The sequence below is a fragment of the Anabas testudineus genome, chromosome 8 (genome assembly GCF_900324465.2).
Source record: "Anabas testudineus chromosome 8, fAnaTes1.2, whole genome shotgun sequence".
NCBI lineage: Eukaryota > Metazoa > Chordata > Actinopteri > Anabantiformes > Anabantidae > Anabas > Anabas testudineus.
This window is the reverse complement of record NC_046617.1, coordinates 10016053-10087577: the sequence shown is the minus strand read 5'-3', so window position 1 is coordinate 10087577 and position 71525 is coordinate 10016053. Positions and strand designations below refer to the sequence as shown.

At 39.4% G+C, this 71525-nt stretch overlaps 4 protein-coding genes across 7 annotated transcripts; 1 reads left to right on the top strand and 3 right to left on the bottom strand.

Moving 5' to 3' along the window:
- Positions 1–5227: 5227 nt before the first annotated feature.
- ints1 (integrator complex subunit 1) lies at positions 5228–22385 on the bottom strand. 2 transcript variants are annotated; one of them, XM_026352783.1, is made up of 48 exons: positions 22286–22385; positions 21770–21899; positions 21371–21661; positions 21013–21209; positions 20748–20885; positions 20492–20651; positions 20288–20393; positions 19638–19824; positions 19328–19473; positions 19104–19245; positions 18826–19002; positions 18627–18735; positions 18415–18535; positions 18218–18295; positions 17973–18130; positions 17640–17736; positions 17467–17558; positions 17316–17376; positions 17028–17225; positions 16737–16866; positions 16349–16528; positions 16036–16185; positions 15759–15938; positions 15407–15511; positions 15143–15310; positions 14334–14445; positions 13924–14082; positions 13298–13444; positions 13102–13200; positions 12802–12926; positions 12429–12683; positions 12171–12330; positions 11957–12088; positions 11585–11753; positions 10995–11121; positions 10770–10885; positions 10538–10625; positions 10156–10406; positions 8628–8757; positions 7992–8125; positions 7682–7874; positions 7442–7566; positions 7247–7356; positions 7001–7114; positions 6842–6912; positions 6655–6746; positions 6396–6505; positions 5228–6256 (listed from the first exon to the last, which is right to left on the bottom strand). In XM_026352783.1, exons 2-48 carry the CDS (start codon positions 21822–21824, stop codon positions 6141–6143), a joined length of 6561 nt encoding a protein of 2186 aa, XP_026208568.1. In that variant the 5' UTR covers positions 21825–21899; positions 22286–22385; the 3' UTR covers positions 5228–6140. The 2 variants fall into 2 exon arrangements, with proteins under 2 accessions (XP_026208568.1, XP_026208577.1); XM_026352792.1 differs by having other exon boundaries at positions 10995–11118.
- Positions 22386–27962: 5577 nt separating this feature from the next.
- Positions 27963–37424, top strand: mafk (v-maf avian musculoaponeurotic fibrosarcoma oncogene homolog K). Of its 3 annotated transcripts, XM_026349492.1 has the most exons (5): positions 27963–28069; positions 28105–28165; positions 29714–29715; positions 34119–34195; positions 34282–37424. In XM_026349492.1, the coding sequence occupies exons 1-5, from the start codon at positions 27973–27975 to the stop codon at positions 34717–34719; spliced, it is 675 nt and encodes a 224-aa protein (XP_026205277.1). In that variant the 5' UTR covers positions 27963–27972; the 3' UTR covers positions 34720–37424. The 3 variants fall into 3 exon arrangements, with proteins under 3 accessions (XP_026205277.1, XP_026205259.1, XP_026205268.1); XM_026349474.1 differs by lacking the exon at positions 29714–29715 and having other exon boundaries at positions 27972–28165; XM_026349483.1 differs by lacking the exons at positions 27963–28069; positions 28105–28165; positions 29714–29715 and adding an exon at positions 28260–28498.
- On the bottom strand, positions 37056–54693 carry tmem184a (transmembrane protein 184a). The gene is made up of 9 exons (XM_026349463.1): positions 54256–54693; positions 53811–54032; positions 50472–50637; positions 49455–49545; positions 47077–47152; positions 44214–44305; positions 42699–42868; positions 42412–42609; positions 37056–41161 (listed from the first exon to the last, which is right to left on the bottom strand). Exons 2-9 carry the CDS (start codon positions 54030–54032, stop codon positions 40932–40934), a joined length of 1245 nt encoding a protein of 414 aa, XP_026205248.1. The 5' UTR covers positions 54256–54693; the 3' UTR covers positions 37056–40931.
- Positions 54694–55339: 646 nt separating this feature from the next.
- psmg3 (proteasome (prosome, macropain) assembly chaperone 3) lies at positions 55340–58103 on the bottom strand. Its single transcript, XM_026378317.1, has 3 exons — positions 57957–58103; positions 56956–57184; positions 55340–55841 (listed from the first exon to the last, which is right to left on the bottom strand). The coding sequence occupies exons 2-3, from the start codon at positions 57172–57174 to the stop codon at positions 55689–55691; spliced, it is 372 nt and encodes a 123-aa protein (XP_026234102.1). The 5' UTR covers positions 57175–57184; positions 57957–58103; the 3' UTR covers positions 55340–55688.
- Positions 58104–71525: the final 13422 nt, after the last annotated feature.

Sequence of the window (71525 nt, the reverse complement as noted above, 5' to 3'; positions counted from 1 at the left end):
TTAGTGGAGCAGGGTGAAAAAAACTAATTTACTTATTATTAAAAAAAATCAAGTGCTGTAGCAACAGAGGATGCAATTACATTACTAGACCAGTGGGGGCAGTAATGCAAGAAACTGTGTCTATACTAGAAAACCAGAAGACTTGTAAGCCAATTTTAGCAGGGTTCGAACCACCGGTGACCATTGTCTGGTTTGCAAAGCTTTAACGAGTTAGTTAAAAAGAACTTAATGATACCAAGTTGCCAGGAAAGTCTCATTAGCTCGTCCAACTTAGATAAATGTTTAAAGTGGATACGGCACACTTCACTTGAAATGGAGTAGTTGTTTGTTGGAGTTATCCCTACTCAATCACAAGTATATATAAAGTAAATCAAATTATTCTTACTCAAGTGTTAGTGTAGTACAGTAAATATGCTTTAGTTAGTACAAATTTATAATTCCCAGTTCACTTTACTTGCATGTTTTTTTTTTAAGTAACTAATTAGAATTTACTGTGCAGATGGCGTCTTAGGGCAAATGATCCTCCCAATAACAGGTTAAAACATTCAGATGCTTGTTAAAAAACATGCCGCGAACATACCACACGTTTAGAAATTAGTTCAGATATCTTCCAGTAATTAGTGATGATGTGTTCGTATTACTCCTGCTGTAAAGCATGCAGATAGTAGTCACAGTGTTACCGACACTTACAGGATTTTTCCATCTCAGATCAAAGCACACACATCAACACATTAACAACTGAGACAGGAAGATTATAACAGTTTTTTTTTTTTCTTTGAGCAAGCCAGGCATAGCTTAGTGTTGATGGATCTCTGATGAGATGATCACCAGCACCGTCTGTGTGAATTAAACACAGGTGTGTCAATTAATCCGAGGATACATATTACCCAACAACACATTTCAGTAACTGTTCATCAGCTTAGACAGAGGTAAAAACATCCAGCTGTCGGTGCTGTCACCGCTGAGGTGGCTTTGATCAGCCCGGGACCTCTGCAGCTGGTCAGAGCTCAGGTGAGTCACAGGATGGTCATTCCTCCGCAAGCAGCAGGGAGTGCTACGCCCTCACCTGAGGCCCTTTCATCTGCACCTGTTCAAACATTAATTTAGTGCCTTAGTGGACGCAACAGAGAGGTCAGGATTAGGTTTTGACCCATTTGGGTTTCTTTAAAGCTCCTGTTGAGACTGAAAGCTGATATTCAGTTACATTTAAACTAGATCCAGTGATTTGGCTTTAATTTCATTCCTGACATTGTGAGAAAATCAGTTTAAATATTTAGGCCAGCATGAGACACTTAATTCAGTAAAACTGGAGCTGCAAACCATTATCGCTTAAGCATATTTTTTATAAGGTATTTACATTATTATCTCTACTGAAAAGATACAACCCATACTCCAAAAAAGTTGGGACGGTTTGTAAAATCTACACAAAAACGGATTTTAAACTCGGGAATTCGGGCTGTGTATTGACTTAATGGTGAAAATAATTCAAGCTCTGTAAAACCTTAATGTTGATTTAGCCATGGAAGGCCACCTGTGGATGATGTAAGCAGCTGATTAACAACAGCTTTCACCAGAGGACAGACAGAGATGGAAAGAAATAATGTCTTGGGTTTGGACGTTGTGAAGAAAAATTCAAAATAGATTAAAAGTGTCTGGTTTGAGCTGTGGCTAAACAAACACTGTGTGTGGTGGGACTGATGACTGAATAGCCATCTCCATTTGTCCCTGGCACACAGGTAGTTACAGGGATTTCTGGTCTGTCTGAAAGCAGACCCCCTTCTCCCAGCCCCCAAACTTCTGTGTTTGTCTGTGCTTGGGTCCTTTAATGCCCATTGATCCAGATAATCAGGACAAAATTGGTGAAAAACCAGTGGGGGAGGTTCTGTCAGTAGTAGCTCAAAAGAGCTGCTTGTGGATAATTGAAGGAGGCATTAAGACAACAATAGTAATAGATAACGCCAGGCCTTATTGGTTTCTCGGGTATTTCTAGATCCCTGGATGACAAGGTAACACTGGAGATCCACGGCTAAAATGGCAATTATCTTCTCATGTGCAGACCTTCAGCTGTGGGGACAGAATGTGCTTTATCTGTGGGTTCAGCGAGCCGCCAATGGGAGACCCTTTAGTTTGAAATCCACTAGTTTGAGCTTGCAGTCATACATTGCAAACTAGAGGAAAAAAGGTAAATCCTGATGTTAAGCAAGGTGTTTCTCTCAAGAGAGTGAGTGCAGAGTGATGGATGCACAAAGTTAGAAGGCCGCTGGCACATTCACCAGGTGAAGCAGGAAAGTTTACCTAATATGCAAATGTGGTGTGGCAACTTAGAGCCAAAATTGACATGTTAAGAAACAGCAAAGGGTAAACAGCATTTCAACACATAAATGACTAAATTAATGATTATTTACGTCTCTTGCTCAACATAGCGATTGATGAAATTTGATATATTAATCTTTTTAGTCTTGGCTCACTGGCCATGGGATAATCCTACCCTCATAAAGCATTAGATCACTTTTAAAACTCTTACTTATGCACTCATGCTAAAAATCTTTTTATCTGAAAGAGTACACGGGCTGATAGTCGTGAATGAAACGAAACAGACAGACGTGGCTGAAGTGGATCAACTACCACACTCTGCCCTCAGTGTGATAAGATACAATGTGACATAATGGAGATCGTGAACACTGCATATTACAATTCTTTCTCATCCACTACAATTGCACTTTCGCTAATAAAACAAGAGTTCTGCCAAATGTCACGTAAAGACGGATGATTATCGCCAGCTGCACTGTCATGGGAATATATCTATCTGGCATAATTTGCAGGCTGGAACAGCAATGAGCATAGATAAGATCAATATTTAATGAAAGTGTAAGTGAAGCTTAAGGGTTGTCACTTATGCCTCGGCTGTTAATGGCATGTCACATTATCATACTTATCAGATTGGGTCAATCTTAACTGCAATTACTGGTCTCATTTCTTTTTAATTCATTACCACTGTTGAATCATTTCGGTCATCTACCTCTGTGCAAACACACTGGGAATGTATTCTCCAGCTGCTTGCATATGGATTTTAATGTGAAATGGCTGCACAAACTTCAAGCTAAAATCTATTAATGGGAGCGTGGATTGGTATAATTCAATCAACACACCTAAAATGTGTTTGTAACTAGGAAGAAAAGTGTATTTCATGGCTGAGGAAGCCCCTATGCTTGGTGCCTCACTCTCTCTGGTAATAGTATCCCACAGTGAGCAGGCTGATTGTTTTAGTCCTGGATCACTGGCCATGGGATAAACCTGAGAGCCCATCCTGCTTTTCATGTCAAAACCTTCAAGGGAAAGCGGCCACAATCCAAGAGCAATCACACTTGAGACATCAAAGTGCCAGGCAGAAGAAGAGGCGAGAGATGGTCCACATTTTTTCCACGCAAGCCGAGTGCAACTCAAGCGTGGAGGAAGAGGAGATGATCTAAGGCGAGGGTGCCATTGAGAGGAAGACGGAGAGCAGACAGATGTGCACGGGCAGGTAGCGGCACATCAGGGCCCCTCCTGTAGCGGAGCGAGAGACACCAAGAAGCCTCAGCTGGTCACATTCCTGCTCACCACTCATTCACTGTCCATTTCCACATGGACAAGAAGATCCACTGAGACCCATGCTTAGAAATAATATACTTCACAATCCAACAGTGCCAAAGTCAGAGCTGGAAGAAGTAATTAAATCGTTTACTCAAGCTCAAGTATCAGTAAAAATAAGGTCAAAGTCCTTTATGCAAAATATGAAGTATTCTCAACAATTAGATTCATTTAAATGAATCCATCTGACAAGTAGAAGGGGGAAGGGGGGAGAGGAATATGATATTTACTGGAGTTACCTCAATAGATATTTTCATCCTACAAGAATGAGTGTTCAGTCATTTCATTTGCAGGTACCCAGCCCGGTACGATGAATAAAGGTTGTTTATTTGTCTGTGGCTCGTCAGACTATTCAGCAACAGCACTGCCCCCACTTCTCCCCTGTTAACTGTCACTCATCTCGGTTATGCCTCACTGCTGCCCAGCCAATAGGATGCTGGCGCCTGACCAAGAGCCCAGGCTGCAACGACTCGTGTAGTAAGTTGATGGATAACCATAAACAGAGCTTTTGGCTAGTTATAGGACACCATACAGGTGCAATTAACACGTCAGGCAGAAACGGCATTGAGAGATCAGCAGGTATGAGGCTTGAGGAGTTGGACGCGACAACATTTGAACAATGAAAGGAAAGGAGCATGTGTGGATATACTGTATATTCAGTAAAGGGGATTTAAAGAGATCATTATGTATAATGTCTTCATGTGCTGGGTTTGACTGGTAACATGTACAAATAGGTTAAAGAAATGTGGTTAACACATTTTTACAAGTCACCTTACGTTCACAGTTCTCAGAGAACTAGACTTTGTTACCGTTTTGAATTTTAAAAGACCAAATCTGAATTAACTGAGACAATTTGCTTTCCGCCCATGTCTCTCACTGAATGCCTGTTACTTGTGAATGACAGATTCCACTGACCCACCAGTGTGGGCATGTCTCACCCTCACTGAGGATCCTCAACCATCCTGTGGCTTCATCTCCATGTCCTCCCTATGTAACAAAACACCAGCAACAGACTGTGCTGCAAAATGGCCTACCCGCATCGCACCTTCAAAGCAGCCTTTGGTCTGTGTGATTGAACAATTACCACCATGGTTAATTTAGCATCAACAGGGACGACCACTTTCCTAGTTTACCAGCATGCCTACACATTGTTTAACCGATTCCTTTGACTCCATCAAGCCGTTTTCAGATGAAGTCAGCGGCACTGGGCAAAACAACTCACACTTTCATGGCAAAATGGTTTCCATCACAGCATGCACGTTGCGCCTTTAATTTGTCTGTTACACACCAGTGAAGAGCAAGCGTACCTATGACAGCTGTTTGCAGTTTTATCAGGGTCCAGGAATTACTGCAGTGAAATGAAAGACCACAAAAAGCATCATTTATTTTATTTAATTTTTTTTTTACCCCTCAATCTTGTTTGAGGCGCAAAACTATTATTTTGAAAGGTAAAATTGGTTCTGGTGAAATTTGTATTTCTGCAGTTTCAATATTAAACTGCTTTGCAATTTCACATGGGTAAAAAGTCTCGGTTGAAATATGGAACTCTATTCACTTTCTGTCAAAGTTGGAAGGAAAGAAAAAAAAAAAAAAAAAGCACATTCCAAAAGTTATTTTATTCAGTTCACATCAAGGTGGAGTAAAGCAACATTCAATTCATTCATGACATTTATTTCAGCTGTTGAATGGATTCATAGCGGTGTTTTGGCTTTTTAACTTGGCAAGTTGCATTTTTCATACATTTGCTTTCGGACTTAAAATGTAGAGAAAAAGCTAAATTGTCACCATAAATGAACTGTAACAGCAACAAGGCGGGTGATGATTCAATCTTTGTTTTTGCTTAAAAAACTATTTCAAAGAGCGCATGAGCTGAGATATGTGACTGAGCAACGATGTTAATATTTCATATTAGCACTATTAAAAATATGAAGCTGAAACCGGTGTGTGGTTTTTCACTCAACGAGGACTGCAATGCGAAATAATGTAACTGCTATTATTTAGTGACTGCAAATATGTAAAACTCTCCAAAACACAATGAATTTACCCTTATTTCAGGTATTTGAAATTTTAATAATATTGTATTATATTTGTTATTGTATCCATGTTTTCTTTAAAATCTCCAAATTAATTTCTTATTTTTAATTTCACCATTAAATCATTAAATTTCTCATTATTGGTTAACGAAATATTACATTATCAGTTAAAAATAATTTACATCCCCCAAGAAGAAATAAATGTATTAATACAATAACAGAAATTTTACACTTTCAATTATAACATTTTCAGCTCATTTCAAGGGAGTTTTAATACATTCTTTGAAGTCACTAATTCATCACATTACTGGTAGCTAGCAGCTCACTCGAGGGTCCTTTTATCTGAACCACTGAGAGTTTGTTAATCGGTCCTGATAAAATTAGAGCAATTGGGGAAAAAAAAAAAACTACCTAGAGCTGGAATGTATAGAGTGAATGTTACTTGTCCAATTAAATGTAGAGTCATCCTCTTTGTTGTTAAGTTGTTGCTTCCATGTGAAGGACCTTCATAGACTCTGCAATCATTGAACTGGTGTCAATTTGTCCGTAGATACCCACTAAAAACGCCTTGTGGAGTAAGATATCAGCATGTTCTAGAGAGAGAAAAACATATCACAGTGTAGAGCTACAGACATGTGACGTGATCATATTTATTAAATGTGTGAAGGCACCTTATGTGACAATAACAGAGCTTATTGTCAACATGGATGTTGCTAAAGAACATCTACTTACCTTGACAGAGAAGAACATATTCTGGAAGATTCCTTAGCGCCGTCTGTACCACGTCAAAGTTACCACTGCCCATACAGTACATGAAAGTCGGCAGGAAGTCTGTTGCCAGGCTGCAGCACAAAAAAACACACGTACACGGTGACAAATTAATGGCAAAAAGTTATGCCGAATGGCTTATAGGCAGGTAACATTATGTTTTTATTTATTAAGCAGTGTTCGCCACACAATGTGAGTTTGTCCCAAAGCGCTTTAAACTCACCAGGGATTATTCTGGATGCAGCGCAGGGCCAGACTGAAAGCCATGTTCCGACACAACTCCTCAGAAGAAGCCATGAGTCTCTGCAGGTCGTTCTACACACGGCAACACAAAGTGGTGACTGACATGCTAAACACTGGCAGGTCCTACACTTAACCTTTTTTTTTGGCGTCTGTTATTTATGACTCACAGTGAAGTACTGGATGATCTCTGGGCTCCTCCTCGACTTCTCATCCACCTCTGTCAACACTTCCAGCACGTCTAGAGCAGGTAGGAAAAACAAATCTGCGTCTTACTCATGATACAGGATTTACAGATGTGACATTACTCCAGAATTAAGTGTAGTTACCCTCGACTGCCTCTCCTCTTGACATCTTTTTCAGGTACATTGTCATGTCAGCTGCACTCAGTGAAACAGAGGCTGATATGTTGACGAGAGGCAGGGAACTAGTGGACAAGTCATCTGGTAAAAATCAAAGAGAAGCATTTAGCAAATTACATTTCTATTTAGAAATCAGTAACATTATATTAGATAACTGAGTGAGAGCTTACTACATAACCCCTAAATGTTAATGTAAACGAGAATACATCTTACCGTCTCTCTCTTCTGTTGTAACCTCTGCAGACAAGCTCTTAAGAGGCAAAGTGAGACCAGCCAGCAAAGATTTCAGCTGGACTAAGTCTGGGTTTTCTGCACACAGACCCCTGGCAGGAGAAACAGCAAATCAAAAGCTCAAATAGCACAAAGAGCACATTCTGATGTCTTCAAAAAGATAATGTTGTCACTTACTGCAAGATGTCTGAGTGTTTCTGTAGATAAGGAATAGCTGCTGCTGCATCGTGCGTTATGTATTTCTGTGTGAACTGCAAGAACTTGTTGATGAACACCAACGGCGAACGAGTCCTTTGAAAGTTCTACAATCAGAACGAACACGTAAAACAACACCATGGTGAAACTCATTAAAACAAGTTGTCTAATCTTGATCTTAAATCCTCTAGTCAAAAGTGTCAATGTGTGTGAGTCTCCCACCTGTAGGACCTTCATAAAAGACAGAAGGCAGTCTTGAAGCGCCCTCTGGTGGTTGCTGTGGAAAACAAGCGGCTGCAGCAGCTCCAGGATGGCGAGCACATTGCTGAAGAATGTCATGTGGTTTTGCTGCCGAAACTCCTTCATGTTCAGGTGAATGCGACCATGCAGCAGACCTGCGACCATAGGCAAGTGTCTAAAGACCAAAAGCAAAGCCTTTAGCATGTGAACCCTTATCTGTGGCAACAGATAGTCAAGACAGTTTGCTGGGTGAAATCCGATTAACTGCAACAGGGTATTTTCTTTATTTCACCTGAGCAGAAGAACAGGGTGCGACACAGCGAGCTTCCTACAGGCGAGGTTGGCATCAGACACGCGGCTCTCGGCAGACTTTGACTCTCCTACATCAGCAAGCAGTGTGACCAGGCGATGGACCAGGACATCGAGCTAAAAAAAGAACATATAAATATACATCTTATACTATGAGTGTCATGTTCATGGACTTCAGTTTGACAAATACAGACAAAAAGTAGAAAATTTCCCACAATGTCCTGCTGCCTCCTGTGGGCAAACTTCAAAACTGCTTATTGTGACTGGTTATGAAACATCGAGAGAGGTGTAGGTCGTGACTTTTGCTCTATATTTTGATAAAAGCGCACCACTTCAATGTGCATACTGCTGCTTCTGGTTTTAGGCTTAATTATGCATCACTTAGAAAATCAGTTTTCACTTGGAAATACACAAATTTATTCAAGAATTACAACCAGATATTTTAGTTAATATAGAGAGTCTCTATAAGTGTGTCATCTCCTTTGTATTCACAGAAGGAATAATCAAACCAAAACATACTATCATGGTTTCGGGGAAGAAACATTCATATGTCTCAAAAGAAAGCACTTGGCTTTAACTCGTCACATTTAACTCATCACATTCTAGAAGAAATCTTTACCTTGCAGCTGCTGCCATCTGCAGCTCCTCCACTGCTGAAGGTGCCTTCAGGCAGAGCAATGTGCTGGATGACCTCAGGAAAATGCAAGTAGATCTGCAGCAGCAAGTTCTGGCACCGCTTACTCATCGCACTACAAGTCAAAATAACAAAAAGGTCCGTATGTTACACGCTATGACTTAGAAACAAGCCACCAACTACAGAGATGTGAACTTTAAGGAAAATATATTTTATTATTGGTTTAGGATGCTGCCCATTCAAAGGCCAGAAGCTTAGTGACAAAATCAATCCAATAATTCATGATGATATTGGTTTGGGCAGCTTTAAGTTACTTAACCGACAGTGACACCCTGACAAATTTGGTACTGCCCTGCGTTCTTGTCACTTGAAATGTGCTTTTTATAGTTGTGCTAACATTATGAAGCAGACAATGTTCCAAGTACTCAGTACTCAGATTCAGTTTCTCCGTCTGTTTCAACAGATTACCAACAGAGCCGATGTGAGATTAGAAAGCACAATAAAGCACTTCTCTTTTGTTTCTGGTTACAAGCAACATTCATTATTGGACATTGACATAAACTAAGCGCATGAATGGTGTAATGTAATTCTGAGGTATTTTCTTCAAGTCGCTGTGGTTTCATAAAATCCTCTTACTGGCCAAGGCTCTTGTCAGGCTCAAATGATGCACTAACTGAAGAGTTTATTACAGCTATGCATTAAGCAAATCTCACCGACCTTGACCAAGAGCAAAGAGTCCTCTCCTCGTTCAATAGTTAGTGTGTAATTGGAATAAACACCAGCTTATCTGACAGTGAGCTTTAGCAAGAAGAATGCCAAACATAAAATCAACACAAGGCCAAACCCTTTACTTTCAACATGGGTTTATCCTGCCACATTTTCACTAGCAACAATTTTACCAGACAGCTTAGCTGTACTTAAAATACTGTAATTCGGAAGCTAATTTTGCTTGACCTTGGCCAAAGTTTCCTCATTAAAGTGGTTTAATAACCAGAGACATATTCATGAAAGGAGGGTTTGCCTCCACAAAGAGTTGCACCCTGATCTCTGACAGCTAAGTCAGAGCAGGAATTCACAACACAGGCAAGTTTAGAGCTTCAGCCTTAATCCTCTTGGCTTCATTATAATACACTGAGCTTTTAAAGAGATCACAGTACAGACGACTTCTGCTGGTTTTAATTTCACACCAACAGACCTAATTATCGAGTTTTCCCTGGTCCACAGCATTGTGGCTGACAGAGGAAGTCTGTAAAGTTCATCTGCACTGAGAAAGAAAATCTAGTGCAATTTATCCCTAGTTTATCAGCATACCATAACATAAAACATGACTTTGCATATTTGGACAAATTAGAAAAAACAATGCAATGTGTCGAAGTGGATGGGCTGCGGATGTTGGTGAACCTTATGAGACAACGTGTGTCTTCGAGGGATGGATGAGATTAAAGAGAATAGATTACAAATGTGACGTAGAAGACTAGTATTGATATAATACATGTACAAGCTGACACCTTACCTGTCATCCCATTTCTTGGTGCAGTTGATGAGGTACTCTGAGATTTTCTTGATGTTTTCCAGATCGCCATTGCAGTACGAATGAAGCAGTGGGAGCCTTGACTGGATGAGGGAGCAGGTTGCCTGCTCCACGTTGCATTTGTCATTGTGCGGCGAGTTGTGACTACTGAGCTCTGATTCTGATAGGATAAGATCCACAAGGCTGATGAGTTCCTCTGAACTGAGTTGCAGGACAAACTTCTCTGTTTTCTTCTGCACAGGCAAAAAAGGAAAATGCACAAATCATCACCTTCAGCATACTGAGTCTGACTCTGACGAAAGAAAAAAGCAAAAACAAAACAACAACACTCTTTGTATGTGGGCTTTTGATACAATGCCTGTACCTGAGGGATCTTCTGGTCGCGTCCTTGCCAGATACGTGGGATGTGGCTGCATGCCCACAGGAAATCCAAGGCTGATGATGGATCCAGTCTAAAAAATATCACACAAACACAAAACATAATCTCTAAGTGTGAGAAATATTTTGCTCAGTAACATCTCATTAGAACCAGAGGAAAAAAAATATTACATTAATTATGTTCATCTGCTAAAGAAAATAAAAAAAAACCAATGTACTTGTAGTCTCTGCAGTTGCTGAGAAGAGCACTGATACACTGCAGGAGAGTGGTCCAGTTTGACTGATGTGTCAGCAAGGCCAATAGATAGGGTCTGTAGGCGGGGGTTCCTCTAGCCTGGAAAAGACAAACAGTAGAAAAGGATGATCAGTAAGACCAAGCAAACACCTACTCCTGTGTGATAAGACAAGAGGATTACTTTATCTGCAGACAATACTTATCCTACCTTGTTGAGGGCAAAAAGCAGTTTCTGTTGAAGGTCTGGACACACTGATGTGACTTCAGGGTCAAGATGCTCCAGCCAATCAACCAGCAGCCCAGAGCTCAGTCCTGACTTTGTCACCTCAGAGCTGCTGGCAAATGTGAAGCTAAAGTGTTACGTATATGGTAATGTGACTGAATATGTATTGAATTTCAACAGTTTTAATCAGGCCCTCAGGAAAGAAACAAACAAAAAACAATGAATTCACAATACAACTGAGCTACACACCATGTTTAGAAAAAAATGCCAATTGATCCGAAGCAGCATACTTGGATACAAAATGGCATTTACTTTAACTCACAACCTTTCTCCTCTGCTTTTCTTTTTTCTGTCAAAATCTTCAGTTATCACAGCGAAAACACAACGTAACTAACGTAAAGCTACAAAACCAATTAATCCTTCCTGAACCTAATCCAACAGTACATTACAAGTCAACAGACCGCGTGCACAGTTTGTCTGTTTTCATCACACGCAGCTGTGTTTGTCATTCAGTCCTGTCAAATATAAAATGTTTCTTGCATGACTTGAGAGGGAAATATAACTGTGCCGCTCACTTGTTAGAATCCACTTCCTTTTTCACAGCTCGCTCCTCGCTTTCCTGGAGCAGCAAAGAAATCACCATGGCAACAGGGCCAGCTGTCCCATTCTGTGTACCCACGGTCATCAACAGAGACAGTAGCTCCTCTAAATACGGCGACCTCACCTCCATCAGCCCCTGTAACACTGAAAAATAATAAAAACTGTGTCTTAGTAACAGCATTGCATCACCATTTGCAGCTTTTCCGGCTGTAACTACACACTCCATTATTGTCCTAAAACGTGTTGTATTGAAAGCAAAAACAGTACCACACAATCAATGTATCTGTGTGAAGAGGCCACTGTAAATTCAAATTCGATACACATTCACAAACAAACTCCTGCAATACCTTTGCCAATGAGCTCAGCCTCTGCATTACATCTTTCGCCAGCTTTCAGCATGACAATGATGGCTCTCAGTGGCACCTCAGTGTCTCTGCGATACGCCAAAGCCTCGGCCAGGTGGAGGAAGCCTGTACGCACTGCAAGTCAAAGACAATCACTCCTTGTTAATATAATACTAATTAACGATCACAAATAAAGATAATTAGTTGAGCAGCTTACCATCACTGTGCATGTGTTTGTGAGCGTTCTGACCAGCAAAGGATTTGAGAAGAGTCTTCAGAGGTCCTGCCTCCACAGGTGGGTTGTCTAACCAGATTAACATCTCAACAATGACTTTGAGGAATAATGATGAGAAAGTAATGTCCTGGGACACCAGACGCTGGAAGAGGAAAAAACAGGACAAAGAAGAGAGAAATAGTTTAGCTCGATTCCCAATTAACCAGTAAACGGAATGGACTGATTGTCTGCATGCCTTACCTGGTAGAGGTGAAGCTGCCGCATGAGAGGACAGGAGAGGGCGTGGAGGCGGTGCATTGACATGACAATTGATCCTGCGTGGGCAGAGGTGAGTAGGGCAGCAATGGCCTGAAGGAGCCGAAATGCTAATCCGCCCTGTTGAATTTGGCCCTGCTTGGCTCGCATCAGCTCTTTAGCCAGGGCCTGCTGCAGGGCCAGGGAGAGCTGGCTGGGAGGGGGGCCATGCCAGCGAGGGTCCACCTTTAAGGAGAATATCTGTGGAAGACAAGTTTGACAGATAAGTGGTTTAAAAAAATTAAAGGAAGAATGTTGGCTTGAAAGAGTCCACAGATCAATAAATATATAGCATAAAGAATAAGAATCAAACTCCTACCTGGAGCAACATGCCAGTTAGGTCATCCTCCGGCCCAATTGCAGGAAGCTGACTGGCTGCTCTCATCTTCACAGAGCTGTGGGCCATTTCCATAGTAACTTTGGCCTTATTTGTTTCAGAAGGATCTGGATGGAGGATGTAATAGGATGTGGAATCATTTACATTATTGACATTTGGACATTAACACTGTGTACCATCAAAGATTAGTAATCACTAGCAATTATTAAAATGCTAAATAGTATGAATACTGTAACATAGGCTGAAACTGAACATAAACAATTGATAAATAATACCACTGACCTCTTTGAGGAGGAAGAGAGGAGCTCAGTAAGGCATGGAAAGTGTGCCCCCCAGTGGCTCCCCGCTCATGCTGCACCTCCACCAGATGGGCCATATAGTCTGTTTCATGATAAATACAAAATTTGACTATTTGTTAAGATTTTAACAACTGTGTAACATGTTAAAATGTAAAAAGAAGTAGAATATCTGCTCTTACGCTTGTCCATGATGTTCTGCTCGAGTGTTTGTGGATCATGGGAAACAGCCTGATCCAGGTACTGCAGCAGTTTACTCATGCTGGATACGGGAATGCCAAAGGACTGAACAAACAGCAGCAGCTGCTGAGGCTCCAGGTCTTGCAAAGCTGAGTGAAACATATGCATCGTTTGATTAAAATCAAAACCCAAGTGGTCACAATTTATTTCCTTTTCTCTGCCCTTCAGTGTTTAATATTAGTTGTAATCTTGTGTAATTTTGGCAGATCGTATTTCTAAACACTATTTTAAATGTCAATCGGTGTTCCCCCTTGTGCCACCATGTGCCAAAACTGCCAGTGCACATCTGTGAATTTACTGGCATAAACAGACGTTGTTCATATACACAGCGGGGATGGTCAGTCGACTCAGTGCGCTGTGCAGGCACATTAATCTGCATTTTTAAACAAAGGGTGAAGTTTATTATGGCGTTTATAAATGCTGTTTAGTGGAATTAAAACAACATTAAAACCTGTGGGAAAACAGCAGGGAAAAGGAAACAAATCATGACCTGTTGGCTTTTGTTAAGAATAAACATTTATTTACTTGGTGAAAAACATTAATTTTTGTGTACTATGAGAAACTGTACCTGCGTCAACCAATCTGGAGACCTCTGATCGGATCATCCTCAGTTTCAACCAATCAGGCAGCAGAAGGGCCTCCTCTGAGGTGTCAACCAAGAAGGCAGTGGGGAGAGGTTTCTTGTCAGGAAACCAAATGTCCAAAAGATTGTAGAAATCACTCTCTCCTGTGAACATTGAATGGACTCATCAAACACTAAAGCTCTAGTGTAGACAATTTTTAGATAGATAACCTGAAAGCCAGATATCTAATGTACAGCTGATGTTAATAAGCTACTACTCTGCTGTTACAGAGACATTAAGATGCCAGAAGGGTTCCAGGCACCAGCACTGGCACTGACTTCAAATATGAACAGTACCCAACCCTAGTAGTTACAGCCCCTTTAACAATACAAAACTGTAATATGTACGGCACTACCTTTGGGTGGTCCCAGAGTCAGCAGGATAACCATGGCATGCACTACAAGAATGTGCATTGTGGCAGTCTCTCCTGTAGTCCAACGCAGAAACACTTGGTCTTGAGATTCTGACTGTAAAAAATGGACAATATACTGTTTTGTTAAGCCATAGGCAAGTTATCATGTGGATCTACCCTTTTCTTTTTAGTTCTCCAGTAAATGCTAAAAGACATTAATGGGGGAACTTAAGAAGCAGATTCAATTTCAGTTGTATGTGTTCACTGGTCACTATCGTATCTAGTTTTCGTTTTCGCTAACTCTATGAGAATTGTTCAGGTATCACAGAAAAGTGACGAGGCCATAAACTGTGAACTTATTTTAGACCACAGCAAGATTTTAAGCTAAATACACTGCCTGGCCAAAATAGAGTCACTAACTAGATTTCACTAAGCAAAGAATAGAGGATTCAACCGGATAATTACTGCAGTGATTAAAATGATTTAGCTGGAAAAACGATTACGTCAATACCAAGCTAGACTACTTGAACATACTGAACAACAAGGTTCTTCATCAATGGATTTTTTTCTTCCCTGATGGCAAATTCCAAGATCACAATGCCAGGATTCATCGGGCTCAAATTGTGACAAAGTGGTTCACGGAGTATGTGGAGACGCATTGTACCTTTTTGCGTCTGCCAAATGACTAAATGTAAATGTAAATGTATAACTTTAAGCTTTTTTTAAATACTTGTTGCTAGGAGCCAGTGAGAGCACCCACACAAAGTTCCCAGTATGATGAATCACAATGTGGTTTAGTTAGTATTGCTTACCCAGCTGTAAAGATCTTCACCCTCCTTTGTCTTCCTCATTCTCTTAATGTAGGCAGAGAAGATGATGAGGAAAGCAGAGAGCACAGCATCAGACTCAGGCCTGCACGAGTGTTTGGAGAACAGGTTGTTCATGATGGTGGATCGCTCGACAATCAGTCGGGCAACATCCTGCAGCGAGGGCGGGGAAAAGCAGATTCATGTTAGCACACCTTCATGAAAACAAAACTAAAGAAAGGCATCATTTATGAAATCAGCAGTGATTACCAGAGCCAGGTCGTTATGAGAAGCCTGTTCCTCCACTGGTGCATGCTGGGATAAATAGATGAGATAGGCACTGATCGTCTGTGGATCTGTCTCCACGTGAATGGCCTTCAGGAGAACAAAAAAAACAAGACATCCTTTACAAACTCACTCTAAAGCTAAATTTGAACTGCTGTGTTGAAGCTACATAGAACCTTCGAGGCATTGGAAGAATAACTGGTCTGTATGACTACTGAACTGAACGCGACACCAGCACATGGACCAATGACAGTTGTGTTATGCTACCATCAAATCTAGATTCAGCACAGAAGCATAAAATGGCCGTTGCTCAGAAACCAAAAACTCAGACACTGACCTGCTGCAGAGCCGTGGACGTCATTCCTCGAACACTGTCAAACAAGGGGAGCTTTGGGAGGTCTTGTAGCAGCCATTGGTACCCTGGCAACAGCTCAGCATCTGCAGAGTCTTCTTCCATGGGCTGATCCCGTTCCTCTCCATCTTTCAAGCCTCCTTCACTCAGCACCAACGACAAACCCTGCACACAAATGTATAGCACAGAGAAAATTATATATATATTTTTTTAACCTATAACACAATGTCGCAAGATGTATTCTAAACTTTCAATATATTACCTTCATGGCCAGGACTCTTGATGCCACCTGAGAAGAGCTGAGACGACGCAGGAAGTAATCCAGCACTTCACATGTTGTCTGCTCATCAGCCTTAGGACCCAACAAAAGATCCTGGAGTCGCCCAAGTAGCTGCCTTTGCTTTTGCTGTCTCTAACAGGAAAGAATATAACACTTCAGCACGCAGCACGTGTCCAATATCTGTCATTGAAATGTGCTTTTATTGTATACATTAAGGACAATTCCGTAGATATATATTTATAGATATATTTATAGATATATTTCATGCTGTTATATTTCATGTAAACCAACGTACTTGTCTCTTCTTAGCTTTTTGTTCTTTGCTCTCTCCTTCTTCATCATCCTCTGTTGGATGATTGTCATCTGCAGCATCATGCAGAAGGAATTCACACAGGCACTGCACTGGGAGCACGTCCAAGGACCCCTCACTAGACTGAACCAAATCAGCCAACCATGGCATTGACTGGGATGAAGCCTGTAAAAAGAACATTTGCTATAGTTACAGTGCCAATATCATGACACTAAAGTATTATTTCATATTATACAGGCTGGATGATTTCAGCTGAGTTTACCTATCCTTAGTCAGTGTATTCGCTGCCAACACATCCATCTGTCATTCACTTCATTATATATAAAAGAAGGGATGTATGTCTCCGATTTCTCCAACGGTTTTGTGGCATTACCTGTCTCTGGATAATGTTGAGAAGAAAGTCTGGGTTGCGGCTGCGGCAGAGGAGATGTCCTAGACGCAGAGACTGGTTGAGGCTTTTTACTTGCTCCTGGACCTGCAGTGGAGGTCGACGTGGAGGACCCCTGTGTACAAACAAAAACCATGAATCCATTTTCTAATCGCTAAACTGTAAGAACAATAATTAAGATTATAATTATGCAACAGGTGATATAGAATAAAACTATTGTATAACCTGTATACCTCATGGTTATACTACAAGGTCATTTCTACAGCATTATCTTACTGTGGGTCCAGGCTTGTAAGTTGTGACAACAGCAAACTGTTGCTCTCTGTGATGGTCTGTTTGGTGGAGGCTGCTGCCAAGTGGCTCTCAAAGGCCAGGATCTCCTGTTTCTCTCTCTGAGAGATCTGCAACTCCCTGTTGATCATTTCTGTCTTTGTGTCCTCATCCGCAATGGTGCAAGGAGGGTAACTATAGTTGCTATTGAAGCATAGAGAGACATGTTAGTTGTTCAGTACTTTATACATTGTATTTGAGGCTATTTGATACCAACTGATAACCTGTACTTACTTTGTCATAACCATCTCCATGAGCATTTTCAGTGTAGGATAGCCATCCCAAGCAGCCAAACCTCAAGAAAAAACATGATGCACAACATGAGTCAATAAAATGTGTAGTATCTTTCAATCTAACCCCACATACAACAGAATTATGATTGTACCTATTCTCTGAGGATTAAACGCAGCCACCACCAGCAACAGGAGCCATGCTTTCCAATAGAGCAAGGAGATCGCCAAATTCGGTGGTTGGTACCTTAAATATTAAGAGTCATTTGTTATTTTAGACTGTAATTTAGACAACCAGTGAGTGTTTTTAAGAGACCATTTTATGTACCCTGCTGGCAGCTGGATGTTCTCTGGGTGGTGGTATGTACACAGATTCAACACTGCATCAATGAGTTGGACCCTCTCCACTCTTAGAACCTCCAGATCTGTTAAACAGGAAACATCCAGTCAGACCTGTGGCTTCAACATACCAACATAGGAAGAAATATTCAACAGTTACAGTAAAAAATAACATCTCATTTAATCCTATTTTCCAAATGATATTTTGCTGACTTGTGAGGATCTATGAATAGGTATTATAGGTAATAGGTAATATTCTCACAGAGGGCATTTACACAGCTACATGTATGACTATTAACAGCTCAAGTGGATCTTCACAAACCATCAGACTGAACTCCAGCAGCTCTCTTAACCAGGTGATCTGCAAGCTCCATGGCATCAGCTGGGCCCAGGGGCAAATCACGCGACAGCCCAATCACCAGGATGCGCATCAGTGTATCCTCCAACAAAGGCACCTCGGAGCAGAGGCGAAGGAAGAAACTGAAGAAAAAAAAGAGAAAGTTTGATAAGGTCACAGTGAGCAAACGACAACCATGTTTCATTTCTAATTCCTAAAGGAAAACTCACTTTCTGTCACTCTCGGGGGGCCAGTTGTCCCACTTGTAATATGTCTCAGGCTGTTCTGTGAAAAGCACTTTGTGAAGGCTGCAAACATAAGAAGAATGGGATAACTTGTGCATAGTGGAGGTTTAAAAAAACAAAACAAAAACCATTGTGTATTTTGTGCAAAACTTGCATTGTCACAAATAAATGCAGATACGGACCAGTGGACGTAGTCTTTTGCACCAACTTTGCTGATGGTCGGAACCACGGTGTGAAGCCACCACACAGCATCTCTTTGGATGGCAGCTATCTGATTCTGAAATGACCTCAACACCTCCAGATCTGAAACAAACCAGTCACAACTTTAAAGTAATTACCCGTAATATTATTTAAAATTCAAAATCAAAAACAAAAACAAGCATCCACTGCTCACTTTTCTTCTCTCCTTTGTCCCATGCAATGCCAGCTTCTTTGACCTGAGCAGTGATGCCCAACATCATGGACACAGTCAGTAAATCTGTCACCTGGATAACAAAACGCTCCTGTGGGAGAAACAAACATATAAAGTTCAGAGTAATGTGTAAGTTTAATGTGTAAATATAGGAGCTATAAGGATTTTCATATGCACTTACTTTGAACTCCATGTCTATATAGCTGGCTTCTTTTCTCTCCTGCATTAAACCAAAGCAGAAGGCCTGGAAGTTAATCTCATGCTTGGTCTGTTTGATGATCTCTCTGAGCAAAGCTCTGGAGGCTCGGAGGTAATCATCCTTATTGGTGAGCAAGTCCTGGAACACCATCGCCAAGAACTATAGACACCAAGAGAGAAAATGTTGGTTTTAAATAACAGAATTCACAAAGCATGAAAAGGGGCATTAATCAGACATTAATGACATATTTCACGTTTCACCTTTGGAGCCTGCTCTGGGCTGTGCTGCAGCACCGTGTGAAGGACTTGCATGTTGTTGGGATTTCTGGCATTAGATAGCTCATTAAAAATCACGAGCTTCACCATAGTACCCAAGTTGTCTCTGTGTGCATTGAGCAGCTCCCTGGAAAATCCCACAACAACAGTTAGTTTCAGTCTCTGAGTGTAATAATAACATTTTTATAAAACAAAGACACTGAGCCGACCTGACACATAGCATGTAGTGGTTGAGGAGGACTTTAGGTTTGAGACGGATCTTAATCAGGTTGGAGATCACCTCCATGTCATCTGCTCCATGCGTGTTGCAGTTCATACACAAGGACATGAGGAGGTCTTGAGCTGGTCGAGTCAGCTATGCACACACAAACACAGAAAACAAGGTTAAGGGCCCCACTACATGCTGAAGTCCTTTTTTTTTTTAGCTCCACCTGCCTGATGCTACTATGGTAACACATAGGTCTTGTTATCATGGACTCATTTCTAAAGGTGTAACACAAACAGTGTTACACCTCTTACCTTCGGGTTCTGGAGCCACATCTCCAGCCTCTGAACAGCCATTAGACGTGCCTCTTTGTAGCCACAAGTGGCTGTAAGCAAACGAAGCAAGTTTCGGGACACGTTGTCCATCGGTTGCCTGCGGTTCAACTGATCCCGGAGGACGTCCAGCACATAGTCCTCCACACTCTCTGCTAGTTCATCATACCTACAAAATGCCAGGTTGTGACAAAAATGAGAAAACAATCAACTGTTCAAGTGCGACTAGCCCTGTTTCTTGGAGTCAATTTAGTAAAGTTGATGGATGTGATGATCAGGTATGATGTGGAAACAAACTAAAGGGTCAGGTGTGTTAAAAAAAACAACACAAAATCACAAAGATCTAATAATTGTGACCGTCTCAATTCTTTTACTATAATTATTATAAATCAAAGCTGAGAACTTATTAAGCAGAATTTTAGGGAAATGTTTCATAGGGCCTTAGGGGCCAACTATGTAAACCTTTAATGCCACAATTAAAATGTAATTGTTACTATCTTACATTTAGTTAAAAAATTGAATATCCGAGTATCAAAATATCAAAAACCTAAAACCTATCCAACAAACAAACACCTGATCGTTGGGTCCAGCCCTAGTAGAAACCCTAATATCTATATGAGTAGCTGTTATACCTTGGCATAACGTGCCCATCATCTTCAGGGCTCAGTTTCTCCTCCGCTATGAGCAATTCAGTCTGGCTGTCGTCCTCGTCTGGAGTAGATGGATGAGGGCTGCTACCTATTAGACACAAAATCAACGTAAGGAATCAACACTTCTTTCCTGCATCAGCACTCCCGGGTCTTAACAAGCTATTGTGCCTTTTTACGGTACTATACCTGCACTGAGGTCTCCCCCGGAGCGGCCTGTGTCAGCCTGCAGCAACATACTTTTTGGAGGCATCTTTGTGCCAAAAGCAGTCTGGATGTTGTCAACAAAATTCTTACAGTGAGAACTGTCCACCCAGATTCTTTCACCCAGTGAGTCCTCTATGTACACCTGTATTAAATAGTAGAATTTTATATATGTATACCTCTACAATAAAATAGAAGTTACAATGCATAAAAATAGATGGACTTTTTAGCAGATTCTCACCTTGACAAAGATCTCTGGCCAGTTCTCATCCTCCTCATAGGCTGCCATGAGCAGATTACAAGCAAGAACAGACACCAGGCTGTTTCCCTTTGCTTTAAAGTTGATTGAAGCATCCCGACGTAGGAGGCTGCACAAAGCCTAATGACAAAGGTGAGGCAAGGAAAAAGTATTACAAAACCAGTGGAATCATTAGAACAAATCTATCACATTCCCTGTGCACACATATTATATACCCATTACAACGTCACCACATTAGAAGTCTTACCTCAATAATTCCTTCAGTGGCAAAAACATTGGGCTTGATTTTTGCCAGGAACATGAGACTGAGATACAGTGTGGTGTCAGGTTTAGCTCGGTTTATCTTGAGCTGTTTTACTGCTCCACACAGCAGCCCCTCAATGCGATCATCATTTCCTTCTGACTCTGCTGCTTCAATCTCATCGAGCAGTCCTGACGGCGACACTGAAAAACACAAGGACGGGTCTTTACTTTTTTTGTAACTAATCTAACATAAACATAAATTGCACCTAACTGTCCAAATGTTTCCAGAACAGCACACATTTTGCGGCAATTTCCATATTTATTGCTCAAGTCTGTCAGAGAACCCAAAGTCACTGATGTACCTTCAATGGGTACAACTGATGGCTCCTTTATTGAGGGTGATATTGCCCTTTTGTCCACAGCTGCAACATCAGCAAGTCGTCCAAGGGCACTGACTGGGGGGGTGGTAGAAAGTTTGGGCCGCTTGGCAAGGCTGGACAAGCCTGATGATGAGGGGAGAGCGGAGGAGGTCTCTCTCTTACGGTCTGCAGGTAAACCTGTGGAAACTGGCTTCAGGAGGACAGCAGGGGCTTTGGGCTCTCCTCCCTGGCTCTTTGATCCAAGGGCAATGAAATCTCCTGGCGGGGGGTGACCTTAAAAAAAAAAAAAAAAACACAGTGAGATGTGATTTTTTCTCTGCTTTACTGCCACCATCAACATGTGACACGTGTAAAATAACAACACGTAGAGCGTTTTCATACCTGATGGTTTTGCAGCGCTGGGGCGCCTGAGAGTTGTAGGCTTTGGACGATTCATCTTGTGTAATAGGCACAAATCACAACCAACTTCACAGCAAATTGAGCAGGTGTCATTAGCCTAACTTAAAGAAGCCTATTGATTTGAAATAGAAAGAAACAGAATAGCCTACGTAAATCACATCGCTAGAGAATGTAACTGCTAATGTTAGCTAGTTAGTTAGTGAATCACAATAATAAAACGACTAAACACAGTCTATTATATTACATCGTAAACAAAATGTAGCAGAAGGCTGTGTTCACTCATTGCTGACAGCCCATGCATTAAGTTGTTGTGTAGAGTAGAGATACATAATGTTAGAGATGATGAATGAAACTGCTAACAGGCTAAAAACAATAAAATGCTACAGCTAAAGCTAGCTAACGCTACATACATTTAGTTACCCTAAAGTTGTCAAATGCTCACAGCAAGCTGGCATTAATAGGACAGCACATAAACAAACTTTAATTAGCTTGGCTCACTTGTTTAAGCGGTTTCATAAAGCGAGTCGCTGTCAACCTCAACGATGCACTTGAAGCAAAATGTAAGCTAACGTTAGCCGCCTCGAAGCTAAGAGACACACCGAACCATGACGGCGTTTCCTGGTGAATATAAAAGTGTTCAGCGCCATCTAGTGGACTGAGGGTCTGCACTACATGCAGCCTCACAGTTTTACTGTTCAACTATTTAACAGGAATTTTATTCTGATTCTGTTCGTAAGTGGAGCACGTTGGTAGCTTTTTCTTTAATTTTTATATATGGAATTTCCATTAATAAGAAAATGTATTTCCTATTATACAAACTACTACGACTACTAATAATAATAATCTGTAATAAACCTTCAAAACCTTCTCTTGTAGTTGGTTCTTCTTCTAAATATTGTTTACCATAATTGGTATGATGATTCATCATGAAGTAACACACAGTCTCATATTAGGATTTTACATAAAGAAAGTCATAACGCAACTTTTTAACTAATAAGAGGTGTACACCACAATATCAGAGCTTTCAAATGTAAAATACTCCATTTAAAAGAGTTACTTTCTATAACATGGTAATGTATATATGTACTACATAACCTGTTAACTGTACTACATAACATAACTGTTTGCAGTGGCCTCACTTTCTTGATTCACAGGTTGCTCATGAAGTCCGTCACAAATGCAATACCAAGAATTGTCCAGCATGTGTCATCGCTGTGGTTGAATGAAACCAAATCCTGCAACAGTTGGAGCACAGTTGCTTCAATGTGCTTCAGACAGTCCTTTGGAAGACCATGTTGTACTCATTATTGTAGTCACACTTATTTCTGCACACTGTTTTGAACTAAAACTTGCAACTGGTCCAAAACCTGCACACAAAAAAAATGTCTCCTGAGAGTCAATATTGGATTATTAACTGTTTTCCTGCTGGGCAAAATAAAAGTCAATAGAGAAGTGAAAATATATATAATTTTTACAGATATATCTCATTTCATACACTATTTACTTTCTTGCCAAAAATGGGCAAAGTAGACAACCTTTAGATTTGGATGCTGGTTTTAAAATGACAGTGTTTTAACACATGGTGGCAGCAGTCTCCATTCTACTGCACGAGATGATCAATTCGAGGTCGTATATTACTTCATCACCCTAATGCAATTTGGAATTTACATGAAAAATGTACTTGAATGAAATCTCAACAAGCCAAGGCTTAAATCTAAAAAGAATAGTCCAGTAAAAATATAGCATTTAGTGTCTATTTCACCTGCGCACCCTGAAAAAGGAGCAGCAACAGGACGACTTCATGATGAACTGGTTCAATTCATGTAACACAAACGGCTGAAACCTTATTCAACATACAAGCAAAACAATCAGATTGAATGTAAAACGGACCAAGATGCAGATTCTTTTTCAGTCTTGAGTCATCAAAAAAAGTAGCAAACAGAAGAACTGTATGATGGTGAGTCACACATTAAAGCAAATGGAAGGACTTCAGAGCGATTACTGTATGTGATTTTTCAGCTCAACGACTGTTTTCATTCTTTAAAACTTTCCATGCCTGAGGAAAATAAAGTCGGCCCATCAAAGCTTTCCCACCCCTAATAATGTCCATATTTAGTCCCGCCCATGGTCAGCAGCAGTGATTTGTTCATTCCTTGAACATTACTCAGCTCTGACAACACTATCAAGTATAGAAATGGGTAACTCTCAACCACTGGGTTTAACAAGCTGAACTGTACTTGCTGTCCTCAAGTTCACCCAACTTTTAATTTGTTGACCAAATAGCTTTCAGCCTGGTGACAGTGTAGGATAATCACTGATGAGTATTAGGCTTTAAACAGTCCAGCGTGCCCTCATCCAGGTGCTGCCACGACTACTACTACTGTAACTCCACCGTGTTCGTTTCCAGTGCAGCTCCAACCTGCCAGTTCGTTACGTAAAGTGTTTTCATATGAAACCCATTTTGGTGAAGTCAGTGGAATGTTCAGTCAATGTTCCAAATTAAATCTTGTGTCATGTGGGAAGTCTACAAATCTGCAAAAACAATTGTCTTATTTTTGAAATTACGTACGCTCCGCACTGTGCCAGAGGCTGCCTAATGTTTCAGGCATTCTCAGATAACTATTCCTGAACAACGTGACAGCACATGGAGGGAGAAAATGTGATGTACGATTTGATGTTTGATGTTTTGTTTTTTTTTTTCTTTATCCATTGTGCTTGAGTTTGGCTCGGTGTTCGTGCTCTTACTTCAGTCTCGAACAATCTGCATGGTTTTACTTACTAATAATTTGGAACATTAGGAAGAAGAAAAAGAAAACGTCGACTGACAACAGGGGGCCTCTTGGTGCCAGATCAGATTTCTGAGTCAGAAAGAAGCAAGATTAGTGACTCAGTGTTACTTCCTGTAATCTAAAACGGTCTGTAGGAACCCAGACCCCACAGCGAGCTGATCTGACAACCCCCCCCCCCCCAGCAGGTCTGCTGCACATGGTCCGCTGTTTTTGTTTTGTTGGACAGGGTGTATTTCAGGTCATTTATGTACATGCTTTCCAGATGGACTGTAATTGGGTGGTATGGCGCTGACAGAGCAACTGGATGTCTGACCTAAAATATAAGTCTTACAGGCTTTTGTGGGCAGAATCTGTAGAGAACAGACAAACAAACAAAACACCAGGACTGTGTTGTTGGTTAAGTGTTTAGTTTGTTTGCTCCTCATCTATATTTTCTGGAAAGCTTCCGATCTATTGTCATTTGATCAATTGTAAAATCAGCGTCATATCATCCCGTGTTACCTCTAATCTATATTCACATCCAATAATCTCATTTATTGCCGTGATATTCTGGTCTTATTTCTAAAATATTGTAATCCAGTCCAAGATCATCTTTTCTATAGTCATGGCTGAAGAGGTTGAGTTATCTTGAGTGTATATGTAAAGTTGTTTACTCTAGAGTCTAACACAATCTCATCTAGTGAGTGACTGCTCTGTCTTAATCTAATACAGCCCAGTCTCATCTCACATCATTTAATCCATCGAATCTCTATTCTAATCTATTTGCTATTAATTTTCATTATCTAATCTATCTAATTGAAACTCACCTCTAATCATCTCCAATCTAAAAATATGATTAGTAAATCCACCTCATCACATCTCAGAACTATTCTAAATGACTATAATCTGATCTAATTATATCTCATCACACCTCTGATGTAATCCTGCCTCATCATATTTCATTTATAGATCAAATGTACGTAGGTGCCACCTACGCTGATGTAATGTTTAAATCAAATACTGTACAGTGTAACGTCATTCAATTCCTCTAATCAGTGCAGTCTGATCCCAAATTTCATCTCATCTCAACTTTCTTCTAAAATAATCTACTATACTACTGAAATATAGTATAATGTGATTTAAATTTTGATTAAGTCAGAATCTTTCATGTATATTTTATCATAAATTAGAGTGCCCTTTCCACCACAGCAGTTTCATTTCACTTAGTGGTGGTTCAATAAATGATGCTCATATTTGGCTCATTACAGGAACACGACACAAAGGAAACAGTGCGTTGTTGTCTGTGGTCTAATGTTTGGTGATACAAGCTTAACACAAGATAACAGAACACAGTGCCGGTTACTCATCTGTTGAAATGTATTTCCTTTTTTTACTCGACACATGCTTCAGCACAGACGAAAGAAAGAATCAGGCCCCCCATATCTGATAAATGGTTCCGCGTGTAATTAAAGGCAGAGGTTGATCTGTTGAGTCACTGGCTAAAAAACATGACAGTGACCTAAACTGAAGCCAATCTGGGGATTTGGCACAAAGCCTTAGTGAAAAAGATGGATTCTCAGGAAGCAGTGCTTTGTGGTTTGTATGAGGGAGCCTGTGTGACCACACACAGTCAGCCTCTGACGTTTTGGTCTAATACCAATATCAATAATATAAATTTCCTTTTAAGTAGACAGTACATTAAGCGTTAAAGTTGATGCTTGGATCACAAAGCCAGAGTTACATCATGCATGTGAGGTAACGTGTGCGTCTTTGTTCGTGTGTCTCTCTGTTTCCTCTAATTACCTCTCCAGAGGCATTTAACAGAAATCACCCCGATACAAAAAAAAGGGATTTGAAAATAAAGCAGCTTTTTGTCCTGAAATTTCAGCTAAATTTAAATATTCCAACTCCTTCTGGGGAAATGACCAGTGAGTCAGCTCCAAACGGTTCACGTCGCTGTTTGGTGTCTTACTGTATATGGTAAAAAACAGACACAGTTCATTAAGGAACCTCAGCCCGCTTGTGTTTGATAGTTTAACCTTGACAGAAATATACAAACTGTAAAACTGAAGACAGCAAACTTAACTTAAATCATCATCAACTGAACAATCTGCCAATGACTAAAGAAAATACTGTGATAAATATCTAATAATGTCTAATGAAATAATAAATGCTGGATCTTTAGTGCTTAGAATCTGTAGTTATATAAATTATAAAACATGCACCTGGAACTTTTGGGGAACTTCTGGTCTATAATTAAAATCACCAGATTTCCCAGTTAGTTTCATTAGTGTCGGTCCACAAACTACTTGTTGGGAGGATGTTAACCTTGAAAAACTATTATTATTTATTTCAAAAATGCCAGACCTGTGAATTTAAAGAAACCCTACATACACTTTACAAATGTCAAGGCAACATCATGAGTCATCTACACCAGTCAGCCACAACATTAACTCCATCTGGTGGTGTGGACAATGTGGTGAACAGGGATTGGCATGAGGGGGGGGGGGGGAAGAAATGCTGGCCACGAGCGACAGGTGTCAGAACACACAGTGCAGACTGTGTGGCTGCAGACTGGCCAGAGTATCTATACTGAGCCCACTCAGCCCAGTCAGCACAAACATGGGAATGTGCATTTTTTTCTCCTCATTTTATTCCTCGTTTGAGCTTCGTCGCCCAGAGTGTTTACAGTGTCAACCCGCTGCCTCTGTTTTTAACAGGCACCATAGTGTGGGGGCAACCTCAGAGCTGAGCTCTTCTTATATATACATATATATTTACATATATATATATATATATAAGACAAATGAACAGTGCCGTCCTACTTATACACACCTTACATATTTACACTCAGCACTTAATTACCCAGAATAGGAGGTGATGTTACAGGCAGCACTGGACCTCAGAGAGGAGAAACGCTGTGTGACTGCTGGGCTACTACACCACATACTTTCCTCAGGAATGGAATGCTGCTGCTGCTGCTGCTGCTCCCAAGTCAGACGGAGGGAAGCTGGAGCTGTGTGCTCCCAGTTAATGCACATTTTTGAAGAGCGTGTCGTGGAGATCTGACCATAAGAGAATCCACTTACAGGAGATGGAGGAGGTGGGGTGGGGTGTGGGGGGGGGGCAACAGGTTGTGATTCCTTTGTAAAAGAATTTGTTGAACTCTTCCTTTAGTTTGATTTTTTTATTATTGGAGGCGCCTCTGTACAGGTTCGTTTTGTGAAGTAAGCAAAAGCAGTCGCCAGCAGCACTATCTATCTTCTATTTCTGGCCTACTCCCCCCCCCTCCACCTCCACCACCACCACCACCACCCCCCCTTCCCACACTGACGTCAGCACAAAGTTATTTTCATGAATGGAGGGGGCGGTCACGAGGAATCGGTGACGTGAGTGCTTGCGGAAGCAGAGCGTGGAATGCTGGTACATTGTTGTTGTTTTGGAGTTAATTCAGTACGAGGAGACTCCGCCGCTCGTCCGCTGGACGCTCCACACCAGCCGCCGACACGGACTTTGGCGCATCTGTCGGGAATCTAACTCATCCAACTCACTCCGCCACTTTTTTCTTTTTACGCATTCCGCATTTCCACAGACGTCCGCGTTCACAGAGGTAAGGTTGTTGTTTTTTTTTTTTTTGTTGTTGGAGGGGGGGGAGAAAGATGTTTTGACATTCCTTTCTAAATGCGCTCGGGTTCTCACGGTGACCTAGTGGCGACGGCGCAGCGCACACGGGCTGCTGTCGGGAGACGCGCACACACACACACACACACGCCGATCGCGTATAGGAACATACGTTTGAAATCCCGGGGATGAAAAGTTGATGTTGACTTTGGAGATTGTTTCTTGCGGACACGTGTTGCGTCGGAGGAACATAACACAAATGCCCGAGAAGGTACCTCGGAGCTCGGTGAAGCTGCGTAAAAGGAAACGCGGGAGAAGTTAGGTAAAAATAAGTTGGAATAACTGATGAATTAATGATTGATTTTCTTTTTTTTTTCAATCAGGCTGTATTTAAATGAATTGAAGTGGATTCAGGTGGCAGCGAGTGAAGGCCAGTCCATTGTTTAAAAAGATGAAACAGTCTAAAATAAATACAGAAGTTATAAATGTATGTAAAAATAACTAAAATGAGCCTTTCTTGCTACAGTTGCCTTTTGTTATGTTATAGTAATACTTTTACTAATACTCTGCTGAGGTTGATGTTATAAAACAACCTTACAGCGCAGCCTATAGCCTATTAATTGCGCCAGTTATTATAAGAGATCAGCGATGATCTGCGTTGTTGGTTTGTTGGGATTTGTTTAATGAACTCATTTTGTAACTCCAACCAACTTGTGGGGAAAATGGAAGTGAAAGAAAGAGAGAAAGAAACTTACTGTCAGGTCTGTTGGAACTACTTATTATGACCCAAACGTTTTTTTTTTCACACCCTTTTTTTTTATTTCTAGGCTTGTTGTTAATTTAAACACGTTATTTCTTAGAGGCGCCTACAAAGCACAATACCAGCCTCACTTCTGACATCGGAAACAACACGTGGTCTGCATTTTAGACATGTGGGACAAAGGGCACGATGACTGGCCCACACAGGAGCAATAGTCACTAATCAGCAGGATTTCTACCAACAACAAATAAGAAGAAAGGCCTTTATCTTTTCATGTAGCCTATATATCAATTTTTAATACATATAAATGATTGAAATAATAGCACTAAGTGAAATATAAAGAAATAATAATAATAATAATAATATCAATGATGATGATTATGCTTTGATTGCTTCTTTTATTAAGTGGCCGTTGTGATCACAGAATGGAAAATATTTCTCTTTGAGTCACTTGTTTCACTTAGATGGCCACAGATTTGTGCCCCAAGAGGTGTTTCTGATTCAGTGCTTCTTTTCCGGTGGGCGCACAGTGTGTCTGCTGCCTTCAGTGAGGCAAGTGGGAGTGGGTGAACTCTTCTGTCAGGAGGTTAACATGTGGCTAAGTCACCAAAGTGATGATGTCTTCTTTTGGATGGAGAAGTTGCAATGGCTGACTCATTTTATCACCGCTACAGCCTGTGACAGTGACAAGGCACATTGGGAGAAATTCCCCCTGACTACACAGGAATAGAGATTAATTGTCTCCAGTCCTGTGCTATTTCTCATTTTGCTGGTCAGCGGTGATGGATCAAAGTCCTGTAGCATACAAAACATTTTTGTGGTGGAGTATTGTGAAAGTGAAATAGCTGTGGTTAGTGATGTGATGACTCACAAGGAACACGATTTCTATGGTGTGTTTTGCTCCTCTTACTGGAAAAAAAAAAAAAAAAGGAAAGAAAAAAGTCTTGATTATTGGCTTTGGGGTCTAGTGATTTCACAGCCGAACATGCCAGACAGGGTGTATACAGACAATAACAGATGAATGTGTGAACAGGCCTGTGGGGCGTCCGTCCAGAGTGTTTCCCTCAGAGCTAGATTCTGTCTGCTCAGCCTGCTGCCCACACTGATTTGCATCCTCTGTTCTCCTGCTTTTCTGTCAGACGGACACGATCACCTGCTGCTTTCACGTCATTATTGTGAGAGGTGCGACCTGCGTCGGCCCTACTGATTCATGCATTTGAAGAATGTCCTTGTTGATTTTCAGTGGAACTGACTTACTAATTTATTTGCTGATCTTTTACCTCAGCAACTTCCTGATTCCATTGTGACTCATACGGCATGTTGGCAGCAACACACACAATTAGCTCCACAACATTCAACCTGGCTGGCCTTTCTATCCAATGGCATTGCATTGGCTAGTTGTTTTTGGAGGAGAGGCACGGAAACCTGCAAAGTACTGGAGTGTTATTAGCTTTATTTTTGACTCAAGAGCTCAGTTTCTGTGGTTGTTTTGTTACGCAATGCTGGAAAATGAGAAATGTAGTGGTGATGTAAACTTTCTGTAAACAGAGTATTAACATTTATCCTACTATTTAGGTTGGACAGGTGTGTCTATATTGACTTGTTGCATTCTGGACATTTCTTTGAGTATCGCTGGTAGGGAGAACATCTTAGCTCAGATATTGGTTGTGTTCTCCTCCCTTTCCGCACAAAAGTTCCGGTGCTCATGCCAACCATTTCCAAGGTTCTCTGTACTTTTCCTTCCTCCCAGAGAAACAACGGGATTTTCCAGGAAACGTCAGATCGGGAGGGTGTGATTCCCTGCCGCCGGTCGTCGCTTTTACCAGTAAACAGCATGACTCACTGCTCAGCTATGCTCTCCATTTCCTTCACATAATATCCCACCAAATGTGCTGCGCTGGAGAAAGAGCAGAGCGCCACACACGCCCTAGTCTGGAGAGAAATCTTCCCTACCGCTCTGAGAAAAATGCAAGAAGAGCAAGAGCTTTCTCAGAAGGCTGCATCAGACTGTTGAGAGCGGCAACAAGTCTGCTTTCTGCCCAACACACTTGCACAGTGAAACCCAATGAGAAGGAAAAAACAGACACCGCTCCGCATTTATCACGGCAGCACGAGCGCATACGTCTGTGACATGTTGTTTATTTTAGGAGAAGGCTGGACCCCACACTAACCTGATGTAGCTGAAGTGCAGCCTTGAACTTGGCCAGATGCCTAACTCTAAAAACATAAACATGTGCTATCACTAAACAAATGGTGCATAGGTTCATTAAACAGACGTATTCTCTCAAATGCCAGAAGTTTGTTCTTCACAGCAGTTTATGTTGGTCTGTGCAGATGTACAACCCAGCCTTGTTTTTCTGGAAAACTCTCTTGAAATGGGTCAGTTGATCTTCAAAGCCATGTGTACACCCAAAAGAACAAAGCAGCAGGTTTACCAGAAAGCATGCGGCCGTCCACATGAAATCAAACGCTGGCTTTTACAAACAAGCACAGTTACGAAATATTGTTTGTCACGGACGTTCATTGAGAGTCGTGGCGTCTCTGGACTCAACTCTGCATCGTTGTGACCAGTTTGTGAATGTTGTTTTTTGTGTAAACGGGACACATTATGGTCATTATTTAAACCAATATTTGCTGCATGAGAAAAACGGTCCTCGGACATGTGCACACAGGCTCCCTTTTGATTTGTTTGGGCAAGTGAAAGACGCGAGACGCTTCTGAATTCCAGACATTTTGTGAATTTTGCAGTCGTTGTTTTACAAGCAGGATTGCTTGAACTCCACCCCCACAAGGCGAGCGCCTCTGCAGGACGCATTCACGCTGCATACCCCCCCTCCCCCCCCCCCTCTCCCAGTGAAGATTTGCCTGTGTGCATGTGAGGCTTTGCACATGTGTGTTCACTCAGGAATGCGGTTTTGTTCTTTACCCGCCATTTGTGGCTTTTCTTTGAGGTATTTTCCCAGACTCCTTCTTCTTACTGTTGTGAAAATCCTTATTTAAGTTGTTTTTTGTGCTAGAATGAGAAGCCGCGATTTTTTGTTGTGAAATCTTGTTTGTCTCATCCGTGTGGCAAAATTATAATGAGTGGATTTGTCTGTGTAATATAATTGCTGTTTTTCTTCAGAGGAAACTTTGGCATCTTGATCAGGAAAGCCTCATCCTTTTTTTTTTGTTGTGAGTTGCAAAAACATAAGCACAAGCCTAAAACACATGCCTGAAGAATTTCAGGGAAACAACCTGACCTCTTGATTCAAGCTGCAGGGCTCGCATCACTTTTCCATGATCTTTGCAAGGAGTATATCCAGGGAGCCCCTCTGACGCAATCCCACTGAAATTAGACTGTTGGAGCCAAGTCGCAGCCTAAATATGTTTTAGTTCTTCATATTTATTCGAAACATCTGAAATTTCAATTATGCAATTCTTTACTACTTGTTTGACAGAATGAATCAAGGACATCAGACAGAGCAGCAGATGTTCTCAGGATCTCTTAACATGAGTTTATGTGGCTCAGGGTTGAGCTGTTTGGTTGGTACATGTATTTCTCATCTGTTTATTTTCCAAGTCAGAATCATTTGAGGTTTGCCTGCTTGCACTGTAGACAGTGATGGTCAGTTTAAGCTATTATAAGAAAAATGACTAATGTTTGGCAAAAAAAAAAAAAAGAATAAGAGCGGCAAAAGAGAACAGAGTTGTTTTTCATCTTCACTGCAAAGTCTGCAGCGTGTCCAAAGTCTTGTACTGGTAATATTTACAGCAATACGATGTGAAGATGTGATAAATATCCCAAAAGGAACAGCCACACCCAGAGTATTTTCCTGCAGCTTTAACTTCCCAAGTAAAGCTAAGAGCCATGTGGAGAATATTTGCTCTCCTACAAAGGTATCGCTTATCGCATGCTCCCTTAAATTGTTTAGTTGGCAGAAATTTGTGTCAGCACTGTGGGCTAAATATATCCGCCAGAGTTAAATAAGGGCATAGAGCAGCTCAGGAAAGCCCAGTGTAAGAGGATCCAACCAGCGAGAGACGGCTCCAAATCGATAGACTACATTGTCTCACTGCAAAAATACATCGGTGACTATAAAGGAAACTATTTCTCTGTGACACTCTATCTCCAGGAATTTTCCACATGCGTATCTGCTGCCCTGTAAAGTTCAGCATAACTGTAAATGTTAGGCTGTTGTGAAAGTGTGCTTTAATCTCTGTGACAAGGAGACTAAGTGTTGGCGTTGGACTGTCCCTGTAGACCCCCAGGTATCAGATTAGAAGAACAGAAGAACGATCTGCATAAAACTGAATTAAGGGGAAGTAACAACATAAATAGAGCAAAGACAAATTGAGTTGTTCTTTTTTTTTTCTCTCTCTAACAGGATGTCTTACAATGATCAGCACAAGTCAGTGCTTCTTATTCGTACTATGTATAGGCTGTGTTGCGGTTATGAATGAGACTTGTTTACCCTTTTCACGACCATGTGACTCACACTCCCACGCCCATTTGCAGGGCGTTTCCATGGTAGCAGTGGAGCATGGAACAGTGCACTCGTAGTCAGGCTGGTCTGCAGGACCTGAAATGGAGCCTTGGGGGATGTGTGCCTCTCACAGGATCACAGATCAGCGCTCTTGCTTTTTTTGGCCATGGCAGCAGTCTGGAAAGCATGTGCCTACAGTGTAATGAGCACAGAGAAGCTTTTCCAAAAACTGCTCTGGCGAAATTGCTTCGGCGGGGGGCTTAAATGCAAAGTTCTATGAAGAGAAAGAGAGAGAGGGAGAGAGACAGCCTGTTGCTAATCTTGCTTGGTCTAGTGAACTACATTGTCAAGGCCCACCTCTTCTAGCACATGAATACAGACTAGCACCAGTGCTGCTGTTTAATAATGTCAGGCCGCCCTCTGCTGGCATCTGTAGTAGTCGCATGCAAAAACAAATATTGACACATGATGTAACTCAGGAATGCTGAACAGTATTTTTTTAAAAAGGTGAATTGACAGGGGAGTGACATGTTTGCACCTGTAACTAAAAGTGAGCATACTCATTAGGCAACAGAGTCATGCAATTAGTATGTAAGTAGCATTTTAATATGATAGTTAGTTGAAAGGCAACTACATGCTGAGATGAAAATATGATACTTATTAGTATTTTCTTTTTATTAATGAAGCAATAAAACAGTGTTTTCTTAATTTTTCAGTGTCTTCTGTGAGATTCTGGTCAGTTGTCTGCATGCAGGGAATGACGACTCATTTTAAGACAAGCAAAGCTTTAAAGGTAAGTGAGAGCAGTTCGAAAAGTGTTTTCTTGGCCAGACGGGGTCCTGCGGATGCTGTTCTCAACCCCCTGCTCGTGTCTTGCAGGTCAAGAAGGAGGTGGGTGAGAATGCCCCATCGCTCAGCGATGACGAGTTGGTGGCCATGTCAGTGCGGGAGCTCAACCAGCACCTGCGCGGGCTGACCAAGGATGACGTTGTGCGGTTGAAGCAGCGGCGAAGGACCCTGAAAAACAGGGGCTACGCCGCCAGCTGCCGAATCAAGCGCGTCACCCAGAAGGAGGAGCTGGAGAGGCAAAAGACAGAACTGCAGCAGGAGGTGGACAAACTGGCCCGTGAAAATGCCAGCATGAGATTGGAGCTGGATGCCCTGCGAGCCAAGTATGAGGCCCTTCAATGTTTTGCCCGGACTGTTACCCGTGGGCCCTACTCGCCGGGAAAGGTGGCCACCACCAGTGTCATCACCATTGTCAAGTCCGCCAACCACAACAACTCCAACCAGACCCCATTCTCAGCTCCCTCCTAGTGTTGACAGGACTGGGCCTTCCTTCTCCTGCCTGGTCCTTCCCGGTTTTGACCCAGCCTGAACCCACTTTTCCTGTACTGACAGGATGCTCAGTACTTACACTGAGGGATGGAATAGGGTGGCAAGCTCTATGTGATGCTTTCACAACTCTGTCTCCCTCCTTCTGTCTCTTACACAATCTACATTGTCTGTGCACTGTGCAAAACCCTCCCTGAACCCCAGCACCGGCAGGGTATTGGCCTTCTATGACCCTGTCTCCCTGACTGATAGGAGAGATTTGCAGGTCTTTGACATGCCTTAATGCGGAAGCATTCACCAAGGATACTTAATGTTATTAAGCAGAAAACATAAAAGGTTTAAGTAGCACAAATGTGACAGTAAATATATTTCTAGAGCCTTTGCCAAATTATATTTTCTATACATAGAAATGTCTCAGTATAAATTAAACCTTTGAAGCTGTTGCATTTAAAATAATGTATGATTGATCTACATAAATATCTTACGGATGATACACAGAAGATTTATCGTTCCAGCTTTGATACTACAGTTGCTAGTGGTATCCAACCACATGCTTTTTGGAGGCAGCCAACTGCAGCACCAGATGTTTTTACCGATAAGTCCCTGTTCTCTTTAGGAAGATGCTAAGCAGGAAAAAATATAGCCTGTTGTAGTGGAAACCTGCGTACGCATCACTCTATGGTCTGTTCAGCGAGCACGTCATTAAGCATTTGATAACTGATCAATGAAGGGTTGAACTAGTTAGACGGCAGTATTTATATTTCTGCCTTCATCATGCAAAGTTTTGCTCGGTGGTCAGTCATCGCGAACTTATTAGTCAGGAGCATTTATGTCCAAATCGTTTTGCACCATTAGGCCACGACCTGTCTGCAAGTTAGTTATATGATGCCTCCAGGGTCAATCCCACAAAAACAAAAAAAAAAAAAGGGCTCAAACATAAAAAAAAAAAACATTCACATCTGCATGATTCTGTATCAGGTAGATCAGATTTTAAATGGATCTTGGATTTCCTGTCATGATAGACGACGTGTTTTAGTGTGCTACTGAAACTGCTGAACGTTTGTCAGTGGTGCAGCTTTGTTGTTGAAGACATTGGCGACTCATTGGAAGGTGCTGCACGTGATTTTGTTGCTCTCTTTGTAGTCCTCTTGACTTGAAATGATTCACAATTTCTGTTTGCATTTTGCAACGCAGTAGATGTTCGTGCAGTTTAGTTCTAGTAGATTTCAACTGATTTTAAATCACGTTTGATTAAACAGACTTGAGAAGACTAAAATGGAAACCTGGGAAAGCGATTAAGTACCATTTGTACCATAATTGTTTGGTTTCTGAAGATTTGCTATTGCCAAGCCTCTTTCATTATTTAGCACTTATAAGGAAACAGTTAAGATACAGTAGAAAGAAAACAGGAAACCTGAACTGTATAATGATAACTGTGGTGTGACCACTTTGTGAAAGGTCAGGTGTGATGTAACTAAAGATGGTGTGATCTCATAGGTATGCCACAGCACTTACTTGGTGATTTGCCTCTTTCCTTTATATACCACTCTTTGGTAGGTAATCCATATTGGATATAGTGATAACGAGAGCAGTTCTAACAAGTGAAACGCAATTCAACTTATTTCCTGTATATTACAGAACCTTTACATTGAGAAGTCCGTCCAAATAGAAATCATTCCTACTGCTGGGTCATGAGAAGTGCTGCTGCCGGTGTTGGTAACTCTGTAACAGTAACTATTTACTTTGCTTTTTTTTTGACACACTCTTCTGCAAGAGAACTCCTGACGCCCATCTCTAGAAACAGTGGTGTCATGACAACGAAATGCAGTAAACACCTTACTCCTGTTGTATATTTTGAGATATTTTAAATATAAAATTGACTTGAAATCAAGCTGTTCTTACTGAGGACCCATTCCTAATTTGGAGTGAAGTAGAGATTGTTCATGTCAGGATTTTCTCTTGGCTAAGAGGACATGACTGTTCTTCCCCTGTTCCATTGCTGCAAAGAACAGTATGGGGAACTTTGCTGCTGTACAACCTGCTGTGATTTTTAAGCAGGGGCATTGCTGTGTTCTTACTCTTGTTTTTTATTTTCACTTTGTTTCTATGTTGATACATCCTATGTTCTTTTTCCGATACTTAGTTTTATATGCATACACGGTATATATTATATATTATATATATATATATATGTAGTATATATATATATACTACATATTTTTCTATATTTATGTCCTTTACTATCCTGGGAATGGTGTGATTATGTAATCATTCTTTGAAGTCTAATTATGTTGATGCTGAACTTTTTCTAAAAATGATATATTCACATTTACAATGAGAAAACTATTCTCATAACTCAAGTCTTCTTTGTGAGTATTTATTCCCCACGAATAGTTCTTCTCAGCGTATTTACCATTTGTCTAATTCACAAGTTGGGCAGACTCGGGTTACATGCAGCTACTAGATTACAGTCGAGACTAAACTGTCCACAAACAGAGAGATGACTGCCAGTCCACACTGTTCGTAAAGAGCTTCGAAGAGATTTTTTTCAAAACATTGAAACCTGTTGCAAGTCAAACTATCTATGCAAAGTAGTTCACACATTCTGTGTGCATAATTTCTGGGTCATAGAGCTGAAAATTTATGCATAATATCTAATTCATCTCAGTATTGCAAACAAAAAAAACTGCATATAATTCAATACAAGAGTACATTGGTCTCATATCACATGTGCAAACCACCTTACAACAACAAATGGGCCTGTTGGGCTCCATTAGATGAAGAAACATTGAGAAAGTTTGCTCTTAAAATAGAGCGAGATCTGCATGTAAACCTAATCATTCACATACAGACTCTAAGGTTGACTTAATTAGCTTTTCTATAGATGAAAATTGATTTGGACAGTTTTAAATGATGATGGTGACAATAATGGAATGAAAAAGCTGCTAATTGTCCACCCACATTAAGATTAAGTCAGACGAATTTGCAGATGCACGCTGCATGTTTACGTGTAAATTTCCAGCACAAGCCAACAGTGCTCAAAGCATTTTCTGACAAATAGGACAGTGACCTCCTGAGATAAAGTTTCAAAACCAAATCCTGTTCAATGAGACATTGTTGAATTTAAGCACTTATTACTGTATTTGCATTTGAGCTGAATGCTTTTTAGATTCTCTCCAAGTGTGTATTTGTGTACCACACGATAGTGAAGACAAACTTCTCTGCAGGTCAATTAAGTACTCTGTTGTTAGTCCTACGTCCAATGTGAGCCGGGAGAGTCCATTCATTTTCTCAAACACACGTATCTTACAAAGGTTTGCCAGAGAATTATTTACATCTACTCCAAGGCACCAAGGCTGCAATGAGTTTTTAAAACCATGTTTAGGGAGTATTATGCAGAGATTACTACAGTTTAGGTGATGTTTAAGAGGAATAAATATTACGTACCGTGGATGTTTACCCAAACTTCTTTCCTGTCATGGTTGAAGTGAGTGAAGCTTGTTGCTGTTCCCCTAGAGCTGTAATAGAACTGTTTAAAGATATCAGTTATTATTTTACATTTTTATATGGACTATTGAGATGCACATTTATACACACTGGCCATTTCATTAGGTGCGCCTGTACAATCTAACACATCAACTCTGCCATGAATTCTACTTTTATAAGTTTTATAAGTGTTAAACATTAGAAATATATCTTTATATTATACACTCCAGTACAACTACAACACCCACTATGACCTCAGTAATAAAAGTTTATTAAAATGACCTCCCATGTAAAAGTAGAATTCATAGCTGAGCTGCTGTATTGGATTATTTTAGTTTGTACCTAATAATGTGACCAGTGACTGTATGTATAGACATGAGGTTGCTTGTACATCTTGACTAGGTATTATGAAACTAGGTTAATTTCAATGTTCTTAATGAGAATGTCTAGAGTAAATAAGCTTTTACACACAAGCTCTGCCAGCCCTAAAAGCTACGATATTGAATTTTAGCCTTGTAGAAAGAAAGTTTTAGAACTGTAGATTAAGCAGATTGTGTCTATAAATTTAGAAAGATCGCACGCATAGAAGGAACAGAGTGGATGTGTATGACTCATGTGATTGTGGGTGAAATAATGGCTAAAATACAATGAATGTTAGTTCAACATCAGCAGTTTCTATGTTAAGTTTGTACTTTACAGATAAATTGATTTCTTTATTCTAGTCTTGTGGCAACACATTGAGGTTTAATGAGTGACTGTAAACGAGAATAGTAACCAGGCAGCATAAACAGAGTATGTACCCTTCTCACCTTGCCATTATTCTGCTCATGTTTTATATTTATTTCTTTGATTTGTGTAATTTTATTAAAAACAACACCTAAATTATTTTTTATTTTACATTCATTTATTTACATGTTTTCTCGATGAACTACCCTCATGTAAAAATAAAATCTGTATTTGTTTCTGCTCTGATTTAAAGCATGGTAAATTATTCCTATAAATAGGTCTGCTGTGTCCGATTCTGTACTTTTTCCATCATAGAGAAACTGCATACTCAGTTCAACATATGAGTAATAAAACCAACGGAGGTGTTTTATTTTACAAACAGTGCCAAACAGGACTGAGACACATTAATCACAACTATTTTACATATTTTTGTACCAAAGTGTAAATTTAAGCCGTCGTTGGCACAAAGAGGGTATCAAAATTAAAATAAGACCTGATACACAAACGTGGTCTCCAATGTCTAGTGAGCCTAGAAAGCTACAGTATGCCTCCCATAAGACATAAACACGTATTATATATACATATATACACACACACACACACACAAACACACACTATGTAGTGGAAAAAGGAAGAAGGAATCATCATTTGGTTTGACTATGTCTGGACTAAAAACTGTAAGTTATGATTTATAATTCAAACATTTTTATACAAATAAAATAAACACTGCAATTTACACCAATCTGATTATGTACATTTCATAATAATCCCAGGAACATGGAATTATAACAAGAGATGTCAACACTTTAAATATGTAAAGGCTCTCCCCAAAGTATTTACAGTGGCTTTAGAAAGTATTCAGGTGCCTTTGCAGATTTTAAAGCTATTGGTCTAAAATCAGTAAACCAAAATGACAAAGTGACAAATATTTTATTAACACATTTTTGCAAATTTATGAAAATAAAATAAATATATAAACAAATCTCTCGTGTCATGACACTCTAAATTGTTGTCAGGTGGTATCTGCTTTGGTTTAATTTTACTGTGATGGTGCCAAAGTTTGAAATATGTCTGTAGATGACAGATTTCAGCATTTGATTTTTAATAAATCTGCATGTTTTCACTTTGTCATTAGAGGTTATTGAGTGTAAACCAATAGGTAAAATAAAAGCGTATCCAATAAAATTAAATCTAAAACACAAAGTGTGCAAAAAGTAGGTCTGAACAGTTTCAGAAGGGATTTCAGTTGTGCAGAAGCTGCAAAAACCTTCATTGTTAGTGTCTGTTCAGCAGCTGTCTGGCTGCACTGAATTACCCTCTTTAGCATGCAGGGAAAATTAATGAGAATAGTGTAACTCCCACTTTGTAGGAGGCAGCTTTATCTAATTTGTCCATGCTATGGTAGATACAAAGGATTGTGAAGTGCTATAGTCTGCAGTTTGAAGTGCCTGCTCCAAAATGAATGAGTCTTTGAACCATTCCTTCCATTTGTCAGGAAACCATGCAGAGGAATGCTCAGCAAATACTTCAAACACGCAGATGCGAGATGCGGTCCATGAAGTGTCATTCCCAGCCACTGATGGCTTGTATGCCTCCCACCTGGAGTCACATATTAATCATCTCCTCTTTGAAACTGGCATGAATCAGGAGGAACACACTTCAGACGGCCAGAGAGCGAGCACTAACATAATGACGTAAACAAAATCAGGATCAGGGAAGCTGCTGAACACTTAGCAGCTTCATTTGAAGGAAATGTATAGCCTTATAACCTCTGATACATGAAGAAATTATTAATTTTAAAACCATTTATCCCTCGTCTTGATGTTTCAGTTCTTCATTAAAGGTAGGCAAGTCATTTTAAATACTGGAATAATGAAAATAAAACAAATAAAACTCTTTTTTTTTCTTCAACACAGCTGTATCCACAGATAATCATGGATAGTAGGAAGGATGTAAACACCTGGATGCAGCTGGATAAATGTCTAGAATTCATCATCAGAGGTAATCAGCATGATTTTGTCAGACTTGCGGGAGCTCCTGTTGCCTGTGGCCACTTTTCCATTTGTGCTGGGCTGGACCACCTCCTGTGTGGACTGCTGGGTGTACTGCTGGTAAGCCGGGGAGAAGTTGTGGATGGCATCCTGCACCATGTCTCCTGGGTTTATGGTCTCCTTCAGACCACTGGAAATGCTCTGCATCTGTGGAATGGTTTCTGCACAAATGACACAGGGAGAGCAATGTTCAGACAGCAGTGCATGCGACTGATGTTGTGGCTTTAAACGTCTAAAACTACATACTTCTATAAACTACCTAAGTTGAGACATAGCAGTAATATAAAGGGATTTTTTTCATCATGGCCTTTTCACAGGCTGCAGTTTATAAATGGACTGAACAGATTTGAGTCACAACCACTGTCTCCACTGTTGATCCCCGAGCACCCAGCTGTGAGCCAGGCTGAATTTATCCCACAACTAAAAGTCCAAAGCAAAAAAAATATAGCCAGCAGACATCCGCAGCCTTCTGGTTCAGGGTCACCGTTAGTGCTGTCTGGATCAGTTTATGGAGGCGACAGATAGAAGGACAAGGTGGGGTGGGGGGTACAGGGCAGTTAGCCACGGTCTGCTGAGTTTCTCCTTACATCCTGCCTTCCCACCCCACATGGCTGAAGCACACACACACCTGAGGGTGGAGGTACAGCAGCAGAACTACAGTGTTAATGTCACAGCCAAAGGTTCCTGTAGCAGGAAAGGACAGGATAACCGAAAGAATGAAATAAATCACCAAAAGAAATGTAATAACCTGCTGTCAAACATTTCGGAGCAACACTATTATTACACTTATATAAGCGGACAGCAAGTTGAATAATGGATTTCCTTTGGCATGGCAGGAATAAAACAGCTAATTTTATGTCGTTGCATTATTTGATTTTCATCTTGAATGCAAAAATAAGAAATGGGCGTATCAAGCCATTAAGCAGCTCGTGCATATAGTTTTCTACAGCAGGAAAAAACTCCACTTCTATTTCTCTTATACTTGGAAGCTGCATTGAACTCAAAGGGCTGACACTCTGTCTGTTCTAGCTACTGTACTGTATAATCCTATTCTTCTTCTCTCGCGCTCTCTCTCTCTCCTGGCTAATGCCCTTACAACAGCACTACTTTTGTTTTAAGTACAAATTTGTAAATATGCAGACAGTCCAGATTGGTTATTAGTTTGAAAAGAAGGACTGAATGGGGAACAGAACTTTAAAAGTCAGTCTGACTGGGATAAATAGGTGCAAAATGCACATAGCAATGCAATTATTGTTACTGCTAACACTTTTAAGGCTGTCTCATTACGTATTCTATTTGTTAAAAGGGCAATTAGCCTTGGAACATGTCAACATGGCTTCAAGGCAAGGGCAGAACTCATAATCAGTTCAATTTTATTTTGCTTGCTCTCTGCACAGTTTGCGGCACTCACCTGGCACTTCATTTTTTTTCTCCTGGTACACAGTGCAGGTGAAGGCATATCGGAGGGCAATAGCAGCAAAGAACATTTCTATGCAGATGATAAAGTTCTGCCAGCCTGCTGCCACAGTGCCGGCGCCGACCTCTTCTCCGTCGATGAACAGTGCATTGGGAATGACGCCGCAGCGTTCCAGGATGGCAAGGATCATTCCTGCAAAGCAGCAACATTTTTTACCACCAATTTCAACTCATATGTGAAAAAAATAAAGAAACAAAAAATAAAAACACAGGTGGACCTACCTTGCCAGAAAGATAAGAAGATGACAGATTTGATTGTGAGGAATTTGAGCACCGGTTCGTATGGTCTCAGCAGGTCACTGGTTGCGAAGAAGAAGAGGAAGAGAGCGTAGAGGGCCAAACTCACTGAGACGTTGTAGATGATTGTGATATACAGGTATCCTCCATTCACGCTACACAGACACAGAGTAGAGAAAGTGCAGCTGTTAGATATTTAAATGGTAAATCTGAAGATTTAAAGACATGTTTATCAGCTTTGATCACATGACAAGCCTGAATATAGTGACTTCACTGAGTTCTTTCCTAAGTTTGACTCCATTTATTACTACTGAATGGAAAAGAAGCTGCTTAAATGCGATGACATTTTCAGCCATATTAAATAAATGAGGAAATGCAGCCTTTACACGTGTTATTTCAACAAGCAGCTAATAAAAGGTTGTTTGTAGATGGCATTTCAGGATGCATCCAACACGGCAGATTTGTCTATATTTCATTGTCAGTCTGCCTGTCTGCCATCTGCATTCTAAAAAAGCATCTCAGAGGACTCAGCTGTGACTACAGTAATTACTCTCATGCAGTGTAGAGTGTGTGGTTGGCTGAAAGCGTATAAGTAAACAATCAGTGAACCATCACAGTCTTGCAACAGAGCTTAAAAAAAAAAAAAAAGACATGACAAAACACCGTTATTTCTGTGAGCTCATTTAGCTTTTGGAAGTATAAGGAGAAATCATTTAATCACGTCTATCTTTTAGTTCAACAGTAAGAGGCTGAGGATATAATGCTGATGCTCTTATTGAACTTGCACTTCTCCACAGTAGTTTAGAAACGAGTGTTGTCACAGCTGAATCTTCAGGAAGAGACACTGCACAGAGAGGCGGAGAAGAGCACCCGAAAATAATTCAGGTGGGGTTTATAGGCTGCAGATTTTATAGCTTTTGATTACACACTAAAGACAATTTTATTGAATATATTACCCTCTCTATATTCTACTGAGACCCTTATTGGCTCTTCTGAAGCACTAATACACTAAAATTACATTTGCTTTTAAGTTTATCCCTAGCCTTTGTATCACTTGACATCAATAAAAGTATGAAATGAAACAATGTATCTCGCTTTATAGCACACAATATGAATGAAGATTCTTCATTTGAGAACGTTTACAACATTTAGGGAAAATGTGCAAAAGCATTTTGTTAGTTCATATTGCTAAAACTCTTGAATTATGTTTTGTAATATCAACAAAACCCAAGAGGTGAGAGATGTGACGGCCAGAACAGTGACACAACTGGGACAACCTGCAGCAAAGTACCTGTAAAGTTCCAACACAGCAATTTTGAACCTAAAACAAAAGCATTTGATTCCCAACATGTTCACTATGCATGCTGTGAATAGCTGATATGATTATCTCCATTTGCAAATTGTTTCCATGTGCACATAAACAGCAAACAAGCCTGCTGGCAATGACATAGGATGCGTACGATACATGAAGAATGACATGCAAAAAGAGGAGCTGCTCACTTAAAATCTCCATCGTGATATTTGCCAAAGGCCTGCAGGATGATGGTGATGACTGCCATGATGGGTTTGACAACGCAGAACTGGAGAGTTGCCTGGAGAACAAATTACAATTCAGAATGAAACAGCCAAACAAGCAAGGACACTATGAAGGATGAGGTGGATGAAGGATGAAGAAGGGCATCAGAATCTGTTGGCCCATCTAATTAAATGTTATCTGTAAGTGCTCGAAAACCACAAGCAAGTGTTATTGTCTCTAAGTCCCTTTAATCTCACCGTTCCTACCAAGATCATTACAGCTGTGTATTTGATTCCCCATTATATAATACACACACACACACACACACACACACACACACACACACACACACACACACACACACACACACACACACACACACACACACACACACACACACACACCCCAACAAATAAGGCCATACCCATTCAGCAACTCCATTAATTCTAGGACCTAATACCCTCAAGACAGATGTCAAAACATCTGTCTTCAAAACAACATTTTCGAGGAACAATTTGATGTTTTGGGAAATAAGCTTATTTTCTGAGTTCAACTAGAAAAACAACTTTCATATTTGACCATAAATATAACTAAACCCGTCTTAGCACAAGGACTGTAACTGGGAAAACAGCCATCTTAGCACTGCTCAAAGAAGACAATGAAAAAGCTGCGTATCAGTACCTCTAAATGTCACTAATTAACACATTATGTATCATCTGTGTGATGCATTCAAAAGAGTACAGAGTTTCTGCTGATTGCCCAGCAGTTGCTCAGAGCTAATAAACAGGGCAACAAATAACCCTCCATAAAACAGCAAATGATCATGTTTGAACGTTGGCGTTTGTTCACCTTAAACAAACAAGATTCCATATGTTAATTGGTGAGCTATAGAGGTAGTGAAAGGTGGATTTTGAACAGAGCCAGGTTAGTTGTTTCTTCCCCTCCATTTCTAGGCTTTGTGTTCAGCTAAGTTAAATGATGATGAATAATGTAATGGAAAGATATGAGTGATGTCAATGTTCAGATGCAACTCCTTCTTTGTTGAAGTTCTCTTTGACATTTGTATCTGATACTGATGTGTTAATGCTGTTGTTGGACAACAGTGGACCCAGAGGGTGTAGACCTGTATGCAGTAAGTCTAGATCCCTCGTGTCTTCTGTGCTGTGTATTGAAGCCTGAAACAAACAGTTTGACAGAGGCTGACCTAAACTCCAATCACTGTAGTGGTGCTGGACATTTAAACGTTTAAACACGATGAAAGTTCAAAATGTAAAAGTTAGCTATATGTAAGTGTTGGTGCATGGTGCTATATGGTGATGTTGATGTTAAGATTATAGGTTAATGTTACATACTTGTCAGTAAATTGAATAACATCTACCACAATAGCATCTCTCTATATTTATTTTAATTTAGATGCACTTGTGCGTATGTGTTCACACACTTGAACTGCAGCTGTTTTCCCATAATACCAAATAATGTTTCATTGAGAATTCACAGCTTGAACAGACCCAAAGCTTTTATTTTCAGTTATAATGTTCACCACATCAGATGTCTCTGCTGTTTTCTCTGCAATAGTTCACTAGAGCATATCTGTGCAACACATGATTGGTAATGGCTTGGCTATTTTGATGCTACCTATGAAAGTGAAGGTCCCTGGGATACTAAGGATTCAACTTGTGCCCAGGTTCAGTACAATAAAACATCATAATAGACAGTTTAGGATGCAACAACTTCTAAGGCTATCCTCTAACCTTACCTCAGGGCACTACCATAGCTCCAGCCTGCTTTTCCATGCCAGTGACTCATTTCATAAACCCTTTTCTAATTGCACACTGAAGCTTCCCTTCAATGTGCAACAACTGTAAGAGCCCTGTTACCAAAAGATGGTTTAAGATCTCTCAGATCTTGTGCACTGTCAGCCTGTTTGTTTTAGTACTTGTCTGTGATACGCTGTGAAAGATTTCACCCGTTCTTACACAACAAGCACGCACTGGTGTTTCCTAACTTTAAGCCACATTATTATGAGACCAATATAATGCAGTGCTTTAGGAATCCACTTAAAATAAATTAATACATTCAACCACTATCATGTCAAATCCTGTTGATCCCAAGTTTCATGGGAGTTCATCTGCAAAGCAGCATTTAAACATGTTTGAACTATGCAATATATGTTCTGTGATTTCTGAAACGTTCTGTTCAGTCCTCCAGGCCTCTATTTTCAGCCAACTACAAAATAATTATTGCTACAATATAATACTCTCTTTAATATCCACTGTTCTCATTTTCAATTCTCAGTCTGTTTCAGAGAAACAGTCTTTATGCGTCTTCAGAAATACCACCAGAGAAAACTTGCAAGGTTTTTTTTTTTCTCCTTTTAAAACACTTCACGCAGGATTGCTGTCAAGGCACACTGAACGTTGCTGCTTATATAAAAAATGTTCAATTCACCATGTATTTTGTTTTGAAGACATAACTCTCGGTTCCAATTTCCATCAGCGTTAGACTGGGAGCTTGAGCAGCATCCCAAGACACTGAGAGGGAGCTCTGTGCTGACAGCTCATATCATCTCTCAGTGTTTATTATCAAGCTCCTTTCACTTGTCCCCAATTGCTTTTGTTTTCCTTTTTTTTTTTTTTTAAACCTGTGGATGTTATCCTCTGAAAAGCACACAGCCAATTATAACAGCTGTCACTTTTAAATCGTCTGGAGATCTAGGCCGAATGCTAATTTATAGTGCAATATTGTTTCTTTAAGACAGTTTGATGTCCTCATTTTTGGCGAGTGTAAAATTATTTCAGTGGTCCAAAGAAGCCTCTCTAGAGCAGAGACATGGTGACTGAAGCTCACCTGTTTGCAGAATCGTAAAAAGCCGATGGAGTAGCTCATTCCAACAAGGCAGCAGGTACCATACAGACAACTTGACCTGCAAGGACAACAGGAAATGAGCTACCCAATTATATCATTAATGAAATAAACATAAAACAAGTGACAAAGGAAAAAAAAGAATCATAAGTTGACATCACAGCCGAAATGATAATTTAGCAACTAGTAGCAAAAGAGGAACATTAAAACTAAATTCAGCTTCATCCTAAATAACATCTCAGAATTAGTCTGGGCACAGCCACAGAGCACCTTCGGCCTCACAACCCTAAAGTGCTGTTCAGAGCAGTTGGGGTATTTTTCATGCTCTTAGCAATCAGACTGCACAAAGGTATAAAAAAGTAGACACAGTCTGAAATAGCATTTAATTACTTTCCTAATGTTTACACCTCCGGTTTTGGTTCTTTGTTAATCATTCTGGATAAGTTACTGATGCCCAGACTCTTAATGCAGAAGCACTTGCAAATAGGAGCATTGGTATTCAGTCAAATTAAATTCAAATTAGAAAAAAAACTCATTGGGATTCCTCTGCAGAATAAAAACAGTCGTTCTCTGTCTCAAAACATACAGAAGATGTATTTTAAGCAGTTCAAACTTAATCTAGTATGTTACAAAGAACATGGCATATTACATTTACATTTCATTAAAAGTGCAATTACTTGGCTAAAAAAAAGTACTCCACTACCAACAGAGGTACCACTTCATATTCTTTCCTGAAGTTGAAGCAAATATCTGATTAATCCAGTAATAAACTACAATGCACAATCCAAGAAAAAGTATGTGAACATTTTGGAATTTCATGGTTTTCTGTATTAAATTGTCATAAAATGTGATGTGATCTTCATCTAAGTTAAAAGTATTAAATATAATTTACCTAAAATTATAACAGAACAACCATAAAAACCTCACAGTGCTAGTGGAAACAGTATGTGAACCCATTAAATGATGATCTCAAAAAAGCTAACTGGAGTCAGGTGCTAGCATACGTGGAGTCTAGTTTGGAGGCGTGGACTAGAGCTACTTTGACTGAGAAAAAACCAAACATTTTGAGTTTGCTCTGCACAAGAAGAATATGATTATTGAGCCATGCCTGGCCAAAGAGCTTTCAGAGGATCTAGGACCAATTAATCAAGTGTTCTGTTTAATCAGTCGCTGCACGCCTGAAATCTGTCAAATAGCACACTGACACTCCCAAGTAGTAGTGTTACTGTAACAGCAGTAACTTCAGCTGAAACTTTGTAGAAGCTGGGTGAAGCTACAGGACAATGAGCCAAAACACACAACAGAATGGCTTCAGAGAAACAAAATACACCTTTTGTAGTGGCCAAGTCAGAGTCCCGACCTCAACCCAATAGAGAAGCTGTGGAACAACTTGAAGAGAGCCGCACACATATGACACGTCCACAGAATATGACAGAGCTAAAGCAGTTCTGCAGGAAGAATGGGCTAAAATTCCTCCTGAATGATGTGCAGGCCTGATTCACAGCTACAGGAAGTGCGTGGTTAAGGTTATTACTGCCGAGGTAGTGTCAACCTGTAATTAATTTTAAGGGTTCACATACTTTTACTAGTAGCACTATGAGGTTTTTATGGTTGTTCTCAATAAAGACATTAAACATTAAAGATCAGAATTTTCTATGACAAATTAAGGCAGAAAACTATGATATTTTAAAAGGTTCACATACTTTTCTTGCCATACTATGTATGTATGTTTCCTGTGAACATGACAACAGCATATGTACATAACCTATGTGACCTTCATAAACTGTTAAATGAAACACTCAACATGACCACAATGAGGTATGATAATATTTCAATTAAAACCTTGTGTGAAATTCTTTCTAGATTACAGAATTCAAAATTATTTGCAGGAAATGTGGAGCTCTCACTCATTAAAGAAATAAAATTGTCACCGTCTGTGGAAATACTAAATGACGTAGAACAGCAAGGCAGCAAAGAGAACCATTTTATAGCACGATGAAGAGCTTATGATGAAGAGCTTATACCTTTTATCAAGTTGCTGGTGTTAAGCAATGCCACCATTTATCAGGGCTAAACATTAATGTCTCCACTGTCTTCATAACCTGGCAAAGAGCTGGTGCTTGTGGCTGAGTCAGCCATACAACACAGCCTATCAATGCCTTTCAAAAGCTCTGTGATAAAGAATGACTGTCACAAATTACCAACCTGACTGTTTACTTTCATCAGTTTCACTGTGTCGTTAAACTAAATGCAAATCAAACAACAGCAAGACACATGTTGCACATTCTGTGATTGTACATATAAAGATTAAACTATACCATGGTTAGCAAAGGTTAAGGTAATGTATTTAATGCTGGACTTACTGTATGGGCTTGCCTCGAATCTCTGACATGATTGCACTCTCTCCTCCCAGATACTCAAAGGACAAGCTCAGGAAATTGTAAATGACAAACGCTGTGGGACAAAGAGAACATCTTTAAACTCTGTACCATGCATGTTTCATGGCACCATTATAACGGCGGAATAATTTCTCATCACCTTCAATTATAACTTCATTTAAAAAGGTCAAATTATTTCGGAGTAAAAATGTTCACTTGATAAAAAAATAATTAATCCTACATCTTGGAACAATAAATGTTTCACTCCTTACATTAAGAAGCTTTCAAGGGTTCTGTGTCCTGGAAATCCCCACCTAATCCTTTGCTGCTATTTAAGGAGGGATTAAATGAAGCTAATGCCCATGGTGTCCAGTCAAGAGAAGGTTCATTATGTTTTAGCTGTGGACGCTGGTGGTATTCCAGTCTCCCTGGTTTCTGATGTGCTGCACTATCAATCAGCCACAAAATTGGCCTGCAAACTGGAAACTAATCTTCTGAATAATGTATTTCCTACTTCTCCTTTTCTCAAATTATTTGTAATCCATTTTGCATACGATTCACCTTTGCCATTGGCGAAGTGCTTTGGTCTTCATTACATAATCACAATCAAATAGTATGTACATTTTTGTTTACATACTATTTGAATATTGAATATTATTGGCAAATTACATGGAACAATGTTTAGAAATATATCTTAATTAAAAAAAAAAACAACTATATCCTACCTAAAAAGCAAGGAGGAGACATTTTTGCCATTGGTAAACACAATGAATCGGAGTCAATAAACAGACACTCCTACAATGACTCCTCCATGAAATGTAACACCTAAAATAATGAGGTCTACCAACTCGAGAACAATGACTGATGTGGAAAAACTACTTTGGTGAGTTTCTAGTATTTCTATTCTTGGCAGCTATCTAAAATATGAGAGCAGAGGAACAACTGTGACTGGCCGCACGTTATCAGGCAGAGAATTTCTTGCAGTGAGTCCTTAATGTTTACCTTCATAGCAGTCTCGAATGGAATCAAAGTACACGTAGTACTGGTCATTACTGATGAAGAGCAGACTGAGCCAAGAATCAAATGCGTATATTGGCACAATAAACAGGATGCGGATGATGTAGCGCTGCTCATTGGGGACAGTGTAGGATCGAAGGTGTGTATAGATCTGTAGTGAAAACACACAAAAAAAAAAACATATGTAAATAACTGAGAATAAGAGTGCTGTGCTTACCCGACCAACATCCCAAAATGCAGATTGAAATCATATTTTAATATTTGTTTTTGCTAATCACGTTTTCTATAAATCCCCAAATCACTTTAGCTTTAAATTTAACAACTAACATCTTCATATTACTGAAATCTGTAAATTATGTACTTCAAAAATATACTGATAATAAAGTAATACAGCTATTACTTGCTCTTATTGAAATAAATACAGCAGACACCCATGGAAAAAAGAAAAACAAAATACTAGTGCTACATTGTTTTCCTAGCATAGCACAGTATAGCATTGCCAACAAAGTGACACCAACCACATGGGTGTGAACAATGAGGAATGTCAGTCTCCTGAGCGCTCACAACAAACAATCAGATGTGTTGTTGTATCTCAGTGATATTATTCAAAGCTACGTGTTAGTGTTGTTGCACAGATTTGTCTTTGTATGAACGCTTGCAACTATGAAAGTGCTTCTGTAATATCACACAGCTCCCATTTCAGTGAGTTTCCAGAATCCAAAGGTGCTGTTCGGTGTGAGCTGGACTGTACTTTTGGGATAACCATGACCCAGATGAGTGAAAATCTTCTATGTTCCAGAACATTTATGCTTTTGGTTTACACCCGCCACACCTCTTCTTGCACAGCTCTGACCTCACAGAAGTAAACATTACGATCACTAAATAAACCTTTTTTTTTCATCCTCACCAAGCTGATAGAAGTTCGTAACCTTTAGTTTTTAAGACACATGCATAATTCTCCCATATTCCCCCCAGAGGAAAATACACAGAAATCAATATTTTTCAATGAATCTTCAGACAAGGCTTACGCGTTGCAGCACTTACACAACTCAACACAGGGCACAGAATAAAAATGTTAACGACTTACATTGCTGCTAATTTAATCTGTCATTTTATAAATACATTTTTATCTGTCTAACACTCATAGGATCTCTTTAAAGAAATAATTAGCAGATTTAATTAAAAAAATTAAATCAGACAAATTGTTTCCACAGTATTACCAACTCTCTGCAGATGGATGCAGTCGTGCAGAACAAGCTCTTAAAATGTAGCACTCATTAAAGACCAAAGCAAATTAGGGAACATTATTGTGATGCAAGACATGCAGCAATTGATTTCTAGTAATGATTGGTGTTTTATTATTCATAGAGAAGATGAGTTTCAATTTACAAACTGACCAAAAAGTTTCTCAGCTGACGAAGATTTCTATTACCTACTAACTTATTGAGTACAAGAGTGCAATCCAACTGCAGCAAACTCAAGCCACTTAATGGCTACAACTTAAGCATTGTTACATCTGCCAATCAACTGGTTGTAATCAGAATTCATAAAATATATAAAATCCACACCATGTAGTGGCAAGAAAACGTATGTAATCTTTCTCTTTTATCCAAACTGAATCTAGCTACAGATTTGATTGATGTTTTTTACATCACCTTGTGTTTCTAATGGGTGCGTTAAAGGCATTTTTCTGTGCTATGAGGGTCATAATTCTTAAGCTCTATTGCTGATTGACCTTTTTATTAACATTATTGTTGAGTATATGAATATATTATCTACCATTAGCTGATCTGGACATTTTTTACTTTTAAAAAGCTTCAATTTAGAGGAGAAGGTCTGAACGTCAGAGTCTGACTGTAGTCAACAAATGCAGCTTGATTGAATAAGAAGATGTACATTAATGCCCCATTACTGTGACTCTGAGGGTGTGATACATTTGGTCATCTCTGCATGTAAAGTGAAGCAGGCTATAGATTGATGTCTGCTGCTTGCCTGAAAAACCTGAAAAATCAATGTCTGTCCTAACTCCAGCTGCAGGCTGAATGATGTCAAGCACAAGTAAAGCTCAAACCTATTTCTCTTTAACAGGAGAGTTCGGTGAAAAGAAATCCCAGTTTTGGGAAGTTTAAAAAAGTAAAACAGAAGTTTATAGCAGTATATAGCAGTCCTCGTTGCACCACTGGTCCTGCACACTATTTTATTCTCCCTGTGACAGAACAAATGCCTGTTGCAGCCCCTCTCTGTTCTCCCTGCAGTACACTTGCAATTCATTTCTTCAATTAAAATGTCTTGCTGGTGTGTTTGCCCAAATGAGTACGATAATAAAAAGATAAAACACAGTTTTCTGAATATTGAGTCACAAATCCCTAAACAAGGTTTTTTTTTTTTTTTTGACAAAGGATGCTACATGTGGATGCTCAGTGGGCATGTCAATAAGCTTACCGAGCCACACAAATAACAACTCTTTAACTAATCACAACACATAAAAGACACAGTTATGACCAGATGTGTGTTAACAAAAAGCCTAGTGATGCTGGATAGCATAACACAGCACTGTTAAAAAATGAGGCTTATAAAATAATCCACTAAATCGCTGAACTATTACACGGGCGCAACATTAAAACCACAGTGAATGGAAAACAACCCCCTCATTCTTTATAAACGCTGTAAATGTTATCTCGATAGCAATTGATTTCCCTGCTGATAACACACTGCACCCTGCTGCACTCTCAGCAAATGATAAAATCATAATGATAAGCTATCATCTGCACGCGGTGGGTAACTCACTCACACAAGAGGAAACACTCATTTACAGCAGCGATGAAATGGATTCTGGGTAAAGGTAGCCTGTGTCGAGCCATTTATTCTTCCTGTCATTGTTTTTCTCCCACACAGAGAGCACTCGCTGCGTATTCATTGTCCTTTAATCAGCTAAAGGATTTTCGTCCACTTTAATCTGATAGCCGCTGTCAACTGAAGTAAGCAAAACATTCCCACAATGCACTGGGGGGCACTGCAAGCACAAAGTATAAAGATGAATATCTGTCAGGAAACAAAGGAACGGCTACTTCATGAGATAAGGCAAAGTGTCAGTGTGAGTATGAAAACAAAGTAGGGTGAGCTTAGATGCTGTAGTCACTGCTTTTATGGATAGAATAATTTGTTTCTGTCCTCAGGCTAGGGAGGTGCAATCTCTCACATCCCACAACTGTCTCTGATTACACGTTTACTTTATTACAGGCACAATGATTTGAAATGCAACAATTTTGTTTTGAGTATTAAAAAAAAAAAAGAAAAAAGAAAGAAAGGAAAAGAAAAACTCACCTGGTGACATGTCATGAGCAGCGCCGACCAGACAAATATCCCAGAAAGGGCCTGAGCCGCCACAGTGTTCAAGAAAATCTGATCCTCTATGATGGACCCGTTGCTTGTCTGAATAATAGTCATGTTGGAGAGGACTGACTTGTCTGGGAGAATCGGTGCAGGCAGGTGAACAATAGAATCATTTTCAGATGATGAATTCATGGCCTCAACAGAAGCATTCATCTGAAACAAAACAGAAAACACACAGTGAGTGAGGGTGGAATAAAGGCCACTCCACCTGTGGACTGATCCTAATGATTTAATGCTGCCTGCTTAGCACAAATCAAAGCCTTATTACTGGTATTATACTTCAAAGTATTAACACTAAAAATATACATGTGGCAAATGTTTCTCCAATGACTTTTGCCTTAACATGCGCCTTCTTAAGCGTCAACAAATATCTCACCTTGTCCCTGTGAGGATGGAAGCAGCTTTATTCGGTTACTGTCCACAAACAGTCCAGGATAGGCACAGGACAACGTTATAGGATCAACATCGAGAATAAAATCGCATTTCAGAAAAGCCAACTAGGCCATGTAAATCCATTTACAGACGCCCTGTCGACTTCTCCAACAACAGGTTCAACAGACCAGACTTCCTTGTTTGCAACAGGTGCCTCACCGAGGTCGAAGTCCACGACCAGTCGGCGAATTAAAAGTCAAACAAGACCTCTCAGAGTGGAAAAAAAAATACTAAAGTCGCTGTAGCCTGTAGCGTTTACTCTGCGAAACCAGTGAAAAGTCAAACTTTCGACGTAAACAACGTGCATTTGAATTTACCCTTAAGCGGCGACTCAGGGAAGCGGCACATAAGATAAAGCGGCAGGGCACAGGTGAACGGATCACATGACCACAGCCCACGTGTGTCGTCATCACGTCGCCTTCCTGACGCAGAGGTTGTGTTTTATCTCATGTAGAGTTTAACGCTCAAATATTACAATTTGATAAAGTCAACATGTTCACTTACATTTATCGATTATTGAAATTCTAAATGCCAACACATTGGAGCCTGGCCCTGCAAGTAAAACCTTAAAATTTAATCTAACGCTCAAAAGAAGTCAGAGATCTGCAGCAGTTTATTTTAGTTTTAATTTTAGAGATTATTCTCAGCTGAAAAAAGCACAACAGCCTAAATACTGTGTTGTTAAATAATAGATGAGTCTATATAACTCCCAACACTGAGCTCCTTAATAAAAAGTGAAGTCAAAGACTTTAGAAATTCTCCAGTCTACAGTTAGACAGGTGTGAATTGTAGAGGAACTATTCATTTAGTGATATCCAGAAGGTCAAAAAAAGGACTCAGGCTAGATTTACAGTCTTAAAACGAACATTAAACAGTGTATCATCAGTGTACACAAAAAAAAAACTATTACACACAAGCCAGTGTTTTGGAAAAATGTGGCAAAAACAAGATGCCGTAGACGAGACGTTCACAGAATCTGCAGTAAAGTGCTGATTAAGTAGCATGTGTTCCAAAATAAGACAACTTGACAAGTGGCCAGTTTTATTTCCAAATTCTCAAGACACAATTTAGCATACTTCTACTATAAAATACAAAAATATGAAGTATCAAGTTATAAAAGAAAACTGTTAATGTCAATTTCAAAAAGTAACAGTATTGGAACAATTAGCCATCATTTTGCAAAAAATAATTTAATTTTTGAGAGCTGGCATGCAGAAAATACTAATTCACAACTAGACAACATGTGTTATCTCAACAAATCAAAATGGTCAAAGTAAATGAATTATTTAGAAGAGAACAAGTCACTGTTTGTTTAATCACAGAATGTTACTTAGGAAAGACACATAAAATAAATGCGGCATTGAGGGCATTGACTTCCTACCAGACTTGACAACTTTTTATGACTTCTTTCATTTGTTTTATTGAATCTATGGAAGAGTCCTTTAGTGCTAGTCCCAGTAAAACAGGCCTGTTGGTGGCTTCTTGTGACACAAATGTTGCCAGGTGTTTGGCACAGACATGTGTCAGAGGCTGAAAACAGAAAAACAAATCAGGTATTGAATTATTACATACAGAAATGACATACCTGTGAAACCTCAATGACAAAACATAAACCAAATATTTGTATTCACAACAAAATATAACCAATGCAACTTGCTCGATCTACACTGTGCACAGATAACAAATAAATCTAGTATTCTGGTCTCCTGTAAGAACCAGACATGTGATGGACTCAAAACTGCAGTTGGTTATGACATCAGCTTCATAAGAGGGTGTGTACTTAACCCCTTAACAGCAAAACACTAGTTGGAACAGATTGAAATTGAGAAGGTGGCTGTACCATCAAAAGAAGAAGAAACTAAATAGAGAAGGGTTTTGTCTGATGGTCTGAAGAAACTCAGCTTTTAGAATCAATACTGAGACTATTAATTTCAGCAAGAGAATAAAAATGCCATTTAATCTGTCTCTGGCGATACATCATGTGGTCCAACAACTTGTGCGTTTACACTCGTCTGTTATTGTTCTGCGTCATGTCAAGTCAGACTAAATGGTTCTGGGGTTGAAATGCATGGTTCGCATCAGGGTGTGGTTCTGTGCTGCCCAAAAACAACCGGTTCACATACAAGAACTGAACCAGTTTTTTGTTAGTTGAAAGTACTGAGTGACATGAAAGCTAAGCAGTCCACCACAGGCTGTTACCTCTGCTCCCCACATCTCTCCTACAAATCTATTTTAATGAAATACATGATTGGGTGCAGCAGGGTTACAGCCCTCTTAAAATTATCACAGTACAAAAAAAAAAAAAAAAAAAAAAAGAATCATATGTCTTGTCAACTCCACAAGCAAATATTGTAATAATGTTTTTCTCCATTGGTGATCCATCCCTGGCACCATATGCCATTTAGACAATTACATGCTCATGCAGAGACAAAATAAGCTTCCCTGTGTAAACTTTAACAGACCACTAAACCTGCAACCTGCACACATCTAAATTCTCACATATACCAGAGCAGATCAGAACCACACTCATCTGCCCTTTTATAGCATGAAATAAGTTTTGTTGCACAAAGTCTGTCTGATGTTCTGTGAACAAGTATATATAACACTGATCCAATATTTATCTGAGTAATTTCATCCAGCATACCTCGTCTTTGCCCAGTAGTACTCTGGTGGAAAAGGTTGGAGTGCTGATATCATTAGATCTGGAGTCAGGTGTGACAGATATCAGTGTCCCAATTTTGCCGTACTGTGTGAGAACAATGAATATGTAATTACTGAACTCTGTACAGACGACCTGTGTTAAAATTCCATTCACTTCTTTCTCTGTCTGTCTTGATCTGATGATGGGTTGAGCGGAGGACATTGTGCAAATCCTGGGGAGAAAAAGAAACAGATAATTTGCAAAGATAGGACACAGACTTGTATCTGTCAATTATTAAGTCGATTAAGCAATTAATGGCTTCCCTACAAAAGGTCCTAAACGTATCATCACAATTCCCTAAAGGCCAGACTGACTTTGTATTACTCCTTTGTCAAACCAGGTGTATAAAATCTAAACCTATGAAATGTGCCATTACACAAGAAGAGTGGAGAAAGTTAGTAATTTAATAATAGGTCGCATTGTTTCTTTAATAGGTGAATGAACAAGTTGACTGACATTAGATTTATTTTGCATAATAATTAATCGAGTGGGAGAAAATATGTGGAAATTTGCTGCTTTTCGATATCTGACTACACCTTAATGTAAACTTAATATTTTTTGCGTTTTGGACCAAGACAGCATATGAACTCACTCTAGACATTAAAAATATTAATGTGTTTTCAAAAATAACAAATGAATCCTGAGTTTACGTTTCACTGACTTTCAGACACTACTAATAACACAGTGTTAGCGGCTAAGTAAGTGTATTTGAAAGTTATGCCCTCACTTAAAATCAAATTTTATTAACTACAGAGAGTTTTTAGTATGATTATTACTGTGTTTCAGCGGAGTATTGAAAGAAAAGCCCAGTTATGTGACATGGGGACAGGAGGAAAGTGCGTCCAACGTTACCATCAGCTACACAGCTAGCATTAGCTACAGTAGCGTTAAGCTTATTAAAATGAACACCTTCTCAGCATCTGCTTATAATAAGAAGTCCTCACCCTGTGTCCTCGTCTCTGCGCAGTGTAAACCTGTATTTGCACTGAATCGCTTCACTTTCAGGGAACTGCAGCAGCAAAGTCTCCGTCTTTTACCACCATGAAAACAAACCGAAACAAACGTGTCTCGTTTCCTTCAGCGCGCACAGCTACCGCTGCGCGATGACGCAATGCGACGTCACATCCTGCTCTATATTTATTATTTTTATTTTTTCCAAATAACAGAGTATTATCTGCAGATAAACCTGATTCGTATGATTTAACTGGTACGCCAATTTTACAGCAAACTCAGTGTTTGCTGTAAAGTTATGAGTAGATAAGTTTTACTTTACTAGGTTAGGGTTAGGTTTACTTCTTTCAGACAAATTTTGAGTTTCTTCTAACAAAGTATTTCCAGATTTGAGCCTATGACAATGCATTTACCTATTTTTATACACTGCCCGTCCAAATAAAAAGTCACCACCTGGATTTAACTAAGTACATAGGTAAGAACCTCCCACTGGATAATTATTATTAATATTATATTCTTTTTATTTTTCAGCTGGCAACAAGTTTTTTTACCCTAACTGATGCAGTGAGTAGCTCCTCATTTCATAAACAACCATATTGGAGGACACATCCTGTGGTGATGTTAATCTGTTTCAGAAGAGCTAAATTATTGGCATGAATCAAGCAAAAAAACACCTAAGGAGATTGATGAAACTACTAAAACTGGGTTAAGAACTGTCTAATGGAAGAAGGTCATGAGGTCTATTGAGTCCAGATTTACCCTGTTCCAGAGGGACGGGTGCATCAGGGTAAGAAGAGAGGTGGGTGAAGTGATGCAGCCATCATGCCTAGTGCCTACTGTACAAGCCTGTGGGGGCATGGCTATGATCTGGGGCTGCTGCAGTTGGTCAAGTCCAGGTTCCGCAACATTATGTGCTCAAAGAATGAGGTCAGCTGACTACCTGAATATAATTAATGACCAGGTTATTCCATCAATGTTTTTTTTCTTCCCTGATGGCACAGGCATATCCAAGATGACAAGGTCAGGATTCCATGGGCTCAAATTGTACAAGAATGGTTCAGGGAACATGACACATCATTTTCACACATGGATTGGCCACCACAGAGTCCAGACGTTAACCCCATTGAAAATCTTTTGGATGTGTTGGGAAGACCTTGCGCAGCGGTCCGACTGAACTGTGACCTCTTATAAAGAATATTTAGTTTTTTAGCTTCTTGAGTGTTAGTTGTGTTATTTCTAGAGAGTTTAACTTAAGCACAAAGAGCTAAAAAACAAACAAAGCAAATGTTTTATCCAAAGTCCAGAAAATCAATAGAAATGTGTGGATCAGAAGTTTAGTCTTCTTCTTTCAGTGTCTCTCAGTGTACCTTATCATCCCTTCCATTTGGTAAATTCAAGGGAAAATGCACTTTTTGATCCTATCATTACTCAAAGCACGTTACAATGTTGTATCTAATTCACCAATTTGCACAGAGCGGCCATGAACGGCACTGGCCTGACCTATCGCAATCAACTTGGGGTTCAGTGTCTTGCCCAAGTTCACAACAGCATATGGTCAGGGGAAGGAAGGGATCAAACATCCGATCCCATTGGTGGGCTCAACCTCATGAGCCACAGATTGGCCTTATGATCTTTTAGTGGGGGCAGTAGCCTCAGGTTTGGAACATGTGGGCTAATTCATTTTGTTCATCTTCCATAATTGATGTGTCACAAGGACAAATTATTCTTTTTGATATTAGGCTACTATATAATTATTATGTAGCCTTCTGTACATAAATGGGGTAGGTATTTCATGCAGAGCATTTTTACATTGTTGTATTGATACTTATACTTAAGTAAAGCATATTAATATTTCCTTGGGAAATGTTATGTAATGTAATGTAAAGTAATGATCAAGAAAACAATTACTGAAGCTGAGAATGATTTAAAATACTTTATAAAAATTGTAAATAAAAAAGTGTAAATTTTGTCACATTGTTTTCCAGTCTTTCTGACCTTGACATTGTTCTTACAATAAGGTTAGAGGTCTAAAAAAAGTCTAAAAACACACTGTTCTTTTATGATAGTACTTGATTTGTATAAATTGAAATGACCACAGTAAAGTAAAACATGTTAACTAAAAAGTTGTAATAATAAGAATAACAATGATGATGATAATTTCTCAGTCTTTTTGTGTGTTTAAAATGTAAGCCAATTATGTGGTCCAGTACATTTAAATCAAAATTAGGTAACAACAACAGCTCATCCATAACAAGACACCACAGAAGCTGGAGGTTTCTAATTAACTGCCGATGGGGCATTAATTTCAGGAGCAGAGATTCCTATTTTTATTTTAACTTCAGCTGTTTTATTAAGTAGTGTCAGTTCAAACCACAGGCTGAAACCTTTGCTTACTGGGGGAGACGAAAAATATCCATGACACTCTGGTGAAAATAGATACATAGGGCAGTAAAAGCTAACAAGCTTTACTTTTTCTATCTGACCTGCTTCACAAAAATAGATGTAGAAGTAGATATAATTCTGAACTTTTAACAATTGGAAATATAAGCATGTGAGATAAAAACCAACAAAAAAAACTGAACCAAGAAATGTTGTTAGTCTGGAATTATAAATGCTGTATGTACGCCATGAAAGAGCCGTTTAGTAGGCTCTTTTCCATTTTAGCTACACATTGACCAACCAGTACAGCCACATCTGCTTTTACAGCTACAGGGGAGACAAGCAGTTTAAGAATTTTCACTGTTAGCAAAAGTGCTTACGTGGCATTTTTTAAGGTGGATGTGAGGCTCCACTGAAGTCTGCAAGTGCTGCATCAGGCTGATCTGAAAGGAGCCATCCCTGTGAACATGAGACATTCACAATGTCAAATAGAACCGGCTCAGCGGAATTGTTATGCACTCTGAGTAGGAGGCAGTAGGTATGAAATTGGTTGGACCGCTCCCTATACTCCCTAGCTGACCATCTGTGTCCTTGACTGATCAGTTTGATCTAAACAAAATTGCAATGCTAATACCAATACACAATATTTCAGCATTAATGCATGAAACTATGTGGCCCCACGTCTGAATTTGTATGAGTGGGAGATCTCCTGCAGTTCCTCCACAGCATGGACAGAAAGATCAGGTTTCGGATGTAACGACATAACAGTCCAATTAGAGTCAAATAGAAAAGACGGAGCGGTCTTTGAAAGCACAGATTATATCATTTCAAGGGGATATGACTACATTTTCTTGTATTCTTATTTTTATATCAAAATTAATACTGTGGGTGTAAAAGTTCAGACTGATAATAGAAAGACTCATTTACAGCTAACAAAGCGACTTTGGCTTTGTAACAGCTACTTGGCTTAAAAAATCTGTTCATTTCATTTTAGCTGAACATCTGTAAATTTTCAAATGTTAGCTGCTGCTCAGGGAACTCAGGAAAATACTTCATACAGGTTTTATGAGGAAACACCACTGAGGCTTTGTAATGAGCTCTACCTTCCTACTCATTCCATGTACTATGTCTTTGTGAATTGCTAAAGCCTTGCTTTGCATAATGAATTACAGTAGATTCACACTAATGGCTACAGTGGCGGTTTCATGGGTTCAAGGGTTCTTGAGCTGTTTCCAGGGGAAATGAGGAATAGTTTAATTCATTATAATGCGATTCACATAAAGACAGTGCTGGTTGAAAATAATTATACAGAGGTTTTTTTCTTTTTTACTTTTCCTTCCTTTCACTCCTCTGCTTGCCTTTACCATTTCTAAATCATCTGACATGGTAACATGTTAAATTATAGCTTTGCAGCTACAATAAGCACAAATGCATCCATGGACTTTGATATCATAACCTTTAGATCGAATATTAAAGGAAGACAGACTACTGCTTTACTTTTAGCTGCTGGTAGTTTAAACATACTTGCTTTTATCAACATGCACTTTAGGTGTCAAATTTAGGAACGAGACGCACTTTTAAACTGTCTTGGAAAACATCCATGAAAGGCGCTGCTTCATGATTTCACTTTGGGAAAAAAAGATCCTACAACTGCCGGCTGCAGCCCCAAAAGTTGAGCGTTGGTGTCGCACAGAAAAAAAGAAAGTTTGACTGTCGCACATTTATAAAAGAGCCAATGGTGCTTAAGGGTTCTGAATTTTACAAACACATCCCGTCTCTCTGTCTGTATAAGTGTTTCCTCTGCTGCTCTCTGTCATACACATTAACTCTCTGTGTCAAAATGTCATCTGACATGAAAATATCTTATTTCTTGGATGAGGCAGTTCCTGCCCACCACATTTTCACTTTATATGTGTGCGTCTAATCAAGTCTCTTTGGTAGAGACCAAACACATAGTGTGGAGGAAAATTTTTGTCGCTTTACAGTTTTTGAGTGACATCTATTTCAATATACAGCTGCCACAAAGTGGAAGTGAAAAAAGTGGAAGTGAAACATTTTCCTCACACATGATTTTGTACAATCAGAAATGAAACACCTTCATGCATCAGTATATTTCAAAATCACACTCATATTCACACACACACACACACACACACACACACACATACACACACACACACACGTACAATTATTACCCTTGTGGCCACTAGAGTGCTGTGCTGCATTACAGATGGAGCTCAAAAGCGACTTTACCCTGACATTTGAAAGTTGCTCTCATGCCATGTGGGATTAACCACCAAGGTTAGTTTCCATTCACTGTGCAGGCAAAGAAAAATCAAAGGGTAACAAACAGTATCTTCAGGGTATTTGTTAGAATGCCTTAACATACTGTGGTTTACTGTACCTTGCTTGTCTACAGACCACTTAACTATAGTGGCTTTGATTTTTGTATTGTATTGTGATTTCTATGAGTTTTGCTTATGTTGTGAGATTTTTTCTCTATATCAATGTTAATAAGACCAATTAAAGAGTCAATTTGCATTATATTATCAAACAGCAGAAAGGCTTATATGTCACTCACCAAGGTTTCTGGATTTAAAAAGTGAAACTTTTACTTTTCCAGCTGTGCAATACATCAATCTTTGCCTGTTGAAATCCTTTTCACATCTACTTTCCATTTATCTATTATTTTCAACTTCTCAACGATAAAGGACAATACAACAAAACAAGTGTTCAATCTATTGCAAAAAAAAAAGCAATTTCTTCCTCTATAACAAACCATAAGAGCTGAGCTTATTCATTTCTTATGTTTCACAAACATAAGAAATAGTGAGAGGAAACATGTTTCTACAGTTTGTCTCTTAGCTTGAATGGGCTGTGACTGACAGAAGGAGACGAAAACAGAAATCAGAGAAGCAGCAAAAACACCTCCCACAGTGTCTCAGCTCAGCTCCTCAGAGCGTTCCAGAAATGCACACATTAAATCATGACCGTAACATCCTTCAGTCAGTAAAGGTTTTTGGCTCAATGTTTAGATGCTTTGTTAAATTACTTCACGCTTCTCAAGTCATATCACACAAAAGCAGACATGTCAAATAATGGGAAAAGACTGCACTTAGAAAAGTACAAATCAGTAGCCAGCTCGTAAAGCTGATGCACAGGCTTCAATTAATATTTCAAGGTATAATAAAGTTAATACTTTGGAGGAAACAAACGCGGCATGCTGAGGTAATCTTCTGATCCGATTAGGCTGTAAAATAACTGAACTTTCAGCTCAAAGTTTGTGACCAATATGTAATGACATACATATACAGTTTATCTATTTATTTTTTATTTAATTTGTTTACTTTGCATGAACAGACAATTTTTCTTCATTTTGGAACCACTGGATGTGTGTGGTGATATTAGCACACAGGACGCTAACAAATGTCATTATGGTTTATGTAATAAATTAGAGCTTTGTGCATGTACAATACTTTATATATGACATTTACATAACTGTACTAGTATATAAGGGGACTTCAAATGTTAAGATGTGTCAAGTAAAGCTAAATCATGTAGCACATCTCCATTTCACTGCAGTTAACATGTAAGTTAGGACTGTTTTTGTGACCCAATTTATAGAAAAACCATAATGAAAAGAAAGGCAGGATATATCTATAGACCTGAGTGGGAACTGCGTGCACTATTAATATTTCCATCATGTTGAAAAAGAAACCTCGTCCTTTGGTTGCAAGTTGTGAGGTGTTATATAACCGGTAACCCCTGCAGCACCTACAGACTCGTCAGTATTCAGGTCAGCTGTGCATGTTGTTTGTCCTTGTTCATCTCTTGTTAGTCGCTCCTGCGTTCGTTTGCTAATGTTTTTCTATTTAGAGTGGAAAGACCCTATCTTCACCTTTCGAACAAGAATATTTGAATAATTAACTGCAAATCTCACTTACTTTAAACAAATTGCTCTTCATCTCAGAGGTACTTAAGGCCTTAAGTGCTTCACACTTTCTTTTCTCTCACATATTAAGCAGCAGTATTTGGTCCTAAGTCTTGTATTTGTGATCATTAATCTTTACTAACAACCTTCATAAGGTCTTAAGTTGGTTTATCTACATCCGTCCATATTTGCAGTGCAGACTGAGAGCCAGGCTGCTTGAATTATGAAAGTATAATAGTTGAAAGAAGATGTAATTAATGTCATCAAAGTCAGGAGATATTGATGGGTTTCAGCAACAGCGTCTAAATAGTTGAGCGTGTTTAGTTGATGAGTTCATTAACAGTAATCAGTTTTAACTGACTCTTCATATGTGCATGTAAATGAAACATAAGTAATGTGCCCTTTGGCGTTGTTTAAATTTTCACACATATGTGTCACCTGATTAATTCAAATAACTTTGTTAATTTGTGCCACTGATTATCTGCCTGGTCTCTGATGCAGCACCTCATTAGATCAGAACGGCCAGAAGGCATTCATAGCAGTCTAGCTGAAAAATTAGATATTCCAAACAATTAATAATCGTATTCAACAGCATGATGTGCAGCAATATAAATCCCGACTGAATTAGTAAATATAAAACTCAAACACATTGTGAAAGTTGACTTCTTGCATGAAAATGTGAAGCTGATGATAGTTTTACGAAGGCAATGGACTTCAGTCATCAAAGAAAAAATAAAGTACTTTATTCTTAAAAAAAACAAAACATAACAGAGGTGGAAGTATAAAAAGAACATCCCATGTATTTTCACAGATGGTAATGGGGAAGAGTTATTTTTTCCTTGACGCCTCAGGAACAGGACTCAAATGGCATCCATTAGTTTTCTACGTTGTCGGTGAGAAGTCCCGTGGAGAATTCACCCCACACCTTCAAAATCTATTGATACCAGGACACTGAAAGCCTCATGGAAAAACAGTAGGCATACACATGACAGAGTACACTCCTCACATCACCTGTGTGGCTTAAAAAACAAACTTAGCTTTTGAGAATGTGAACACTGCTGCAAAGTCTCCTACACTGACAACTGGGAGGACGGTGGGTCTACAGAACAGCATATATCCACAAGGATCTTGAAAATTGATGTGCACATTTTAGCAAGTGCTCAGGTTTCTACTATTGTACTATTATATTATAGAGGTTTTAGAAGTGTTATATTCCTTCTGCTTATAAAATCTACCTCAATATATTAAAAATCAGACATGTTTCTGTTGTTTTTGAATAACTTCTGACTCCTACAATGTCCTAAATGGCCTGTATTTTCAAGAACAGGCTTACATATCCAAAAGCCATTTTGCTTTCAACTGTTACTGTAATTCTTTTTTTAAAAACAGTGTGTGCTTTGATTTACGTACACTGAAACAGCAGGCGAATCCAGAGCAGCTCACTACAAAGCAGGACGAAGGTAGCTACATTTTTAATGACGTGGTCTTTAATTGAACACGCTGAGACATTTTCAAATCCCTGAAGAGGCAGGAAATGAGGAGCTTTATAATGTGGAGCAGAGTGAAACTCTCTACTACACTCTGACAGTAGAAAGGATAGTTCGCTGTGATTAATTCATTTAACACCCACAAAACAAACAAACAAAAATGCCGTATCATGCAGGTTAATGAAGTAGATAATACTTAATGTGACAGAGCGATCCCAATTTTGATGCAGGAATTAGGTTAAGTCGACATGAGGTGAACCTCAAAACAATCTGTGTGTAAAACAACACTCATGCATTCAGAATGGGTGCTTTTAATTTTCCTACCTAGATCAGCCTCTGCACAAGTACTCCGTGGAGCCGTGGAGGCAGGCTCAGAACATTTTAGTAACTGCCAGTCCTCCATCTAAGAATGTTAAAGGTGGAAAACATCGCAGACAGAGTTTGGACCGAGCAAAGGAATTTCAATCGGCAATCTGCCTCAACAAGTATAACTTTTTGGTTCAGACCGGCCTTTGTGCTTGTGCTGCGTGTTTCAGTGCTGCTGTTGTGTGTTGCTTTGCATCATTCATCACCGGTGTGATGGCTGTTCACACTCATTGAGAATGATACCAAAATGTAAAATAATGATGCCAAACACAAAATAAAAAAAATAATAAATAAAGAACATGGGCTTACTTCTTCGATATGCAGCATTCATGCTAATTTAAAATGAAGATCCTTCTTTTGAAAGACCAGCCTTTTACATTTTGCCCACCATTGCACATTTGGTATTGCATTCATTGTTTGATGAATAAATGAGACCATTTGGATGTTGTTTTTCATGAGACATAATGGGCACAATATTTTACAGTGACATGGCAATGTCTTTGTAGGCGGGCCAACCTAAATTCATTCATCAATCTGGGTCCTTGTGTCTGATGACTGGATGGCATTTGGTGAAGACTGAGTGGGGGAATGGTGGCAGGTCTGTGATTCTGCCTTGGCATTATTTAGAACAGCAGGAGACACACACACCTGAGAAAAGGTCACAGCAGGAAATGGAAAACAGCAGTAAATTGGCTTTCCATCCCATTACTGGTCCTTGTTGCCACAATATGTTAGCTAGTCCAGTCACACTGGAAGACTTAGGACAAGTACTTTGACTCTGTTACATTAATCTAGTCTGAGAGTTTTCTAATTGTCAATAAAGTCTTTGTTTCAGCTTCTCAGGGGGATCGGGAACAAAGGGAGGGCATTAAATTATTAATGCCACTTGTTTAATATTTGATTATGTGGTTATCTAACATCAAGGCCTCATCATATTGACTAGAAACCCAGGCAGGGAGTTTATTGTTTTCCAGATAAGCAATTAAAATAAGATGTTTAGCTTTAATAATTCTCACATTTAGAAATAGCACAGAAGTGCAGAAGTGTTTAAAAGACTTTTGGCCCAAGTTAATATTTGACTTACTGGCATGACTGGACTTGATTTATTAGATTTCATCTGGCAGATGCTGGTTCGAAACATCTGTTGTATAACTAATGACATTGATTGGTTTCACAAGGTTTAAACATTTTCCACTTTGAAGAACATTTTAAGCATATTATCTCTCTGGACTTTTAAATATTCTGACCCTGCTTCAAAACTCCAAGGTTAACAATTGCTGAATGTCCCCTTTTAATTTTTATGTATTAATAAAAAAACATCAAGGCTAAACCAAAGACAAAAAGGAGACTGAGGGTGTGAAGTGCATTCAGCCAGAGCTCATTCAAAAAAAGGATCAACAGGTTCACACACCCAAATGTGCAGGAGTTTTCTTGCATTTATTACAGGCTTACATGTCAGAATGGGATGCTTCTTTCACTATGCAACAGTTCCTTAGTCCCAAACTCTTTACCAATAATGAGTGTCGGTTACAAGACTGAATCCTCCAATCGTCAAGACACTGAAAACAAATCCACACCTTTACAAATTGGAATAATAATGTGATGCTCAGTTAGAAATATAGGGACATGCTACCAGAGGAAGTCTGTTACACATCTGCATCCATGAACTTCTTGACTAATCACTATTGTGATTTTGTGCTACTCAGCAAATCGAGCTCCCTTTTAATTCTCCTATAGTGCTTCACTAAATTAACAAGATGGCAGGAGCAGTTCAGAATGGGAGTGCTCTGTCCGTCATCACTCACAAGGCATCAGAGCGTCAATTGAAAACTGTCTGTGAGCGAGACAGAGCTGTATATGTTCAGAGGGTATAAATAGTGAGCTGGTAGTGGCTGATGAGGTTAGGGAGGTGTGTACCTGTGTGGGTCTCTGTGGTGTTTGCTTTGGTTTACAATCTGTTTTGAAAAGACTCCCAGCCTCAAAGGTTCAAGGTTGTGCTTCCTCAAATGCACCCACACTGTCCAGAGCTCGTCAGACACAGAGAGCAAAAATCTGCCAGTTTAATGTGCTCACTGAACAGGAACATTGTGTTTGACTTCGGCTGTTCTTATCTGCCCCTTGGTGGTATCCTTCTCACATTCTAATTTACTTTCCACTGAAAGGCATTTTTGTTATTAAATTATTCAAATGAAGACTCTCACGGTAAATGACATAAACTTAAAGAGAATGGGTCAAGATTCCACTCGAGGCAATAATGGTTGCTCACTATTTTCTAAAGAGAGAATAATTTTAACCAATAGCCCTCAAACCATGTAGCACCACAATGAATATCCTTACTGTTGTCATCCGGACACTTCTCCACACAACAGGACCTGAGGGAAACACAGAAGTACAAAACTAAAAATGTAAAATATGGACAACACTTCAACACTGAATGTATTTTGTTGTAATTTAATGTATTTCACATACAGTTTTTACTCATTTGTTCTGCTTACAAAGTGGTGTGAAATTAGCTATTATTTGATAGTTGGTGCTATATAAATAAACTAAATTGAATTTAATTGAATTCATATTTTGAATTTAAACTCAGAATATGGATGACGTCAAAAAGAGGTCACTTGTACACTGCAGATTTGTTTTAAATGCATTTCTGATTAGAAAAGTACTTGTTGCCATTACTATCCATTGTAAATGGATGAACCACAAGCTTTCCAATCGACACCCGGTCAGCGTTTGACTTTTAAGGATGCACTTTGCAGTGTCACTTTAAGGCAGTAGGGATGTTTCTCAGTTTGACCTAGACTCTTAAAATAGAGATACTGACTCATTATACTGTTGCTGCTACGTTTTTAAATTCATTTTAGGTTTTTAGGTAAAAAATAGAAGACAGATAATCACATCATTATCACAATTATGATTCTTTTTTACACATTTCAAGCTTCTAAATAGTTACCTTGCTGGTATTAGCAGCTGTGACGTTAGTTGGTGTAGTGAGAAAGAACATAAAAGAGCTAACAACATGGACTGAGCTTCTTCCTGCAATTTTTACCTGTCTCTTCTGAGTCCCTTCAACAAAATGGCTTGAAAGTCACCAAAGGCGAATTACAACAATTTCTGCATCTAATTTCTGCAACGCGTCATCCCCAGGAAGCTGTAGGAAATGTTAACTTTGCTCCAGCTGGGTTTAGGCCCCATAGCTTTTCACCAATTAATTAGCAATTTCTAATGATGGAACCATAGCTATGAATAATCCATGTCTCAAACTGCAGGAGTTAGCAAAGCCTCAAGGGAGATCAACAAGCAGGCTTCTTGTAATTGTTATCATTCTTATTTCATTCATTTACTTTGCAGCCATTGAATATTAACCTTTGCTGTCTAACCTCTGTTAAAATCTGTTTGCACTGGGCTGATTTTAAGCCTCAAGTTGTGCATAAATAAACAGTTTAGTGAACCGTTTTTTTTTTTTTTTTTGTCATTAGTAATCAGTGAGGTATGATCAGACGTCCTCTTTCATCTTATCTCCTGATAGATACTAATCGTTCATATAAACATTTTAAAAAGGAAGAGTGTTTTGGATCTGTTGGTTCATTTATTATCACAGGAGAACTAGAGTCAGTAGCTCCAGCATGTCAAATGGATGGATGCCAATGTCAGTTAAATAAAACTTTAAATAGAGCAATCACTACAAGTAACTGCTTATTTTTATCTTTTTTTTTTTTACCTCTTTGATGATTTTACAGCATCATGGAGTGTTTTCATATTAACATCATAGGGAGGCTTACTGTTGTGGATTACAGGGACTGAGTCATGTGTGGGTAGAACAGGTAAGCAGAAGCAGAAGTGTTGCTATGGTGTTGGGCTTGAAAGTACTCTTTATGTTTCAAGATATTAGACTTGCGTGGGCAAAGGTCTGTGCAGTTGTCATCCATCCGACCTCCAAGCTCAAGTCACATTTCTCTGCACAGTATTTGATCTAAAAAATAATGTCTCAAGAGAAATCAGAACAGTGTGCATGAGTCTAATCAATGTTTTTCCTCTGCAGACGCTAAGACTAAATGGGTGTTCTCCTTGATTACGTTAAGTATTGTTTCAACAAGATGTTAATTTAAGAGAATAATGCTTGTGACTGAAACCTTTGTTTAAAAGTGCTGTTTAAGGTGATTTCCTGTAAGGAGAAACAGAAAACACAAAAAGGACACTCATGTAGAAACCTGCTTCGCCACCTAAAATCACCACTACCACATGTTAAAGTAATAACTAAATCAGCCAGTGTATTTTTACTCATCTATTTGAAAAAAAGCAAACATCTGCTCATGGCTCATTTCAAATTTTGTGTTTGAGGTTAAAAGCCACTTTTCGATGACGGTCATTCATCTCTCTCAGACAATTGCCAACTTCACTACATTTTAGTTTAATTTATCAGGTGTGCACTTAAAGTGAGCAGCACAGGTCCTAGCTCAGGTACAACTGGCACACACATATACAAACAGCATGGATACACCACACAAACATTTCCACTTGCTTTCCTCAGACAGGTAACCCGGTGGGCTGGAGAAACAGGCTGATATACACAATGTGTACAAAAAAATCCCATCCAAACAGTGTTCAAAGCAAAATAAGATCTAACTCAGTTCACAAATTGTTTGCCCTCTCTCTGCCTTGAAACTCGGTGCGCTTGCAAATAAAATTTTTAAGAGCCAATACCAGAGAATACCGGACTGAGTCGACTCTTGACTCGTAACTATATTCCACAGTTTGGTTTGTGCCGAGTATCAAAATCTCCCAAAGTGAGCGATACAGTAAAAGAAATTGTGAAGACAATGGTCCACTTTAAAATGATTGAGGTTCTTCTTCTTTTCTATTTATTTGATGCTATTTGACTAGACAAATGCTTAACCTTCACAGTTCAGGCTGCCACACTAGCCAGTCCTATAAGATAGAGACTGCCTCCCTCCCCCGACATATTACTTGCCCCAAAAGATATAAATCACAAATCTCTTATTCATATCCCTGCCACTGTTTATGTTAGTGAAGTGAATCACAGAGCACCTGATAGAATTCCTCACAGTAGCAGTATAAACAGCATAAAAGAAATTAAATTGTCTCTCTTACCATGCCGTGTGCACAGGCCATAAAAATATTACAATTAATATTTTTGTAAATTACAATTAGCCAAGATGTCTTACGCTAATTAATGATGCACAGAAATTCAGATGATAAATGATGAATTTATCAATAGAATTTAGCAGCATGCTCTGGACCAAGTGCAACTAATCACTCAATCAATCAATAACTGCTGTTATGATTTGGCACTATAAAAATAAACTTGAATTGAATCTTAAGTGACTTAATCATCTTTGTTGTATGTTTATTTTACTATTGTGCATCTTCTTTAATGT

Excerpts from the sequence above, each read along its gene's own strand:
- ints1 (XM_026352783.1), bottom strand. The coding sequence starts at position 21,824 with ATGAATCGTCCAAAGCCTACAACTCTCAGGCGCCCCAGCGCTGCAAAA. Across the intron at positions 19,474-19,637 it reads TGTGGCTCCAGAACCCGAAG|CTGACTCGACCAGCTCAAGA; the intron begins GTAAGAGGTGTA and ends GTGTGTGCATAG. Across the intron at positions 14,083-14,333 it reads GACTCTGGGACCACCCAAAG|GAGAGAGTGATTTCTACAAT; the intron begins GTAGTGCCGTAC and ends CAATGTTCACAG.
- psmg3 (XM_026378317.1), bottom strand. The coding sequence starts at position 57,174 with ATGTCCTCCGCTCAACCCATCATCAGATCAAGACAGACAGAGAAAGAA. Across the intron at positions 55,842-56,955 it reads TACTACTGGGCAAAGACGAG|CCTCTGACACATGTCTGTGC; the intron begins GTATGCTGGATG and ends TTCTGTTTTCAG.
- tmem184a (XM_026349463.1), bottom strand. The coding sequence starts at position 54,032 with ATGAATGCTTCTGTTGAGGCCATGAATTCATCATCTGAAAATGATTCT. Across the intron at positions 49,546-50,471 it reads CATTCGAGACTGCTATGAAG|CGTTTGTCATTTACAATTTC; the intron begins GTAAACATTAAG and ends TTTGTCCCACAG. Across the intron at positions 44,306-47,076 it reads TTTTACGATTCTGCAAACAG|GCAACTCTCCAGTTCTGCGT; the intron begins GTGAGCTTCAGT and ends TTTGTTCTCCAG.
- mafk (XM_026349492.1), top strand. The coding sequence starts at position 27,973 with ATGCTGGTACATTGTTGTTGTTTTGGAGTTAATTCAGTACGAGGAGAC. Across the intron at positions 28,070-28,104 it reads CCAGCCGCCGACACGGACTT|ACTCCGCCACTTTTTTCTTT; the intron begins TGGCGCATCTGT and ends CTCATCCAACTC. Across the intron at positions 34,196-34,281 it reads AGACAAGCAAAGCTTTAAAG|GTCAAGAAGGAGGTGGGTGA; the intron begins GTAAGTGAGAGC and ends CGTGTCTTGCAG.